This window comes from Triticum urartu, chromosome 2A (genome assembly GCF_056163025.1).
Source record: "Triticum urartu cultivar PI428250 chromosome 2A, HENAU_Tu73, whole genome shotgun sequence".
NCBI classification, from domain to species: domain Eukaryota; kingdom Viridiplantae; phylum Streptophyta; class Magnoliopsida; order Poales; family Poaceae; genus Triticum; species Triticum urartu.
The window spans coordinates 349,473,648-349,545,736 of NC_141874.1; the positions used below are offsets into that span (position 1 = coordinate 349,473,648).

At 46.1% G+C, this 72,089-nt stretch overlaps 1 protein-coding gene across 5 annotated transcripts; it reads left to right on the forward strand.

Moving 5' to 3' along the window:
• The first annotated feature begins 6,368 nt into the window (after positions 1 to 6,368).
• LOC125537072 (uncharacterized) lies at positions 6,369 to 21,690 on the forward strand. 5 transcript variants are annotated; one of them, XM_087543860.1, is made up of 6 exons: positions 6,370 to 6,771; positions 13,895 to 14,088; positions 15,183 to 15,498; positions 15,871 to 16,146; positions 20,334 to 20,432; positions 21,140 to 21,690. In XM_087543860.1, exons 1-6 carry the CDS (start codon positions 6,676 to 6,678, stop codon positions 21,191 to 21,193), a joined length of 1,035 nt encoding a protein of 344 aa, XP_087399986.1. In that variant the 5' UTR covers positions 6,370 to 6,675; the 3' UTR covers positions 21,194 to 21,690. The 5 variants fall into 5 exon arrangements, with proteins under 5 accessions (XP_048556320.1, XP_087399986.1, XP_087399987.1 ...); XM_048700363.2 differs by lacking the exons at positions 20,334 to 20,432; positions 21,140 to 21,690 and adding an exon at positions 16,263 to 19,462 and having other exon boundaries at positions 6,369 to 6,771; XM_048700365.2 differs by lacking the exon at positions 15,871 to 16,146 and having other exon boundaries at positions 6,379 to 6,771.
• Positions 21,691 to 72,089: the final 50,399 nt, after the last annotated feature.

Consider the following 72,089-nt stretch of genomic DNA (forward strand, 5'->3'; position numbering starts at 1 on the left):
ACATTGTCTACTATGCTTAGGGCTGTTTTGAAGAATAACAAGAAAATGTGGGAAGAATGCTTGCCTCATATTGAATTTGCTTATAATCGTTATTGCATTCTACTACTAAGATGTGCCCTTTTGAAATTGTGTATGGTTTCCTACCTCGTGCACCTATTGATTTGTTGCCTCTTCCATCTTCGGAGAAGGTTAATTTTGATGCTAAAGAACGTTCTGAATTGATTTTAAAAATGCATGAGTTAACTAAGGAAAACATTGAGCGCATGAATGCTAAATATAAACTTGCTGGAGATAAGGGTAGAAAACATGTTGTGTTTGCACCTGGAGATCTTGTTTGGTTACATTTGCGTAAAGATAGATTTCCTAATCTGCGCAAATCAAAGCTAATGCCACGTGCTGATGGTCCTTTTAAGGTGTTAGAGAAAATAAATGATAATGCATATAAACTTGAGCTACCTGTAGATTTTGGGGTTAGTCCCACTTTTAACATTGCAGATTTGAAGCCTTATTTGGGTGAGGAAGATGCGCTTCCGTCGAGGACGACTTCATTTCAAGAAGGGGAGGATGATGAGCACATCAATACCATTATTACACCCACAGCCCCTACTGTTACATATACTGGACCAATTACTAGAGCTCGCGCACGCCAATTAAATTACAAGGTACTTTCGTTTCTTGGTAATGATTCTAATGTTCATGAGATTATGATGCTGCCTAAATTGGATACATTTGTTTTGCTTACAAATGAAGGGCCTAGCTTGGAGAAGGATGAACATTGGAGCAAGAACACGCATGGAGTTGATGGCATGCGCAAGGGGATCAAGAACGGAGTTACAAGTGATGATTTCAGGACTTTGAAGCCGCCATAAGGAGTGCATAAAGTCTTGGACGAAATATACAAGATGCCACTTCATAATATTCGTCCATAGGCTATTCTAGGTGCTGCGTCACCTTATTAATGGGCCAGGCCCATGTAATTTCGAAATACTTAAGTATAGGCTATTTTTAGAGTCCGTACGTGTGGGGAAACAAGAGTTAGGGTTGGTTTCAGACCCCACCCTCAAGGGCCACGAAATTCCCCCCTCTTCCTCCATATATATAGCCCTTAGGGCGTCGTTTAGACTTTGGGTTTTGTTTAGATTAAAAGTTCGCCATAGCTGCAACTTCGCGTACTTCGTTTGTGTCCAACGGCCAGACCAAGACGTCACAGAACCCCACCTTGATCAATAAAGCTTTCATCTTATATTTGCAATATCCCGATTGCAATCTCAGTTTCTTGCTTGTTCTTCCTTTGCTCGCAGGAAACAGACCCTCGTGGTCAGGTTGATTGTGCTCTGGCGTGGTCAATAACCTTCGGAAGTTGGTTTAGCGATTGCTAAGGCACGACGTCTCGCACGTTCGTAGTCGGATCGTCAAGGTCGACTCCCACAGAAAACGATAGCCACCATCTCATCGAAACATCGGGACACCTTAGCCTCTATCATATGCTGATCTGCCAGGCACTACACCGTGGAATACTGTATTGGACGGTTTGAGATTCTTATCTGTTAGTCCCATACGACGGAAGGTCTCATAGTATAGGATGTTAATGCTGCTCCCTCCATCCATGAGCACCTTGGTGAACTTATAACCTCCCACCTGAGGCGCCACCACCAGAGCCAACTGACCCGGATTATCGACCTGGAGTGGGTGATCCTCTCTGCTCCATATGATTGGCTGTTCGGACCAACGTAGATAACGGGGTGTGGCCGGTTCAATAGAGTTGACTGCCCGCCTCTGAACCTTCCGGTCTCGCTTGTCCAAGCTAGTGGTAAAGACATGGTACTGCCCATTACTCAACTGCTTTGGGTTGCTTTGGTAACCTGACTGTTGCTGCTGTTGGTTGTAACCATCCTGGTTGTTCTGACTATTTTGACCATTATGTCCGCCCGGATTACCATTAAATCCTGAACCGGAACTTCCTCCACCGTAACCCGGCCCGGACCCTGAGCCACCGCCAGATCCGTGATCATATCGGAAATTATTAGAATTTTTGAACTCCTGCATAATAAAGCAATCCTTCCAAAGGTGGTTTGCTGGCTCCTCCTTCGTCCCATGTCTTGGACAGGGCTGGCTTAGCAGATAGTTCAGGCGGTTTGGGTTGGGGTTGGGTGCTCCACTATGATTTTTCGGCCTACCCTTGCGCCGCTGGCCATTGTCCTGTACGTTGGTATTAGCCACAAAATCCATGTTGCCATCTGCTTTACGCTTGCCTCCTCCGCCATTGCCTACCCAGTGATGCTGCTGACCTTTGGAGCTGTTGTTCTTCTTCCCCTTCCCTGTCTTGTCATCATCAGATTCGGGATCCTTGGTACTATCAGAATCAGCATATTTTACCAAAGCGGCCATGAGGGTCCCCATGTCGGTGCAATGACGTTTCATCCGTCCCAATTTCAACTTCAGGGGCCCAAACCGGCAGTTGCCTTCTAGGGTTAATACTGCGTGTCAGCGTTGATGCGGTCTGAGGAGTGCAACACTTGTGAAACCCGGCGCACCCAATGAGTCGTTGACTCTCCTTCCTCCTGGACGCATGCAGCTAAGTCCACTATCGACATAGGCTGTTTACAGGTATCCTTGAAATTGTTGATAAACCGGGCTCGTAATTGGGCCCATGAACTGATAGAATTAGCGGGCAAGCTTTTTAACCAAGTACGGGCCGTTCCTTCAAGCATCATGGTGAAGTATTTCGCACACGCCGTGTCATCCACATCAAGCATCTCCATGGCCATCTCATAGCTCTCTACCCATGTCTCTGGTGGTTAATCCGCCGTATAATTTGGTACCTTGCGTGGGCCTTTGAAATCATTGGGCAAGCACACGTTGCGTAAAGCAGGGACGAGGCAAGGCACCCCCAAAGAACTAGAAGTAACACCAGGTTCGATCGAAATGGTTGGACGAACTGGCATGAGCTGCCGAGCCTGATGCTGTGCAGCTAACTCGGCCTCCCTACGCGCTCGGGCCTGGTTCACCACTTCCTGAGCATCATCAGCACCACCCGTCGGGTTGTTGCCACGGGGTGCTCCACGTCGTTCATTACTCGACACTGCTGGTTCATCCATATGTCTGCTATAGCTCCGGCTTGGACAGGGGGTCGAGTGGATTCAGTCACGGCTGTACGAGTACGCCTCCTGTTGGGCCAAACCTGTCCTCAGAAGTTCCTTGACCCGCCGCGTCTCTACTGCTTGCGGCGAGTCACCTTCAACTGGAATGGCCTCCAGTCGTGCAGCAGCGGCAACAAGATTGTCCATTGGGTTGGAGTAGTGACCCGGAGGTATTAAAGCATCCCGAGGTATAACGGTGTTTTGACGAGGCGGGTCCATCTGATGGGGCTGAACCGGTGCACCGGTCCCAAGGGCTTATGCCCGGTTCCCCTCCAGCGGATTACTGGCTCTTGGTCCTGGAGTGTTGAAAAGGTCTCTGGCCTCGAAAACCGGAGGTAAGCGGGACCGGTGCTTCCTCCTCATGACTTCATGCGACGCGCTCTGATCCAACATAAGCCTGTAGGCCTGTGCGTCTAAAGCGGCCCGCTCTGCGGCCATCCTAGTGTCCTCAGCCGCCAGATCTATTTTGTCCTGGGTGATTTGTTCCTTTACCTTTGCAATCTCCGTGTTGTGAGCGTCCTGATCTGGCGGATTGACTTCTGCCATAAGCACAGCCAACGCATCAAATAGTTCTGATAGAACCTGAGCCGGTGGGCGCACAGGGCCTCCCGCCCCGGCAACCGTTGCCGCTGCTGAACCGGAGATTGTTGCCGCGGCTGTCGAAGAGTGAAGCGCTGCTTGTGTTCCGGTCATGAATATTCCAACCCGGTTAGGCAGATCAGAGGGGTCCGGAATACTGTCGCCATCGGAACAGCTCTTAATCCGGCCATCTTGTAGCTGATAAAGAGATTCGGTTTCTCCGGTCGAAGATTCGTCACCGGAACGAACGGCAGTCGCCCCGCGAAGCTCCGATCCATCCTCATAACTCCCTCCATGGATCATTCCCACGAAGGCACGCTTCATGGCCGGTTTAACCCGAGCGGATCGCGTACGCTGAGCCGTCTCGACGAGGTCGGTGCAGATGTCCGGCTCAGGGCCCGGTTCACCGATCTTGCCAATGAAAACGTGAATGCTACCAAAGGGGACCCGGTACCCGTACTCAATTGAGCCGGCCTCAGGGCCCCAGCCTGCGTCGTCGATGTAGAGTTTGCCGCGACGACTCTTAGTCATCCGGCCTACAGCGTAGCCCTCGAGTCATTCAAAGCGGCCCTCCAAGAACCGGAAACCATCGTGCGATAGCCCCACGGTGGGCGCCAACTGTCGTGGTTTTGTCACGGCAGATGTCCTAGAGAAAGGACTTAGTCACGGGTTAGCTTGAAGGGGTTAAAGCGGACACAAGGACGCAAGAGAGTTTATACTAGTTCGGCCCCTTCAATGAAGGTAAAAGCCTACGTCTAGTTGTGATGGAATTGATGGGTGTTTCGACGACTAGGGAGCAAATAAGCTTCGCCTATGTCTCGAGTTGTTGTCTCTCCTTGAACCGCCGCCAGGTCGTCCCCTTATATACATGGGGACGCCCGTCGGTTTACAGAGTCCCGATACCGGCTCATAGATGCGTCCGGTTCGGTCTCCACTATTCCTAACTTATAACACAAGTTACATACCGACGCCGGTTTATAGCTATAGGCCTTAAACCGATTATGGGCCTTTAGCCCTCATCTGCCCTCATGGGCTTTTATCACACTCAACTACTGATGAAGTTAACCCGGCTTGTCCTGGCCGGTTTACGCCCAGTAGTAATATCCCCAACAGCGATGATAATGCTCGAACCGAGCTTGAACTAGATCACGCGACATATGGTAACAATCATCTATAACTGCTGCAGCTGGTCCAGCAAAAAGGCCACCATCTTGCATTGCTTGGATCACATCACTATTATCAGAATTTATCACCAGTCTTGAGCACCCATAGCTTTGGGCCAAGTTAAGGCCGAACCGAAGCGCAAGGGCTTCAGCCATGAACACATCCATGCATTCACCAGCGACATTATTTCCTGCTGCCAAAAATTTCCCAGAGCTATCCCGCAGTATTGCACCAACTGTACCTTGTAAAGTGTCGGAGTCAAATGCCACATCAATATTGAGTTTCACTATCCCAGCAGGCGGTCACACCCATGGATTCTTTTGGATTTTCGCCTTCGGTAGAGAGGCAGCCAAGAAGTTTGCTGCAAGGCCCCGAACCGATGCAACAATTTCAGAAGGCTGGGTTGTCCGCTCTTTATGGACAAGCTTTCTGCGTTCCCACCACAGATACCATGATGCAATTGACACAATAATATCCGATCTTTCCTGCCCCAATACAACTGTTTCATTTGCAGGTAGGTTCAATAGATATTCAAGCACAACTTCTCCTGAATGGTCTATCTCACATGCCCGTGAAATAACCTCCTCAAGTCCCAATTCTGTCCAGACTTGTTTCGTATTTTGGCACTGGAATAACATGTGTTTAATACTTTCACGCCCATCGCACGCCGGGCATTTTGTTTCAATCTTCATGTGTCCATCAACCAGTGTAGTTCTACATGGTAGAGTTCCATGTAATGTTCGTCAGAGGAATATTTTTACTTTGGCAGGGCAAGGCAATTTCCACATAACATCCCAGGTACGGTTCAGTGATGCGGAACTAGGTTCATGTGTGGTTCCTCTCGCCTCATATTTAGACTTCCACATGACATAATAAGCTGATTTCACCGAAAACGTCCCTGTTTTTGTCATATGCCATGAGATGAAGTCCTCCATCTCGAAAGCTGGTAGAGGTATCGACAGGATGCGTGGTACATCGATGGGCCAGAACGTCTGCTCAATCAATTGCATGTTCCACTGTCCTGTTGCTGGGTCTATAAGATCAACCACCATGGATAACAAGTTAACTCCGCGAGGTGTCGGTCTTCCGTTGTTGGATTGTGGTATCCATGCTTCTGACCAAATCTTTATTTTGTGTTCATCTCCTACCCTCCAAATATATCCCAACTTCAAGGTCTCCACACCTTCCATGATACTTTGCCAGGTATATAAGGCTTTCTTCTTTAGTGTGGCATTAAGTAAGTCCCTTTTCGGATAGTATTTTGCCCTGAGAATCATTGCACAAAGAGAGTCAGGGTTATCAATCAGTCGTCAAGTTTGTTTGGCCAACAAAGCAAAGTTAAAGCAGCGTATATCTCGAAACCCATTCTTGTAAACAGGTGTTTTTATAGCCTTGGTGAAGGGATATATTCATTCTAGTGCATATATTCTAGAAAAGAAAAAAGAATGGCCAACATATTTGTACACCCGTAGCAACAAACCGGCAACAAGAAAACTGAAAAGTGATTCCGAACAAATCAGACAGGAGCCGGGTTCCGCCGGTAACACCCGTTGCCCCCGTTCTCCGGTGAGTCACTGTCCTAATAAATCTAGCAGCCAGGGAACCATCGGCAGGAGGGCGGCCCCAGTTGCACGAACGCACGCACCCACCCCACGCACGCGCGCGGGTGAAATCTAGGACGGAATCCGTTCCAGTCCCCGTCGATCACGCCCCGAGAGGCGGAAGAGCTTTCGTGGCGAGGAATCCGCCGGAGGCTCCCCGATTTGCATGTCCGGGGCTCGCTGGAATCGGAATGCACTGGTGCCCCGGAATCGGGCCGCGGGCGCGCTCCTTCCTGCGTGACTACGACGCGCTCCAGTCCCTCGCCCTCGCCCTCATATACCTCCAGGTGCGCACGCGGTTCTTTGCCCTCAGCTCGATCTGATCGTCTATCACTGGTTCGGGCGCGGTTCTTTGTTGTTGCTGTTGTTATCCGTGGTGAGGAGCTCAGGCGCGGAGAAGAGGAGGGAGCAGATTTGAGCGCGCTGTATTCTTTTTACTACCGTGCACGGGCTGTGGCCTTCTGGTGTCCCCATGGTTTACCCCTAACTAATCTAGTTCATGATGATGCTAGCGGTGTCAGACTACCTAGGATGAACAAGTTCATAATGCGGTTTAGATGGGCTTGAGATCGGATAGTTTCTTATGCGTGGCGTAACCTTACGAAGAGAAGCGAGAAGTTTTGGTTCAGTCTGGTGTTGAGTCAAGTTTGGGGGCATTGCAATGATTCACAGGTTTAGTGACAACCATGTGCCTTAGTTCGTGGGTTTGGACTTGCCCAGCATTTTTGGTATCCTTTTATGTTCCATTTGGCCAGGTCATTTTATTCAGATGCTACCCTGGATGGGCTTTATGTATTTCTTACAGCAAAAGATGACTTATCTTGCTCTGATTTCTTACTAGCTCTAGGTCATATTAGATCAGAATTCACTGCTTGCAAATGCCACAGCCGGATATGAAATGAAAACTGTTAAGTTGTTTTAAACTTTGAATGAGGAAATAAGCAAGGAACATTTCTTGAAAGATTATGAGGATTTAGTCAAGCAATAAGGAAGGCATATAAGTATGTCTAACCTTACCATTTCAGTTTCTATTTCCAACATAGCGTTCACGGATAAACGAAATGAAGTTGGAGGCCCACCACCACCAACAAAGCCTTTAGTCTGAAACAAGTTGGGGTAGGCTAGAGCTGAAACCCATAAGACCTCAAAACAAACTCATGGTTCTGGCACATAGATAGCCAACTTCCACGCATCCCTGTTCATGGTTAGTTCTTTGGTGATATTCCTATCCCTCAGATCTCTCTTTACGGGTTCCCCTCGACATTCCTGCGTTGTATATGCCCAAACCATCTCAGACGATGTTGGACAAGCTTCTCTTCAATCAGTGCTAGCCCAACTCTAACACGAATATCATCATTCCGGACCTGATCCTTCTTGTATGGACACACATCCATCTCAACATGCGCATTTCTACTACACCCAATTGTTGAACATGTTGCCTTTTAGTCGGCCAACACGCAACGCCGTACAACATTGCAGATCGAATCGCCGTCGTATAGGACCTACCTTTTAGCTTTTGTGGCAATCTCTTGTCATAGAGAATGCCGGAAGCTTGGGGCCACTTCATCCATCTGACTTTGATTCGATGACTCACATCTTCATCGATATCACCATCCTTCTGCAACATTGGCCCCAAATATCGGAAGGTGTCCTTCAAGGTACCACCTGTCCATCAAGGCTAACCTCCTCCTCGTGCCTAGTAGCACTGAAACATCACCTCATGTACTAAGCCTAAAATGTTTTGATTCCAAAGTTTGTCTCCATAGCTCTAACATTCTATTAACTCTAGTCCGACTATCATTGACTAGCACCACATCATCCGCAAAGAGCATACACCATGTGATGTCCTTGTATATCCCTTGTGTCCTCACCATCACCATGTCAAAAAGATAAGGGCTCAAAGCTGACCCTTGGTGTAGTCCTATTTTAATCAGAAAGTCATCAGTGTCGCCATCACTTGTTCGAACACCTGTAATAGTTGGAGGCCCACCAAGTGGATTAAATCAAATGTAATCGCTTCGGTGCTGTCTGTTAGAACATGGTTGTGTTTTGTTGTAGTTACCATATTGTATAGGCACTTCTTGGCTTATTTCCCTCATGTGTATATGCATTGTCTGTTGGCTCCGTTCAATACAGGAAGCTTATTTTGTAACATGGTATAAGAGCTAGGGTTAGGTTCTCAACCGCCATCGCCCCTCACAAGGGAATCCCCACCAGGTAGGCCCACAATGACAGTCGACCTAGCTAAAGGACAAATGTGATGGGCCAGCCGGTGTGGAGCACTTGGTTGGATGGGGAGGCCAATTGGGTTCAATAGAAAGCTAGCCAGTCGGATACAACAGAAAGCCAGTCAGTCGGATCATGAGAAGCCAGTTAGTCGGATCAGGAGAAGCCAGTTAGTTGGATCACGGTCATCCGACAAGTCAAAGGACGCGCAATAAAGGCAGACGTTACCATGGTCACCACTAAGCATTAACTCGGGTGTTACACAATGTAACAAGTAGCTAGTAATAGGCGGCATTCAATAGGCCGTTACTTGTAGAATTAATTCAGATGACCTTTCACGCTTCTAGCCATGTTGAGCCTATACAAGGCATGGTTGGGGCTTCTTGCCAAGGATTCACATCATTTGTAATTCCTATACACATAAGAAAAAGCACATCAGGAGTAGGGTGTTATCCCTTAGCAAGGGAGTTTGAACCTGGGTAATAAGCTTTACGCCCTCTCATACACACCCATGCACGTACAGCTGAAATGCCCACGATAGTTGGCGCACACCGTGGGGCCTAGCGTCAGTTTGGAGCTATGGTTCAAATGGCCTCCTCTACAACCACCAACGACGGACTGGTTCATGGGTGTGCCATCCATTTTGGCTCGTTGGACTTCCTCACTGATGGTTCAACATCGCGCCCCGACGCCTTGCTCACTGAGATCTCGTTGTTGGACACCGGGAGTCTGCACTAACATGTCAACATCGCTAACATTTTGTGGCTGCAAGATCCGGCTTCATACCGGCTGACCGATCAGGTGCCCAACGGCGACTGAGGCGTTCTACAATGCCTTGGCTCGTCATTGCCACAATCGGTGTTCGCAAGATCCGGTTTCACACCGGCTGGCTGACAGGTGCCCCAGCGGCGCTTGAGGTGTTCCACAATGCCTTGATTCGCCATCCTTGTCTCGTTTTTTGGCATGGTCAACTCTGACTCACCATACTCCATACTGGAGTCTTGCTCCGATGGGGAAGAAAGTTTTGACAGCCTCGCCTCTGTGGCAAGTGTCTTCATGGGCAGCATCGACCTCAATGATGGCGGCGTGCGCGAAGATGGTGCGCACGACGACGACATGCGCAAGGAAGGTGCTGGTAATGGCTTTGCCGACTTCGCTTCGATCATGTCAAGTTCCAGTCTCCCTAGCTGGAGACAGCAACCTTCAGACCCGCTCAAACGCCAAGTCGCTCCACGTGAGATCGATGAAGAGGCCATGAGGTTGAATCAATTCAGCCGTGAAGTGCTTGTACTAGTAGTACTAGTTGCAGCGCGGTTATCAAGATCTGATTGATGAATAGTATTATGCATGCAAGCAATCTGATCCCTAGTCGGCATGCCGAGTACTACTTGCTTCGAGTACTATTTCAGCGGCCGAGTACTACTTCAGCTGAGTATCATCACTGCAGCAAACCAGTACTGCGGCCGAGTCGCAGCAGCCCAATCCGAGTCGCGCTTCCAAGTTGCAGCCAACTAGTAATGCGGTTGAGTGATCCGATCTCCAACTGCTGCTCCACGTGAGATCAACCAGAAGAAGTAGCACCAAGTACTAGTGTGAGCACAAATCCCAAGATCTGATTGCTACTCACACAAAGCACCAGCCGGGTTCAGTACTACTTCACGCAAAGCGTCAATAGAACGGGTTGTCACGCGTCCAAGCTTCAGCTCCATCACAGACCTTGACACTAACCACCACTGAAGGCCGCCACCAACAAATGGAACAATCACTTGGAAAAGTTGCGTTCGCATGAATCATCAAGGATTCTAGAGTAAGAGGATGATGAAGCCGAGAAGGCGAGAATGAAGTCTAAGCACTGTTCAACCGCAAACTTAGACAAAAAAGCAGTCGGCAGCACAAAATAGGTAGATGAGCATGTGCTAGCCAATCTAGTCTGCATGTTCGGATGAGGACCTCCTCTCTGAGGATCCAGCACCACCGCTAAACTCGTCTTGGAATCACCACTCCTTGAAGCCGCTGAGCGGGTCTCCGATATGGAGGTTGAGAGGGGTAGCGATAGATTGAAGAAGAGGATAACAGCGTATATCAGTTTTCCGCGTGTGCATATGCTGGAAGGGAGAAGCCACCACCAGTGAAAGAAGGGGCCGGCGCCAACAGAAGAATAGAGGAACCATGCAACGGCCCAAAACTGACCTGCTTGATCCTCAGGTAGATCAACCAATAAGTGCTGAAAATGAAAATAACTCAGCGAAGATGATATGTGGAGCAGCAAGGCGGGCACCATGGGAGAGGAAGATGATGGAGATGAACATCTGGTGACCAAGAAGAGAAAAACATGGAAGGGGAATTATTGGGAACAAAAACAAGACCACCATCTGGCAGCATAATCCCCAAACACACCAGAAGGGGACATATCTAGCCAGATAGAACAAGGGAGGTTATTTGTAGAGAGGAACACAAGCCCAACCTGCATCTGCACGCCGCCGGGAACTAAGAAGTGACCCCAGATCTAGTTCGACACTGAACACTCCAATCCGATTCGGAAGTCCTCAAACAGGCCATAAAGGACGCATAAACATGTGGATCTACAAAGGGAAAAAGGAGGGCCGAGCACCTCCTCCCTCCATCTCTAGCCGGATGAGCCGATGGGGAGGAAGGGGCGAGGAGGCGTCGGGAGGATGGCGAGTGAGACCAGGAACAAAGACTAAGACTGGATGGAGGAGAGAGAAAGAGAGGAGAGAAATGACCATCATCTCGTAGTCAAGTGCTTCAAATTTACAAGTCGTTCGCTACCCTGGTTTGCATTCTGTATGATTCCTTCCTCTGTTCGTGTTTTTCGTGCTGATTTGGCTGGCGAGTACCTATCACGTGCACTTCATGGTTTCTTGAAAAGGGTTCTCTTTATTCACACTTATCCTCGTGATCATACTCTTTTGCTCCTCTATGTTGATGACATGATTATCACAGGGAATGGCCACCAATTCATTGATTTTGTGAAGAAACGTTTCCATGAGCAATTCTTGATGACTGATTTGGGTTATCTTTGCTACTTTCTTGGATTTAGGATCATTTCTTCCCGTGAGGGCACTTATCCCTCTCAAGAGAAGTACATCCAAGTTCTTCTCACTCGTGCATATGCCTGCCTCACTGATCAGCGCACAGTTGACACTCCTAATGAGTTTGGTCTTCATCTTCGTCCTAGTAAGGGTGAACCCCTTGCAGGTCCCACTCGCTGCTGTCATCTTGTTGGGAGCCTTGTCTATCAAGGCATAACTCGTCCTAACATTTCTTATGTTGTGCACATTCTGAGTCAGTTTGTGTGACATCCCAACTTAATAGTAATGCTAGACTACTCATGTCAATAAGGTGCACATTCTTTTTCGGAAGTCTACCGAAAGGAACCTCAAAGTTAAGCGTGCTTGGCTTGGAGCAATATGAGGATAGGTGACCGACTAGGAAGTTGATCTCGGGTGTGCACGAGTGAGCACAAAGTGCGCAGTAAAGACTAGTATTGGTCTGTGGGGCCAGTCTAGATTCTAGATGGTAGCTAGGCGCAACGACCACGAAATGGTGGGTGAACTGCTGGGTTTGGCTGGGGTGTTTTGTTTTTGCTCCCACTTAACTTCACTAGTCATCTTCTTCGTGCTCTTCGTTATCGTTGTGGTATTGTGACTTTTCGCCTATTCTTCCCTCGCTCCTGCTTCAGCTTCATGCCTACTGTGATGCGCCTGGGCTAGTGATTACAATGATCGCAGCTCTCTCTCTCTCTCTCTCTCTGCCTATTATGTTTTTATTGGGTCTCTCTAATTGCCTAGAATACCAAGAAGCAGACCACTGTATCTCGCTCCAGTGTTGAGGCTGAGCTGTGAGCTATGGTGTCCATGACTGCAGAGATCACTTGGCTATGGTGTCTTGTTCAGGACTTTGGTGTTTCCACTGCTGCAAGTACCCCTTTGCTCTCCGACAGTACTGGGGCGCTCATCATTGCCCGTGATCCTGTGAAGCATGAGCTCACCAAGCACATCGGTGTTGATGCCTCATGCGTTCTCAGGTGCAAGAGGACTGTGGCCCTTCAGTATGTTCCCTCGGAGCTTCAGCTTGCTGATTTTCTGCCAAAAGCTCAGACACGGTCACAACACAGCTTCTCCCTTTCCAATCTTGATGTCCAAGACCCCACTTGAGTTTGAGGGCGGGTGGGGGGTGGGGGTGTTAGATCAGGGTTGTGCTGTGTGTGTATTTAGTTATTTACCATATTGTACAGGTACTTCGCTTATTTCTCTCTTGTGTATATGTACTGGCTGTTGGCCCCGTTCAATACAAGAAGCTCATTTCGTAACAGGTGCTGTAAACATTTCAAGAATCAAGAACTATCAAAATTCAGGCAAATCCACAATCCAATTAAGCATGGATAAGTTATACTACAGAGTAGAGTTGGTAACAATCATATAAATCTGTGCCATCTCTTTCATGTTTGAGTATTCCAGATCATGTCCGTATAGCAGTGCTAATTACCCCCTGGTTCTTTGTATTAAAAATATGAAATTCTAAATCTCAGAAGTATTGTATTCTGGCCATTTACAATGCTGGAAACCATATATTATTATTGAGCGTGTGACTTAGCTAGTCTTGTAGGCAACTCTCTGAAACAGGCTCACGCCCCGCTTTATAGATAAAGCACCAACCAAGGTACCCGAGATCTGCTTGTAAGAGGACTGCTTTTGCTCGACAGCTCACCTATGCCACCATGAGGCACCTAGGACAACCGTGATGAGCACATGGCAACAGATCCAGATCTGGGTGTCTCCCCTGTCAATTACAGAGAGCGAGCCCGAGCCACCAGCCGCTACACCCCTCGTCGCCCACACGACCAAGAGACATAGCCATGGTGCCCGCCGGAGAGCCAACCATGCGATCCGCCTTCCAGGGCGGTCTTGTAGGCAACTAGGAATTGCTATTTTGAATTTTTTATCATGTTGGTAGAAAATTAGTGATTACTGGTCTCCTTCGCTTGTGGTTATATCATGGTTTAACAGTTAACATTCTTAGATTCAGTGAAGCTTACGTACTTGCTTTACTTTAGTTAGTTTATAATACCTGGCTTAATGCTTATAACGTTGAATGAGCTCTGAGCAAAATGTTCTTCAAACTAATGTATTCATTTGCATAACATAATCTTCTATGTTTTAGATTGGTTGTGCGCTGATTGGATCGCTTGGTGCGCTGTTCAATGGGGTTCTTGTGATAAACCTTGTGATAGGGCTATTTGCTGTTGTTGCGATTGAAAGTAGTAGCCAAAGACTTGGCCGGACTTATGCTGTCCTGCTCTTCTTTGCTATCGTCCTTGACGTTGCATGGTTTATACTCTTCTCACATGCTATATGGTATGTTTTCTGCAACCACTATCTTTCAGACATATTTTTTCTTTTCTTTTTTTGCATGTGCACCCTCAGTACACATGGCATCAGAATTAACATTTCCTGCATAATAGAAGTGCTAGTGACTTTGTAGGTGCTATTAAACATTAATAGCTTCATAAACTTGACGAAATAGTGGACCCATGCAAAATAGTTGTCAAACTAGTCTTTAGTTTTTTTTTAATCTTTTGGGTTTTGCATTTCGATTGGCACTACTTACTTTGGATTTTGACAATTTGCCACTTCTAACTTTGTAATTGATCTATTGCCATCCTTTAGTCTGCACTTTGATCTTTGCCTTTAAAAAAAATACTTCCAAATGATAGACATTATTATATGCACAAAATAGTGGACAAGTATACCTTTGCCCCCGTTATGTAGCCACCACCCTTGAGGACCACCAGGGGCTTCTGGGAGGTAGCCACCGCCCAGCTGTCTCCCGGTGTTCCTCAGGCGACAGGGGATGAGAAGGAACGAGTGAGCGAACGAGATCCTCCTCCTGTTCCTGGTCAATCTCGTTAACAGGGTTGGTCATTTTACGTGTGACCCACTTGACAGAGTGGAAAATATCAAAGTGCAAACTAAAGGATATCAGTAGATCAATTACAAAGTAAGAAGTGGCAAATTGTCAAAGTCCAAAGTAAGTAGTGGCTTAAAATCCCCACACCCCCCCTTTTGGAGTCAGCAGAGTTGAAGATTCAGGGCCACCCTTCTTTGAAATAGATTAGATTCTATGGAAGGTTCAGGTTCACCTTTGTTTCTTGAAGTTTGTTTAGAATTATTATTCCCATTTTACATCTGATTGACATGAAATTGCCTGAGACTCTCTTTGGCTGTGCATTCTCCTTTCAGTATGGCATTTACATATTCTTTGATATTTTACAGATTTATTTAGATTCATTCATTGCTACATTGTGAATATGTTTTCTCATCAAATAAGTATCTCTGTGGACAAACGTAGAAATATTTGTTTGTTTGCTTTTTGTTTAGTATCAGATAGAATACTCTGCTGTATTTTACGGTTTTATACCGTGTGCTTCTGACTATATCTATTTGTACAGGAATAGTACCCCTGATGAGAAGTATGGTCAACTTTTTGTCTTCTCACTCAGACTTGCATTGTGGATGCAAACTATTGGGTTTTCAGTGAGGTTTTTGTCTTCATTTATATGGATCCAGATGTACAGGTTAGGGGTCTCATCAAGCACGCCAACATATTATGAAGCAAATGATGCAAGAAATAGTTTCTTGAGCCCCAGATCTAATTCAGTTAGACGGGGTTCAATGGCTGATGATATATTGGGTGGTTCAATTTACGATCCTTCTTACTACTCTTCTCTCTTCGAAGATGTTCGAAATAATGCATGCAATCATCAGGTATGAAAAAGACATACAGGTTAAGGGTTTCATCAAGCACGCCAACACAGTATCAATCCTAACTAATGCTACCATTTCTCCTTGTTTGTACTTACCTGCATGAACAAGTATTAATAAGACAATTATTTCCTTCCATAAGGTTGACCAATTAGCCTCCTTTTTAGTTCGTCATATTGGTCTCATATAAACTACTCTATTCCTCGCTAAGGGGTTGTTTGGATATGGGGATTATAGAAAACCGTATTCCCTAAAACGTAATTTCTGACCACCTAAAAACTTGTTTAGGTTATCCAACTAAGATAAGTATAAGTGAGTTTTATAAAAACCTGAAAAACCAGTTTTTAGAAAAATGACTAATAGTGGTTTTTGTAGAAAACTCACAGCGCCATGCAGTCCGGTACCTCCTCGTGCACCAGCGGTTTTTGCTATGGCGTCTGCATGTCCATGTCGCGGCAATGGAAGCACTACGTCGGGGCAACGCCTCCCTGCGAGCTCGCTCACACGCCACTCAAACTCGCCGTTGTTGCGCAAGGAGTTGAGCACGACAAGCCCGCCCACGAGCTTCTTGTTAAGGAAGATCTGGGGCATATGGGTGGCGTTGCCGACCTTAGACGTGAGACTGGCATTGCGCTTCGGGAACATGCCGAGGTTTATTATTTGCTGCCTTATATGTCCAATACATCCCTTTTTCCCTTGCATGAGTTTCCCTTAGTCCCATACAAATGGACTAATTTTTGGTAACTTGTGTATGATCCCCATACTAGGCAATGCTTGGTACCAAAATCAGGAGAGGTCAACCTGCCATATGCATGAATAGGCAGGCCAGGAAATCCTTGCACGGCGGTGTGCTCTTACCAATCAGCGAGCTCCTTTCATGCACGTCTGGAGACATCTAGACTCACCCATCAGCTACAATGACTAAGGCCTCCATCTTGCATCTTCCGTTCCTCCGTACCGCTTTGCGGGTTATGAGGAAGCGGGCGATGTAGATCAAGCATCCGACAGCTGCTAAGACTCCCAAGAGTCGCTGCTCAGCTTTCCGGCAAAAGGCTACAATGTTCACCTGCCCTGTTTTACTTTTTCTCATTTCCTTCCTCTCAGTAAGGCTATAAAATCCCACAACCTTCCTCTCTGCCAAGGATTGAGAGCCTTCTAGCTCATTCTACTTGTATTGGGTGGAGGATCGTCATGGTTCTAGGGCCGATGGTAGTCACAAGGCCTATCCATGATATTGTCAAGGCATGGACCGCGGTTTTTGCCCTTGTCCCGCCACTATTTTGCCTTCGGACCGCCCCCCCCCCCCCCCCATGATGGGCTTCAAAGCCCGCGTTGATCTGGTCGTCGCCGTCGTTGTAGTCCTTGTGCTTGTTCTTGCAGTTGCGTTTAGGTTTGCCGATCTCGTCCTTCGTACCGGACATGCTGGGATCCCCGTCGTGTGCCTTCTGCTTGGCGTACCACTCATCCTCACCGGAACAGAACTTGGTTACTATCTCCATCAAGGTCAGCATGGTCTTGGGCATGTACTTCCCGAAGTATCTGGTGAGGTGCTTGTCAGATAGGCAGTGCTTAAACACAACAATGACCTCGGCGCCATCAGAGTCGATGATCTCATTCTTTTTCCTGAGGAAACGTGTCTAGAAGTCACACACCGATTCTATCTTTCCTTGGGCCAGATGTCCTTGGTCGCTGGCATCATCAGGCCCGACGTACGTGCCCTTGAAGTTAGGTATGAACTTGGCTTGCAAATCATCCCAGCCGCCGGTCGACGTAAGCATGAGGGTGTTTAACCAGGCTTGGGCGGATCCCTTCAGCACCAGGGGTAAGTGTTTGACGGCGTGCCAATCATCACCGTTAGCCACCTGGGCCGTTATAATGTAGTCGGTTACCAAATCTCAGGTTCCTGGCTTTTGTCATACTTGTCCACCGCATTTAGCTTGAAATTTGGTGAAAAAGTGTGGCAGACAATTTTGTCAGTGAAGCAGGCCGGATACATCGCGGAGGGACCTGCAGCCGAGGGGTGGATGATGTTTATAGTGTTGCGTGCATCATCCAGGCCGGCCGCGCGGTTGTAGTCGTTGAAAGCTGGCTTGTTTCTATGCCAAGCTTGCCGGCGCAGCCGAATTGCACATTGCTTCTCGGTTTCACGCATGGTTGGGTCACGTGGCACATCAGGCCTTGGAGCGGGCCCTTGAATCGTCTTAGGTTGATAGATCGTACGAGGAGCTACGTCGTGGGTCATGCGGTGTTCCTGATAACGACTGCCAGACTTATGGGTACATCGGCTGGCCATGGTCTACGGCGTTCTTCATAGTTTCTTCCATCCTCCTGCTCTTCATGGCCAGGGAGGCCTTGGTTGTAGTCGGTTCGGTCTTGCCAATTGGATGGGTAGTTCGATATAGCTGTTCGACATCCATGAGCTCGGCCGCTTTGTGCTCCAGGGGTCGCTTTTCTTTGGAAACTTTGCCTAGGGCCGACAGGACCTTCAGCCAAGCTGCATCTTGCTTCGGATCATCCATCTGTTGGTCAAGCGCCTCGATCTCCCTATCATTGAATTCTACCTCGCCGCTTTCCTCGCTTGCCATGAAGCTTAGATTTGGCGCATCAACCATGTAGCACTCGTGGACCGAGGTCGCCTGCCACGGGCATAAGGGCGCCGCGGCTGGTGGTTGGCTGTAGCCGACTCGCCCAACTCCTCGTCCTAGTCCTGCTCCTCGATTGCGCCTTCAAGGATGCCGGTTAGGTCTTCAATGTTGGCGATCAAGTGGGTAGTTTGGTGGGTCAAATTTTTGACCTGCTGCTCCTGGGCCCAGCATGACGACAAGCCCTGGAGAACCAGCTCGCCGCAGGAGTCTGTGACGTACTTAAGGTTGCCAAATCGAACGATCTGGCCTGAACCGTAGTTCTCGACCTGGCCGATGTGGCAAGCCGAGTTGGCGAGGAACATGATCACGCCGAAGTCGAAGAGTTGACCCAGCGCTTAGATTACGCCGGCATCCATCGGAGAACCCATCCGACCTCTGCGGGACCTGTATGGGTCACCAATGTCGGAGCTAATTTCGGTAGATCCCTTGGTAGGGTATCCCGGCGTGGCGATTAGGTCGGAGGGGAACAACAGATAGATTTACCCTGGGTTCAGGCCCTCCATACGAGTTAAAACTTTACTCTTGCATGTGTATATTGCGATCGGGGGTGTACAAAGTACATGTATAACGGAGAGATTGTACGACCATCTATCGACTAGCTCGACTCCTACTTATATAAGATACGAGGGCTCCTAGGGTTACACAACCTAGTCGGCTATGTCGTTGGAGGGGAGTCCTCCACGGATCCGGCTTCTTTGTCTTGAACGGCAAGGATCCCATGGGCTGGCATGATGGCCCAGGGCGGAACCGACCTAGGGGGCCTCGGGCCGGCCTACTTGGACCGGTAACCGACAAGGTGAGGCAGCCCTGGATCATAACACCGTCAATCACCTTCCATTCACTTCTATCCGTGCAATAAATCGCCGAACTTATTCTCTTTGCAATTTATGAATAGCTATTCGTCACATCCCTCTGTCCTCTCCTTTGTTTTTTACTACAGCAGGTTGAAGGCTTTGAACCGTGTGCCGTTTTTGCTAGCTGCTAGCTTTGAAAATTTGAAACGGTTGACCAGGACTGGTGATTATATTTTAATTAACAAAGTACCATTAACTAACAAAGTGCCAGTTTTTTTATGAACAGTGAGAACTACTCCCTCTGTAACTAAATACTACTATAAAACATCTTATATTTAGTTATAGAGGGAGTATTTATTAACAGTGACATGCTTTAATTAAACAGTACGAGGAATTTTAACAAAGTGCCATACATAGAAATATAAGGTTATGCACAAAGTGACATACTCCCTCCATTCCACAATGTAGTGCTTCCTCTAGTGAATTCGTATTCGAAAGAAGTTTTCAATTATATATATTTTTCTCCTGCCGCAGTTGGTCTCGTTGGTTAAATTTATGGTCAAAGTTGGACCTCGGGAAGCGCGGGCGCACTATATTTTGGAATGGAGGGAGTACAAGGTTACAGACCATGCACAGTAATACAGTCATACACCAAAATACAAAGTGACGGACATACCGCATTTACAAAACAAAGTTCCATATTTATATACAAAGTGCCATGTTCAAAATATACAAGGTATTCAAATAAAAAAGGTGCCAAATTACAAAGTACTACATTCCGAAATGTACAAAGTGCCACATCAGTAAACTTACTAAGTACCAGCAGTTTACCATCAATGCATTTGAAGTGCCAAGTTACGAAGTGCCGCATTGTGAAGATATACAAAGGTTGACATCAGTTTACAAAGTGCCACATCAGTAAACATACTAAGTACCAGCAGTACATTTTAAGCACCAGCAATACTAAATTTAAGTGCCAAACTTAAGTACCAGCAGTACTAAATTTAATTGCCAAATTACAAAGTGCCATGCAGTAAACATACTAAGTACCAGCAGTTTACCATCAAGTATTTTAAGTACCAGCAATACTAAATTTAAGTGCCGATTTACAAATCACAGTCAAGTTCAATCAGGAGATCAGCAAAGTTCGTACTCATGTTTAGTTAAGTTCGAACGTGAGATAGCAAAGTTCATAGTTAATAAGAATGTCTTCACTTATAAATGCATACACACAAAGTGCTGGCTGATGTATAACAAAGTACCATATTTGAATTAATACAACACAAAAGATGCATTCAGAAAGTCTTGTACTTTCAGTTACAAAGTACAGAAATTAGTACATGCCAACCTCGGTAGAAGCCGGAACATTATAATTCACAGCGAACTTCTCTGTCTGCAGGGTGATAAACAAAGTGGTAGTAATGATAGCGGGTCAACATCTGCAGGCCAATCTCCACGGCTTAAATCTTTTGGTAGTAGATCTTTTCTTTCCAATGATGTAAGTCGTGTTCAATCATTTGAAATTAGAATATATAGCATGTTTGTTCTTAGATTCTCCTTTCTTCCATCACATCACTACCTTCAGTGAGAATCTTATTTCACTGTCTCATTTAAGTTGGGGTTTGATCTATGAACGCATGAAGAAATATCTTGGAACACAATTATTCAATATGGTGGTATGAGAGTTCATTTTGATGATATGGTGGAACCATAAATGCAACTTATGTTGCTAAGGGTCCTTGATGCCTCATTTTAGTTGATCTAGCTGGTTTTTGACGCATCATGTACTGCTGGAGTATGACACATTTCTGCTTTATCTGGAATAACAGGAGCTGATTTAAACTGCCCTGTTGCTAGTAATGGTATGAGTATTATTTATACTTGTGTGTTTTCCGTAGTCCTTACTTGTGCAAGGCTCCATTTAGAGTCGTGGTGGTATTTCAAGAGCACATGGTATTTCCATTTCTGGATGTAAGTAGCTGAAAGCATAAATAATAAAAATTTAAATGCAAAGTCTTGCTGGAATGGCATTGGCAGTCCGTCAGCTTTGGGCAAGAGTTGCAACCTGTAACTCATTGACATCATGTTTAACTGATAGCATCTCTACAAATTATTTCTTTAAAATGCATTTGTGCCGAGCAATTGTAATCACATTGATTCTGACTTGCACTTTGGGACATCTTTGTGACATTTTTTCTCTTGAAGGTGGAGGCTGGACTAAGAAAGCCGCTGAACTCTTGCTCAGTGGAGACAAGTTGAAGACGGAACTTATTTTTGCCAACCTGACTACCCGAGCACTCTTTGTTTGGTCCTCCTTGAGCCAGTAACTCTTGATTTAACATAGAGATTTGTACAGTGCAAATGTTCATGCCTCGGAACAGCGGCTCCCCAGTAAATCAAGAGCAGCAAGATAGTACAACGATGATGGCCTGTGTTGCTACGCAATTCTTGAGCTTGTGCAGGAGTTTCGGTGCCAATCTGGCAGCTCTTTTTTGCCTGGAGTACACTTTGAGTTGGATTGTTTCACAGGGGCAGACGCTGACTAGTTGGCAACATGTGGAATACTGGTAGTATTTTGCTGCCCAGTATGGTCCATTTTCCAGACGTGTATGGCCTGTTTCTCCTCTTGGTTGTCACGGAAATGAGGCTGATAGTTGCCTACTCCGCTATAGTTAAATCGGCCATCCCGAACCGGATCGTTCGGTTGGTGTTGTCAACATCACTCACTTTTTTGACAATGCACATCTTTGGAGCAACTCCAACGCGCCGACCCATTTCGTTCATGTGTGTCCGTTTTCGTTCATGTGTGTCCGTTTTAGTCAAAATTGACACAAAAGTCGGCCAGCCGGGCGACCCATTCCTGGTCCAAATTTGGGCCTCGTCGGCGCAAACATGAGGCGGATGCGTGCGATGCCTGTCTACTCCTTCCCTGGCCTGCTAGTTGGTGGCACATAGGCCATTCTCTTCCTCTCATCGACAACAAGCCATTGGCCGCTACACCCTGTTGCTGTCGCCGCCCACTTTCGGTGCCCTCGCCAGTAGTTTGCACCCACATACCTCCCCCGTAGCCCATCTTTCCATGTTGCCACCACCATTGCCTCGCCGTCGGGCCACTGCAGCTTCCTTCCTTCCTCTTGATGTTGTGGTGAGCACCACTTTGTGCCCCTGGCCAACTCCTTCGACAATGTCGGCATGCTTGTTTGACGTCGCCATGCTCGTTGGCCGTTGCCAGGCCAGGTCTAGGGGAGGCGTGCGTCTCTTTGCCGGCCTGCTTCTTCGATGACGACGGCAAGCTGTTCGATCGTTTGGCCGCAAGGTACAAATGTACTTTGTCGACGAGTTCTTTTTCTACAATTTTCTCTGCAACTCGGATGATTCTTCATCCGACAATGAGGAGATGGTGGCTGCTGTGTTGGTCGTCCATGACCACCTTAGTAGGCAACGGCCGTTGTTCCAGGGCTCGACCTCGAGGCACACTTCAATGTTGAATCGCAACCAAGAGAACGGCCATTTTCTTCTTTGGAAGCACTACTTTGAGACACCCAACCCGCTCTTCAAACATCACTAATTTCGGTGCTGTTTTCGTATGGCTAGGCATGTTTTCAACCGTATCCGGAAAGGGGTGGTCGGATATGAATCATACAGTAAGTATTTCAAGTGCAAGGAGGATGTCCTTGAAAAGATTTGCTTCTCCTCTTATTAGAAATGCACTGCAGCTATCCGGATGCTTGCATATAGAGTTTCCAGTGATCTCATTGATGACTACGTCCGTATGAGCAAGTCTACGTCCCTAGACTCCATGTACAAGTTCTGCAAGGTTGTGATTGCAGTGTTTGGCCCTGAGTAGCCAAATGCTGAAGATACATGAATGCCAGCATGGGCTTCCAGGGGATGCTTGGTAGCATAGACTGTGTGCACTAAAAGTGGAAGAATTGCCCTTCTGCTTGGCAGGGCAGTATAAGGGTCATGTCAAAGCTTGCACCATCATACTCGAGGCCTGGCTTCACAAGATCTCTGAATTTGGCACTCTTTCTTCGGCTTCGGTGTTTGCAAGGCTTGCCAAAGGCAACTGCCGCCGGTGAATGTTAACATCAACGACCACAACTATAATAAAGGATACTACCTAGCTGACGGTAACTATCCTTAGTGGACTACTCTTGTGAAGACAATCTCCAACCCTATAGAAGAGAAGATGAGATTTGCACAAGAGCAAGAAAGTTATAGGAAGGATGTGGAGCGTGCCTTTGGTATTCTGCAATCTCGATGGGGCATCGTTCGGTATCCTGCTAGAACTTGGAGTATCAGGAAGTTGTGGGAGGTGATGACTGCTTGTATGATCATGCACAATATGACCGTAGAGGATGAGTGCCCGAATGTATCTACGACCAAGGGTTTCAGTTCCAGGGTGACAATGTTGTACTTGAGCATGGAGGAGCGGCAACGTTTGCACAGTTCACCCAATTTCATCATCAAATGCGTGATTGGAAAACTCATATTCAGTTGCAAGATGATTTGGTTGAGCATATTTAGGCTCACGTTGACAACCAATAGATGTATCTTTTTTAAAAATGTATTTGAGACAATTCAATCTTTATTTGGCTTGTAAACTATAATATATTTATTTGGCTTGTGAACTATGATATATTTGTTTGCTTGCGAAACTATGTAAAATGTTTGTATTTTGTTTGAATTATGTTTGAAAAACCACGACAAACAGGCCGCGAGGGCGAAAATGTGTCGGTGTGTTGGGCGCACTGCCAACCCAAACGCAAAAAAAGGGCGGACGACGAGCTGACTGTTGATCCAAACGGACAAAGCGCGGGTCCGTTTAAGTCGGTGCATTGGAGTTACTCTTAGACCCTAAATGAAAGGAATGTAAGTTTTGATCATGTTTTTATGTAAACTAAATTGATATTTCTGTTATTTACATGCATGAATTGGTTTAGGTCTTAGGGCCTGTTCTGAAACTTTGTAGCTTCTCAAAACTCCATAATTCCAGCTTCTCATCGTGGCTTCTAGCTCCACGCAGCGAGTTTCATCCGTTCGGTAGCAAAATCAGCTTCTCCATTGCTACCTTGGGCTGGCAGCGGCTGCTGGCCTGTCTACCACCATATTGGACCGACTGGGCTGTAGTAGGGGATCCTCCCACCTAGCCCATCTTCGCTACAGGTCGTCTTCAACCTTTAGTTCACGCACAGGAACAAACTGGACACAGAACTACTACCAATTACACATCAAATCAGGTGATTTAGACCTCGAATCACATCAACTTGAACATCAAATCTGTCGCCCTATTCGTCGTGAATCCATTCCATTAGAGTGCACAACCTATTGTTCACTAACCAAGGAGATCAAAAATGCATTCACCATGGCCGGACTAGAGCGTTCTGCTCTACGCTGGAGCATCAGGGACTTGGGGCACGCTGCTGGGGTGGAACTCAGAGGAGAGGAGGCGGCGGGGCTAGTGACGGCGGTGCGGGCCTCACAGCTACGTGCTAATGCGGGCGGCGGCGGTGCGTAACCCTAGCAGTCGCGCTGGAGAAAGAAGATGTGGCGTACCTGTTCGAGTGAGGAAGAGCACAACTTGAACCGTTTTCTTTTGTGGTGGCATTTTAGTGGTAAATAAGAGGAACTCCAGATTCATGAAAACATGGACTGGGTTTCCCTCGCTTCACCAAATTGCACTGCGGCCCAGGATCGCTTCGTGGATTTAGCTTCCTGGAGCAAAAGCGTTCGGGCTGGAGCCACTCTCATATTTTGAGAAGTTTGGACCTGGATAGTTTTAGAACAAGCCCTTAGCTAGTTTAGAAGCGGCAGCAAACAGTGGGTTTGCGTGCTGGTACCCACTGTAGCCTACTAGGCCCTGTTCTGACGTCCTCTAATAGATTTTCGAATGCCGGGTTATTTAGATTTGAATACCGGATTATGCTGAATTTCAACGTGACACGGAACGGAATGGACGTGGATTATGCTGGATTCGAATACAACAAGCATATATGAGGAATACATAAATGCTTTAAAGTAAAATTATACATAATAAGAAAGTATCAATCTATATGTATCTTTACTCTATACATACATACATACATACATACATACATACATACATACATATTCTGTAGGAGCTGGACGATCCTATTTGATCAAATACCTAATGAAAAATTACGATTTTCCATTTATTAAGGTACGAGAGCTTCTTATTCCACAACATACATACATACATACATACATACATATATATATATATATATATATATATATATATATATATATATATATATATATATATATATATAGGATGCGACTAACTTTCGATCGATCGACTCTTCTAATTGCTTCATATACGCGGGAAGAAGTAAAGAAAACCCTATTTCAAATAGGTGATATGAAGGCCCCCGGCACTGATGGTCTTCATGCTATATTTTTTTAAACTTTTTTGGCATATCATTGGAGAGGAGCTTACAAACGAAGTGCTTGAAATGATAAACAACAGAAAGATCCTAGATGGGTGGAATGCCACTAATGTGGTGTTAATACCGAAGGTGGACAGTCCGAAGGTTATTACACAGTTTAGGCCCATTAGTCTATGTAATGTGGTCTACAAGATAATTTCAAAGATGCTGGCTAATAGACTGAAAAAAAATCCTACATGAGGTGATTTCCCCTACACAGAGTGGTTTTGTACCAGGTAGGTTAATTACTGAAAATGTGTTGGTCGCTTATGAATAGTTTCATTCCATAAAGAAGTGAACACATGGCTCAAATGGTATTTGTGCGGTTAAGCTAGATATGTCGAAAGCATATGAGAGAGTAGAATGGGAATTCATGAGGCAGATGATGATGAGGATGGGGTTTCATGTAGAATGGATTGAGCTTATCATGGAGTGCGCCTCCTCTGTCAAATATCAGATCAGATTTAATGATACAAAGAGAGATGAATTTACACCAACTAGGGGCCTAAGATAGGGCGACCCCCTATCTCCTTATCTCTTTTTGATCTGTTTTGAAGGATTATCAAGCATGTTGACTCACGAAGAAGAAGTTGGTGGTATTGAAGGAATAAATGTGTCAAGGAATGCCCCCTCGACATCTCATCTTTTGTTTGCAGATGACTCTTTGATCCTCATGAGAGCTACGGTACAGGATGCAAGTACGCTGAAGAGGGTCCTAGATACATATTGTGAGAGTTCAGGGCATCGCGTAAGTACACCCAAATCCAGTATTTTCTTCAGTCCTAATACCAGAGTAAATGAAAGGAAGAATGTATGTGGATTGATGAATATACTAACAGAAGCTTTGTCGGACAAGTACTTGGGACCACCAACTATTGTCGGGGTTGATCGCAGTGACTGCTTTCAACATCTTGTCGATAGAGTATGTCAGAGACTGAAGGGGTGGAAGGAAAAATTTCTGTCAGTGCAAGGTAAAGAAATCCTTTTAAAGGCAGTAGCTCAGGCAATTCCATCATATGCTATGTCTGTTTTTAAGTTACCAAAAAGGATATGCAAATCAATCACTGATGAAATATCGAGCTTCTGGTGGGGTGATGGAGAGGAGAAAAGAAAAATGTATTTGTTTGCATGGTGGAAGATGTGTGTACCGAAGAAGAAGGGAGGTATGAGATTTAGAGACCTTCATAGCTTTAACCTTGCTATGTTAGCAAAGCAGTGTTGGCGACTGATCCAGAATCCTAACTCTCTGTGTGCACGTGTTCTAAGTGCAAAATACTATCCTGATGGTAATGTTCTGAGAGTTGGCCCAAAGAAAGGCTCCTCGTTTACATGGCAAAGTTTGATTGTTGGGATACAAACTTCCAAGAGGGGATGTATTTGGCGAGTGGGCACTGGTTCACAGATTAACATTTGGGATGACCCATGGATCCCATCAAGTCTAACAAGGAAGATTATCACCCCTAGAGGTGGAATCATGTTGTCAAAAGTGCAAGAGATCATTGACCCTCATACGGGTCAGTGGGATGAGGCACTAATTCAGAGCGTGTTCTCACCAGTTGATGTACGCAGAATGTTACAAATTCCATTACATGTTGAAGCACTAGAAGATTTTGTGGCATGACACTATACAATGTCTGGAACCTTCTCAGTACGCTCGGCATATCACTTAGAATTTGACCATGGTCGCCACTATGCAAATTCGAATAGTCCAGGGAGTGCTCAACTTAGCGGGGTTTGGAAGGAGCCATGGCATCTTTGTTTTACCGGGAAAGATCAAGCATTTTGGTTGGAAAGTCCTTAAGGGAGTACTACCATGCTACGGTCTATACCCTTGATCCCACAATGCGGGATATGCAAAATTTCTTTCGAAGACATTCAACATTGTCTGTTCACATGTGATACAGCAATGCAAGTGTGGTCTTCACTAGGGTTAACTGAGGTGATAGACAACGCAGTTGTGCAGGACCGGTCCGGGTCTATTTTGATCTGCCTGCATACGATAACACATGATATTCCCACTACCGAGCTTATCCTGGTGGCCATGTGGTTTATATGGTGGCAAAGGAGGCAAGTTGCAAAGGGGGAGGCTGTCGCAACTCCAGAGCAATCAGCCATCTCAATTCAGGTACTTGCTACCAATTTTGTTCGTGCAAATACACCAAACCATCCCATCCACAAGAATGATCAAGTGTGGAAGAAGCCAAGTAGGGGAGTTATAAAAGTGAATGTTGATGCATCATTTCATCAAGAGAATCTCAGTGGAGCTTGTGGAATTGCCGCCCGTGACGTTCAAGGAAAATTTCTGGGAGCGACAACACTAGCACTACCTCAGGTCTCAAGCGCGGAATCAGCTGACTAATGGCCATCCATTGTGAACTATACCTGGGCAAATTTCTGGAAGGCGACAACACTAGCACTACCTCATGTCTCAAGCATGGAATCAACTGAGCTAATGGCCATCCGTTCTGGACTATACCCGACAGCAAATCTGGGATGCACAAATCTCAACATTGAGTCAGATTGTATGAACGCTTTGAAATCTATACCCGACCCGAATGCGTACATGGGAGTGGATGTTCCTGTGGTGGCAGAGTGCTCCCACTTGGCAATGGAGTTTGCGAGTATTAGCTATGAGTTCTGTAGCAGAGAGGCAAATATGCTAGCGGATGGATTAGCAAAGCATTGTTTTAGTAATAGTACTTCTGAAGTTTGGGAGACTTTCATCCCTGACTTTATTCTTCACAAATATGTAAATGATCTTGCTATTATCTGAGGAATAAAATTATTATGATAAAAACTTTCGATCGATCGACTGTTAGAAACATATCCTAACGCATGCATGCATGCAGATATGCTTCGATGTTGTTTGCCTTTTCTCTATATCGTGTCAAGCAGGTTAATTTAATGACCAAATTTCGATTGTTTGTCTGTCAGAAACATATCCGAACGCATCCATGCATGCAGATACGCTTCGGTGTTGTTTTCCTTTTTTTCATATCGTGTCCAGTAGGTTAGTTTAATGACTAATTTTTGACAGTTCGTCCCTTAGAAACACATATCCGAACGCATGCATGCATGCAGATACACTTCGATGTTGTTTGCCTTTTCTTTGTATCGTGTCCAGCATGTTAGTTCAATGACTAACTTTCGATCGTTCGGCTGTTAGAAACATATCCGAACCCATCCATGCATGCAGGTATGCTTCGATCGTTGTTTGCCATTTTTCTAAATCATGTCTAGCAGGTTAATTTAATGACTAATTTTCGATAGTTCGGTTGTTATAAACACATATCCAAACGCATGCATGCATGCATGCTGATACGCTTCGATGTTATTTGCCTTTTCTCTATATCGTAGGTTAGTTTACTTAGAAGCTCCTTGATACGTCTCCAACGTATCTATAATTTTTGATTATTCCATGCTGTTATATTATCATTCTTGGATGTTTTAGAATCATTTTATAGCAACTTTATATCAATTTTGGGACTAACCTATTGACATAGTGCCCAGTGCCAGATGCTATTTTTTGCTTGTTTTTTACTTCGCAGAAAATCAGTACCAAATGGAGTCCAAATGCAGCGAAACTTTTTAGAGATTTTTTCTGGACCAGAAGACACAAGATGGGCCGAAGAAGTACTAGAGAGGGGGCCCCGAGGGGGGCACAACCCACCTGGGCGTGCCTGGGGGCCCAGGCGCGACCTGGTGGGTTGTGCCCACCTCGGTGGCCTCCCGCACTGCCTCTTTGCTTTATAAATACCCCAATATTCCAGAAACCCTAGGGGAGTCGACGAAAATCAATTCCAGCCGCTGCAAGTTCCAGAACCACCAGATCCAATCTAGACACCATCAATGAGGGGTTCATCATCCTCAATGGTGCCTCTCTGATGATGCGTGAGTAGTTCATTGTAGACCTACGGGTCTGTAGTTAGTAGTTAGATGGCTTCCTCTCTCTCTCTCTCTCTTTTGATTCTCAATACAATGGTCTCTTGGAGATCTATTTGATGTAACTCTTTTTGCAGTTGGGATCCGATGAACTATGAGTTTATGATCAGATCTATGTTTTTATCCATGAAAGTTATTTGAGTCGTTTGATCTCTTATATGCATGATTACTTATAGCCTCGTATTTCTTCTTCGAATTTATGGTTGAGTTAGGCCAACTAGATTGATTTTTCTTGCCATGGGAAGAGGTGCTTTGTGATGGGTTCGATCTTATGGTGCTTGATCCCAGTGATAGAAGGGGAACCGACACATATGTATCATTGCTATTAAGGATAACAAGATGGGGTCTATTTCTACATAAATAGATATTGTCTACATCATGTCATCGTACTTGTTGCATTACTCCATTTTTTCATGAACTTAATACACTAGATGCATGCGGGATAGCGGTCGATGTGTGGAGTGATAGTAGTAGATGCAGGCAGGAGTCGGTCTACTAATCTTGAACGTGATGCCTATATAATGATCATTGCCTGGATACCGTCATGATTATTTGAAGTTCTATCATGTAACACCCTCGATGCGACTATATCTCCCACGTGTCGAGGCACGACTTAGAGGCATAATCGCATTGAAGGCATATGTCGCAAGTTAGGCAATCTTCACAACATCCCATGTAATATAGATAATAAAAGGGGAGAAAACATAGTTGGCTTACACTCGCCACGTCAATCAAGTACATAAATAACATTATATCATCCAAACACTCATGGCCCGACTACGGCGCCAAAATAAAAGATAACCCAACATGCGACACGGTCCCGATCACCCCCAACTGGGCACCACTACTGATCATCAGGAAAGGAAACATAGTAACGTTGAGAGTCCTCGTCGAACTCCCACTTGAGCTCAAACGCGTCTCCTGGAGCGGAATCATCAGGCCCTGCATCTGGTGTAATAGTAATCTATGAGCCACAGGGACTAAGCAATCTCGCACCCTCGCGATCAAGACTATTTGAGCTTATAGGTAAGGCAAGGTACAAATATATGTGGAGCTGCAGCAAGCGACTAGCATATATGGTGGCTAACTTATTCGCAAAAGAGAGCGAGAAGAGGAGGCAAAGCGCGAGCGAGAAACTAGAGAAGAACCTGCGCAAACATTACTCCAACACCGTGTCCACTTGCCGGACTCCGCCAAGAAGAGGCCATCTGTTGGGGAACGTAGCAGAAATTCAAAATTTTCCTACGTGTCACCAAGATCAATCTATGGAGAGACTAGCAACGAGGGGAAGGAGAGTGCATCTACATACCCTTGTAGATCGCTAAGCGGAAGCGTTCAAGTGAACGGGGTTGATGGAGTCGTACTCGTCGTGATTCAAATCATCGATGATCCTAGCGCCGAACGGACGGCACCTCCGCGTTCAAAACACGTACGGAACGGAGACGTCTCCCATGCCTTGATCCAGCAAGGAGGAGGGAGAGGTTGATGGAGATCCAGCAGCACGACGGTGTGGTGGAAGTAGCGGGATTTCGACAGGGCTTCGCTAAGCGCTGCGGGAGGAGGAAGATGTGTCACAGGAGGGAGAGGGAGGCGCCAGGCCTTAGATTGGTTTGCTCCTCCTTTTTCCCCACTATATATAGGGCCAAGGGAGAGGGGGAGGCGCAGCCCTTGCCCCTTCCTCCAAGGAAGGGTGCGGCCAAGGGTGGGGAGGAGTCCATCCTCCCCAAGGCACCTCGGAGGTGCCTTCCCCCTTTAGGACTCTCCCTTTTTTTTTTCTCTCTTGGCGCATGGGCCTCTTGGGGCTGGTGCCCTTGGCCCATATAGGCCAAGGCACACCCCCTACAGCCCATGTGGCCCCCCGGGGCAGGTGGCCCCACCCGGTGGGCCCCCGGGACCCTTCCGGTGGTCCCGGTACAATACCGATGACCCCGAAACTTGTCCCGATGGCCGAAATAGCACTTCCTATATATAATTCTTTACCTCCGGACCATTCCGGAACTCCTCATGATGTCCGGGATCTCATCCGGGACTCCGAAAAACTTTCGGGTTACCGCATACTAATATCTCTATAACCCTAGCGTCACCGAACCTTAAGTGTGTAGACCCTACGGGTTCGGGAGACATGCAGACATGACCTCGACGTTCTCCGGTCAATAACCAACAGCGGGATCTGGATACCCATGATGGCTCCCACATGTTCCACGATGATCTCACCGGATGAACCACGATGTCAAGGACTTAATCAATCCCGTATACAATTCCCTTTATCTAGCGGTATTATACTTGCCCGAGATTCGATCGTCGGTATCCTGATACCTTGTTCAATCTCGTTACCGGCAAGTCTCTTTTACTCGTTCCGTAACACATCATCCCGTGATCAACTCCTTGATCACATTGTGCACATTATGATGATGTCCTACCGAGTGGGCCCAGAGATACCTCTCCGTTTACACGGAGTGACAAATCCCAGTCTCGATTCGTGCCAACCCAACAGACACTTTCGGAGATACCTGTAATGCACCTTTATAGTCACCCAGTTACGTTGTGACGTTTGATACACCCAAAGCACTCCTACGGTATCCGGGAGTTGCACAATCTCATGGTCTAAGGAAATGATACTTGACATTAGAAAAGCTTTAGCATACGAACTACACGATCTTTGTGCTAGGCTTAGGATTGGGTCTTGTCCATCACATCATTCTCCTAATGATGTGATCCCGTTATCAATGACATCCAATGTCCATGGTCAGGAAACCGTAACCATCTATTGATCAACGAGCTAGTCAACTAGAGGCTTACTAGGGACATGGTGTTGTCTACGTATCCACACATGTATCTGAGTTTCCTATCAATACAATTATAGCATGGATAATAAACGATTATCATGAACAAGGAAATATAATAATAACTAATTTATTATTGCCTCTAGGGCATATTTCCAACAGTCTCCCACTTGCACTAGAGTCAATAATCTAGTTCACATCGCCATGTGATTAACACTCACAGGTCACATCGCCATGTGACTAACACCCAAGAGTTTACTAGAGTCAGTAGTCTAGTTCACATCACTATGTGATTAACACTCAATGAGTTTTAGGTTTGATCATGTTGCTTGTGAGAGAGGTTTTAGTCAACGGGTCCGAACCTTTCAGATCCGTGTGTGCTCTACAAATCTCTATGTCATCTCCTAGATGTAGCTTCTATTTGGAGCTATTCCAAATAACTGTTCTACTTGGAGTATTCTAAATTGTTGCTCCATTATATGCATCCGGTATCTCTACTCAGAGCTATCCGGATAGGTGTTAATCTTGCATCGACGTAACCCTTTACGATGAACTCTTTTTACCACCTCCATAACCGAGAAACTTCCTTAGTCCGCTAGTTACTAAGGATAACTTTGACCGCTGTCCTATGATCCATTCTTGGATCACTCTTGTACCCCTTGACTGACTCATGGCAAGGCACACTTCAGGTGCGGTACACAGCATAGCATACTGTAGAGCCTACGTCTTAAGCATAGGGGACGATCTTCGTCTATTCTCTCTATTCTGCCGTGGTCGAGCTTTAAGTCTTAACTTCATACCTTATAACTCAGGCAAGAACTCCTTCTTTGACTGATCCATCTTGAACACCTTCAAGATCATGTCAAGGTATGTGCTCATTTGAAAGTACTATTAAGCGTTTTGATCTATCCTTATAGATCTTGATGCTCAATGCTCAAGTAGCTTAATCCAGGCTTTCCATTGAAAACACTTTCCCAATAACCCTATATGCTTTCCAGAAACTCTACATCATTTCTGATCAACAACATATACTCATCAGAAATTCTATAGTGCTCCCACTCACTTCTTTGGAAATACAAGTTTCTCATAAACCTTATATAAACCCAAAATCTTTGATCATCTCATCAAAGCGTACATTCCAACTCCGAGATGCTTACTCCAGTCCTTACAAGGATTGCTGGAGCTTTGCATACTTATTAGCATATTTCAGGATTGACAAAACCTTCCGGTTGTATCACATACAACCTTTCCTCAATAAAATCGTCGAGGAAACAATGTTTTGACATCCTATCTGCAAGATTTCATAAATAACGCAGTAATCGCTAATATAATTCCAACAGACTCTTAGCATCGCTACGAGTGAGAAAGTCTCACCGTAGTCAACTCCTTGAACTTGTCGGAAAACATCTTAACGACAAGTCGAGCTTTCTTAACAGTGATACTTACCATCATTGTCCGTCTTCCTTTTAAAATCCATCTGTACTCAATAGCCTTACGACCATCGAGCCGTTCTGCCAAAGTCTACACTTTGTTTTCATACATGGATCCTCTCTCGGATTTTATGGCCTCGAGCCATTTATTGGAATCCGGGCCCACCATCACTTCTCCATAGCTCGTAGGTTCATTGTTGTCTAGCAACATGACTTCCAAGACAGGATTACGTACCACTCTGAAGTAGTATGCATCCTTGTCATCCCACGAGGTTTGGTAGTGACTTGATCTGAAGTTTCATGATCACTATCATAAGCTTCCACTCCAATTGGTGTAGGTGCCACAGGAACAACTTCCTGTGCCCTGCTACATACCAGTTGTAGTGACGGTTCAATAACCTCATCAAGTCTCCACAATCCTCCCACTCAATTCTTTCGAGAGAAACTTTTCCTCGAGAAAGGACCCGATTTTAGAAACAATCCCTTATTGCTTTCGGATCTGAGACAGGAGGTATACCCAACTGTTTTGGGTGTCCTATGAGGATGCATTTATCCGCTTTGGGTTCGAGCTTATCAGCCTGAAACTTTTTCACATAAGCGTCGCAGCCCCAAACTTTTAAGAAATGACAGCTTAGGTTTCTCTAAACCATAGTTCATACGGTGTCATCTCATCGGAATTACGTGGTGCCCTATTTAAAGTGAATGTGGTTGTCTCTAATGCTTAACCCATAAACTATTGTGGTAATTTGATAAGAGACATCATGGTATGCATCATATCCAATAGGGTGCAGTTATGATGTTCGGACACACCATCACACTATGGTGTTCCAGGCTGTATTAGTTGTGAAACGATTTCCACAATGTCTTAATTTTGTGCCAAACTCGTAATTCAGATATTCATCTCTATGATCATATCATAGATCTTTTATCCTCTTGTCATGATGATCTTTCAACTTCACACTGAAATTACTTGAACCTTTCAATAATTCAGACTCGTGATTCATCAAGTAAATGTACTCAACATCTACTCAAATCATCTGTGAAGAAAGAACATAACGATATCCACTACATGCCTCAGCACTCATTGAACTGCACACATCAAAATGTATTACTTCCAACAATTTGCTTTCTAGTTCCATTTTACTGAAACCGAGGCTTTCAGTCATCTTGCCCATGTGGTATGATTTGCATGCCTCAAGTGATTCAAAATCAAGTGAGTCCAAACGGTTCATTTGCATGGAGTTTCTTCATGCATACACACCAATAGACATGGTTCGCATGTCTCAAACTTTTCAAAAACGAGTGAGCCCAAAGATCCATCAACATGGAGCTTCTTCATGCGTTTTATACCGATATGACTTACGTGGCAGTGCCACAAGTAGGTGGTACTATCATTACTATCTTTTGGCATGAACATGTGTATCACTACGATCGAGATTCAATAAACCATTCATTTTAGGTGTAAGACCATTGAAGGTATTATTCAAATAAACAGAGTAACCGTTATTCTCCTTAAATGAATAACCATATTGCGATAGACATAATCCAATCATGTCTATGCTCAACGCAAACACCAATCTCGATGGTAGAGGGAGCGTGCGATGCTTGATCATATCAACATTGGAAACACTTCCAGCACATATCGTCAGCTCACCTTTAGCTAGTCTCCGTTTATTCCGTAGCTTTTATTTCGAGTTACTAACACTTAGCAACTGAACCGGTATCTAATACCCTGGTGCTACTAGGAGTACTAGTAAAGTTCACATCAACACAATGTATATCCTATATACTTCTATCGACCTTGCCAGCCTTCTAATCTACCAAGTATCTAGGGTAATTCTGCTCCAGTGGCTGTTCCCCTTATTACAGAAGCACATAGTCTCGGGTTTGGGTTCAACTTTGGGTTTCTTCACTAGAGCAGCAGCTGAATTGCCGTTTCATGAAGTATCCCTTCTTGCCCTTGCCCTTCTTGAAACTAGTGGTTTTACTAACCATCAACAATTGATGCTCCTTCTTGATTTCTACTTTCGTGGTGTCAAACATCGCGAATATCTCAAGGATCATCATACATGTCCCCGATATATTATAGTTCATCACGAAGCTCTAGCAGCTTGGTGGTAATGACTTCGGAGAAACATCACTATCTTATCTGGAAGATTAACTCCCACTCGATTCAAGCGATTGTTGTACTCAGACAATCTGAGCACAAGCTCAACAATTGAGCTTTTCTCCCTTAGTCTGCAGGCTAAGAAAATCGTCGAAGGTCTTATACCTCTTGACGTGGGCACGAGCCTGAAATCCCAATTTCAGCCCTCGAAAACATCTCATATGTTTCGCGACATTTTCAAAAACATCTTTGGTGCCTCAATTCTAAACCATTTAACTGAACTATCACGTAGTTATCAAAACATGTATGTCAGATGTTCGCAACATCCACAGACGACGTTCGAGGTTCAACACACCGAGCGGTGCATTAAGGACATAAGCCTTCTAAGAAGCAATGAGGACAATCCTTAGTTTACGGACCTAGTCCGCATAATTGCTACTATCAACTTTCAACTAATTTTTCTCTAGGAACATATCTAAACAGCAGAACTATAGCGTGAGCTACGACATAATTTGCAAAAATCCTTTTTTGACTATGTTCAGGATAATTAAGTTCATCTTATGAACTCCCACTTAGATAGACATCCCTCTAGTCATCTAAGTGATTACATGATCCGAGTGAGCTAGGCCGTGTCCGATCAACACGTGAGACGGACTAGTCAACGTCGGTGAACATCATCATGTTGATCGTATCTTCCATACGACTCGTGTTTGACCTTTCGGTCTCTGTGTTCCAAGGCCATGTCTTCACATGCTAGGCTCGTCAAGTTAACCCTAAGTGTTTTTGCATGTGTAAATCTTGCTTACACCCGTTGTATGTGAACGAAAGGATCTATCACACCCGATTAACACGTGATGCTTCGAAGCGACGAACTGTAGGAACGGTGCACAGTTAGGGGAGAACACTTCTTGAAATTGTTGTAAGGGATCATCTTATTTACTACCGTCGTTCTAAGCAAATAAGATGTATAAACATGATAAACATCATATGCAATCAAATAATAGTGACATGATATGGCCAATATCATATAGCTCCTTTGATCTCCATCTTGGGGCTCCATGATCATCTATTACAAGAACATGATCAATCTCATACATTACATATATCATTCATCACATCCTTTTGACCATATCACATCACATAGCATACCCTGCAAAAACAAGTTAGACGTCCTCTAATTGTTGTTTGCATGTTTTACGTGGCTGCTATGGGTTTCTAGCAAGAACGTTTCTTACCTACGCAAAACCATAGCGTGATATGCCAATTGCTATTTACCCTTCATAAGGACCCTATTCATCGAATCCGATCCGACTAAAGTGGGAGAGACAGGCACCCGCTAGCCACCTTATGCAACTAGTGCATATTTGTCGGTGGAACCGGTCTCACGTAAGAGTACGTGTAAAGTTGGTCCGGGCCGCTTCATCCCATGATGCCGCCGAATCAAGATAAGACCAGTAACGGCAAGCATATTGAACAAAATCAATGCCCACAACTACTTTGTGTTCTACTCGTGCATAGAATCTACGCATAGACCTAGCTCATGATGCCACTGTTGGGGAACGTAGCAGAAATTCAAAATTTTCCTACGTGTCACCAAGATCAATCTATGGAGAGACTAGCAACGAGGGGAAGGAGAGTGCATCTACATACCCTTGTAGATCGCTAAGCGGAAGCGTTCAAGTGAACGGGGTTGATGGAGTCGTACTCGTCGTGATTCAAATCACCGATGATCCTAGCGCCGAACGGACGGCACCTCCGCGTTCAACACACGTACGGAACGGAGACGTCTCCCATGCCTTGATCCATCAAGGAGGAGGGAGAGTTTGATGGAGATCCAGCAGCACGACGGCGTGGTGGAAGTAGCAGGATTCCGACAGGGCTTCGCTAAGCGCTGCGGCAGGAGGAAGATGTGTCACGGGAGGGAGAGGGAGGCACCAGGCCTTAGATTGGTTTGCTCCTCCTTTTTCCCCACTATATATAGGGCCAAGGGAGAGGGGGAGGCGCAGCCCTTGCCCCTTCCTCCAAGGAAGGGTGCGGCCAAGGGTGGGGAGGAGTCCATCCTCCCCAAGGCACCTCGGAGGTGCCTTCCCCCTTTAGGACTCTCCCTTTTTTTTTTCTCTCTTGGCGCATGGGCCTCTTGGGGCTGGTGCCCTTGGCCCATATAGGCCAAGGCACACCCCCTACAGCCCATGTGCCCCCCCGGGGCAGGTGGCCCCACCCGGTGGGCCCCCGGGACCCTTCCGGTGGTCCCGGTACAATACCGATGACCCCGAAACTTGTCCCGATGGCCGAAATAGCACTTCCTATATATAATTCTTTACCTCCGGACCATTCCGGAACTCCTCGTGATGTCCGGGATCTCATCCGGGACTCCGAAAAACTTTCGGGTTACCGCATACTAATATCTCTATAACCCTAGCATCACCGAACCTTAAGTGTGTAGACCCTACGGGTTCGGGAGACATGCAGACATGACCGAGACGTTCTCCGGTCAATAACCAACAGCGGGATCTGGATACCCATGATGGCTCCCACATGTTCCACGATGATCTCATCGGATGAACCACGATGTCAAGGACTTAATCAATCCCGTATACAATTCCCTTTATCTAGCGGTATTATACTTGCCCGAGATTCGATCGTCGGTATCCCGATACCTTGTTCAATCTCGTTACCGGCAAGTCTCTTTTACTCGTTCCGTAACACATCATCCCGTGATCAACTCCTTGATCACATTGTGCACATTATGATGATGTCCTACCGAGTGGGCCCAGAGATACCTCTCCGTTTACACGGAGTGACAAATCCCAGTCTCGATTCGTGCCAACCCAACAGACACTTTCGGAGATACCTGTAATGCACCTTTATAGTCACCCAGTTACGTTGTGACGTTTGATACACCCAAAGCACTCCTACGGTATCCGGTAGTTGCACAATCTCATGGTCTAAGGAAATGATACTTGACATTAGAAAAGCTTTAGCATACGAACTACACGATCTTTGTGCTAGGCTTAGGATTGGGTCTTGTCCATCACATCATTCTCCTAATGATGTGATCCCGTTATCAATGACATCCAATGTCCATGGTCAGGAAACCGTAACCATCTATTGATCAACGAGCTAGTCAACTAGAGGCTTACTAGGGACATGGTGTTGTCTACGTATCCACACATGTATCTGAGTTTCCTATCAATACAATTATAGCATGGATAATAAACGATTATCATGAACAAGGAAATATAATAATAACCAATTTATTATTGCCTCTAGGGCATATTTCCAACACCATCATGGTAACACACTCAGTGGATTCATTTTAATTAAGTTAAGGTTCAAGTTATCTACAACCAGACATTAACAAATTCCCATCTGCCCATAACCACGGGCACGGCTTTCGAAAGTTCAAATCCCTGCAGGGGAGTCCCAACTTAGCCCATGACAAGCTCTCACGGTCAACGAAGGAATAGACCTCCTCCCAAGACGTTCCGATCAGACTCGGGATCTCGGTTCTTCAAGACACTTCGACAGGTTAAAACAAGACCAGCAACACCGCCCGAATGTGCCGACAAATTCCGATAGGAGCTGCACATATCTCTTTCTCAGGGCACACTCAGATTGTCTTAGGTACGGGTAGGCCAGCCCAGAGTTGCCCCTGGTGGCCACCGGCAGCTGACAGGTGGACCAACACTCAAAGGAGCACTGGCCCGGGGGTTTACAATAAGATGACCCTCGGGCTCCGGAAACCCAAGGGAAAAAGAGGCTACGTGGCAAATGGTAAAACCAAGGTTGGGCATTGCTGGAAAAGCTTTAATCAAGGCGAACTATCAAGGGGTTCCCATTATAACCCAACCGCGTAAGGAACGCAAAATCCGGGAACATAACACCGATATGACGGAAACTAGGGCGGCAAGAGTGGAACAAAACACTAGGCGATAGGCCGAGCCTTCCACCCTTTACCAAGTATATAGATGCATTAAGATAACATGGCAAAATAATGATATCCCAACAAGTAAATAAAAGTTCCAACAAGGAACGGCCTCCAATCTTCACCTGCAACTAGCAACGCTATAAGAGGAGCTGAGCAAAGTGGTAACATAGCCAATCAACAGTTTGCTAGGACATGGTGGGTTAGAGGATTGACATGGAAATTTGGGAGGTTTGAAAGCAAGTGGTAGGCATCGTAGCATTGGCATAGCAAAAGAGCGAGCAATCTAGCATAGCAAAGATAGTAGTGATTTCGAGGGTATGATCATCTTGCCTGCACAGTTGTCAGAGTTGACTGGATCCTCGAAAGCAAACTCAACGGGCTCCTCGTTAGCGAACTCATCTCCCGGCTCTACCCAAACAAGACAAACAAGCAACAAGGACACAAATCAACCACGTGCAACTCAAACAACATGATGCAAAGATGATATGCTATGCGGGATGCGATGCGGGATGCATATGCAAGATGTGACAGGAAATGCAAGAACCTGGCCTCAACTTGGAAATCCAAGTGTGCCACTGGAAATATGAGATGAAATCGCTTGAAAACGATATAAAGAACGCCGGAATCGGAGTTACGGTTTGGAAATGGCAAGCGATTCAAATATGGCACCGGTCTGCGATTAACAGCAAGTAACCATCTAAATGCAACGAAATGAACATGCTACAACACCCAAACATGACAACAAAATACATGGCAGTGATGCAATTCAAGATGCCTAACAAAAGTCTAGCACTGAGCTACGGCCAATTCATCAATTATCAGGTTCAAACAAGCATGGCAAAAATGCATATGGCAAACAGATTTCAGACTTGGTGAAATCAACACTTGTCTGGAATTTCAGATCAGATAACACTCTTCGGAGCAACAAAACTACATGATACAGGACCTGAACATGGAAAAGTAAAGGATGGCATGGAGCTACTCAAAGAGCTTAACAAAAGTCCCTTAGTGACCTTGAGCCACAAGGGATCAGAAAATACAATTGCAAGCATGTGAACATGGCAAAAACATAATCAGATCACGGACTTAGTGAAAACTGAAGCATGCTCAAAACAGATATCAAGTAGGCATGTTTACGAGCTCGATGCACTCAATACGGAGAAAGTCATGAAAAGCTAAGCATACATCCATCAAGAATACACAAAATTCAAGCTAGACATGGCAAGATCAATAGCATAGCATGCACGGATCAACTACAACATCATCTGCAAAATTGCAAACAAGTTGACAATCTGCCCAGATTCACAAAGTAGCAAAAGTAGAACTCGATTGACTCAAGCTAGGGTGCTCCATAATTGCAAACAAAGACATGGATGGATAGAGCACTACAATATTAACAAAACATCCTCACTGATCATCCTCAAAAGAGGCACGGATCACTAGGAAACAACATGAACATATGGCCATATGAGATACACAGCTCAAGGACTTAGTGGAATTGCTAAGTCCCTGAAATCAGAATTACCAAGTGCACCACTTTGCAAGCTCGTGCTAGTCACCACACACATCACAAAAATACATGGGTTGCACCTCTGGAAAGATGACAAAACCCTTAACAAAACATATGTAGAGCATCAGGGCATATCATGCACACAATAATCATGGCAGAAATGACAAAAAGCTAACTGGAGCAGCAGATCTGACAATTATCTCAAGTAGTCCTCTTGTAACAGCATTTCGGGCATCAAGATGAACTCAAATGAAAATGATGCAATGGAATGAAATGATGTACTCTCTGAGATGAACATTTTGATATGCTATATGCCCAAATCGGAGCTACGGATGCAAAGTTATAGCATTATGAAGATGGGCACATGAAGCTAGGGTTTCAGGAGAAAGAGGTCAACCGGGTCCAGATCTGGAGTTCGCCGGCACGGATCCCGAGGACGGCCGGCCGGAGTTTCACCGGAGGAGGGCGCGGGGCGGCGCCGGGGAGGTCGGAGGAGGCGGATCCGGTCGGATCCGGTCACCGGAGATCCTGCCGGCGATGAGGACAGCGCGGCGAGGAGGCGGACGCCGGCGCGGGACGGACGGCGGCCTGTGGCGGACGGTGGCCGAGGCGGAGAGGCGGCGGCGGCTCGTCAGCGTCCGGTGGCGCGGGCGCCGGCAAAAGGGGAGGCGGCGGCGCGAGGTAGGAGAAGGCGGCGGGGCGACGGTGCGAGCGGCGCGCGCGGATGGGCCCGCGGGGGCCCTGCCTGGGCTCGGCGGGCCGGCGGCGGAGAGAGGCGGCCGGGCGTATAGGGAGGCGCCACGTGGCGGCGGCGGGGAGCAGCGGACACGTCCGGCCGGACGGAAATTTGTCCGCCGGCGCGTGGAGACGAAGGGGACTAGGGTTTGGAGAGGGGATCCGCGAATTTTCGGGGAGGAGGCTATATTTATAGGTAGAGGGAGCTAGGAGAGTCCAAATGAGGTGCGGTTTTTGGCCACGCGATCGTGATCGAACGCTCTAGATGATGGAGAAGGCATAGGTGGGTTTTGGGCCAAATTGGAGGGGTGTTGGGCTGCAACACACACGAGGCCTTTTCGGTCCCTTGGTTAACCGTTGGAGTATCAAACGAAGTCCAAATGATACGAAACTTGACAGGCGGTCTACCGGTAGTAAACCAAGGCCGCTTGGCAATTCTCGGTCCAATCCGGAAATGTTTAATCCCCACACACGAAAGAAAGGTAGAAATGACCACCGGAGGAGAACGAAGCGCCGAAATGCAAAACGGACAACGGGAAAAATGCTCGAATGCATGAGAGGAACACGTATGCAAATGCAATGCACATGATGACATGATATGGGATGCATGACAACGACAACAACACACGGAGACAAAAACCCGAACCCGAGAAAATATAATAACTTAACGCCGGAAACGGCAAGAGTTGGAGTACAAATTGCGAAAGTTACATCCGGGGTGTTACAACACTCCACCACTACGAAAGGATCTCGTCCCGAGATCTAGGACTGAAAGAACGCTGGGTATTCAGAACGGAGGTGATCCTCGCGTTCCCAGGTAGCTTCACGGTCGGAATGGTGTGACCACTTGACTTTGAGAAATTTGATTGACTTGTTGCGAGTCTTGCGTTCAGTCTCTTCAAGAATAGCAACTGGGTGCTCACGATAGGAGAGATCTTCTTGGAGCTCAATGTCCTCGAAGTTGATAGTGCGGTCAGGAGTCTTGAAGCACTTTCGAAGCTGAGAGACATGGAACACGTCATGAACATTTGCAAAGTTTGAAGGAAGCTCGAGTTGATAGGCGAGGTCGCCTCTCTTGCTGACAATCTTGAAAGGTCCCACGTATCTAGGGGCAAGCTTCCCTTTGATACCGAAGCGACGAGTACCTTTCAAAGGAGAGACGCGGAGGTAAACATGATCTCCGATCTCGAAAGCCAAATCACGGTGCTTACTATCATAGTAGCTCTTCTTGCGGGATTGGGCTGCTTTGAGGTTATCACGAATGACTTTGCACATTTCCTCTGCCTCTGTGATTAAGTCATTACCCAAAAGCTGACGTTCACCGGTTTCAGACCAGTTGAGAGGGGTACGACACTTCCTGCCATACAGAATTTCAAATGGGGCCTTGCCCGAACTTGCTTGAAAACTGTTGTTGTAGGAGAATTCAGCATAATGAAGACAATCCTCCCACTTCATGCCGAAGGAGATCACACAAGCCCTGAGCATATCTTCAAGAATCTGGTTGACACACTCGACTTGACCGCTAGTTTAAGGATGGAAAGCTGTGCTGAAGCGGAAGTTGGTGCCCATGGCCTTCTGAAAAGAATCCCAAAACTTGGATGTAAAGATGCTGCCACGGTCTGAAGAGATCACTTGTGGAATACCGTGCAGAGAGACAATACGAGAGGTATAGAGTTCCGCCAATTGAGCTGCAGTGATCGACTCTTTGATAGGCAGAAAATGAGCCACTTTGGTGAGTTTGTCAGTGACAACGAATATAGCATCATTGCCACGCTTGGACTTTGGAAACCCAGTCACGAAGTCCATTTCAATGTGGTCAAACTTCCATTCTGGAATGGCAAGAGGTTGGAGGAGACCAGCTGGCCTTTGGTGTTCTGCCTTCACTCTTCTGCAGGCATCACATTCATTCACGAATTGAGCAATCTCGCGCTTCATTCGAGTCCACCAATAAGCCTGCTTAAGGTCCTGATACATCTTCGTGCTCCCAGGGTGGATGGAGAGGAGAGAATTGTGAGCCTCGTTCATGATCACTTTACGAAGGTCACCTTTGGGTACAACAATACGATCCTCGAAGAAGAGAGTATCCTTATCATCAAGGCGGTAGCACTTGTACTTGGGTTGACTCTTGGCAATCCCAATCTTCACCTTTTTCACCATAGCGTCAAGAAGCTGGGCTTGGCGAATCTGGTCTTCCAAGGTAGGAGAGACTTGAACATTGGCGAGGAAACCTTGAGGAACAACTTGCAGATTAAGTTTGCGGAAAGCTTCACAAAGCTCGGGTTGATAAGGCTTAAGAATCAGACTGTTGCAATAAGCTTTCCTGCTCAATGCGTCAGCAATCACATTGGCCTTGCCTGGAGTATACTCGATACTCGGATTATACTCTTGAATCATTTCGACCCATCGAGTTTGCCCGAGGTTGAGATTAGGCTGAGTGAAGATGTACTTGAGACTCTTGTGATCAGTGAAAATGTCCACTTTTCTTCCCAATAAGAGATGTCTCCAAGTCAAAAGAGCATGCACAACTGCCGCCAACTCGAGATCATGAGTGGGGTAGTTCTTGTCATTGGGCTTCAACTGGCGAGAGGTATAAGCAACAACTTTCTTCTCTTGCATCAATACTGCGCCAAGACCTTGGAGAGAGGCATCACAAAAGACCTCGTACGACTTGGATTCATCAGGCGGAGTCAGAACTAGAGCAGTGATCAATTTTCCTTTCAAGGTGTTGAAAGCAATGTCACACTCCGGAGACCAAACGTACTTGACGTGCTTCTGGAGGAGATTAGAGAGAGGCTTCGCGATCTTAGAAAAGTTTTCAACGAATCTTCGGCAGTAGCTTGCGAGACCGAAGAAGCTACAGAGTTGCTTCACGTTCTGAGGAGGTTCCCAATTCACAATTGCAGACACCTTCTCAGGATTCACGGCAATGCCCTTGGCAGAGATGATATGACCAAGATAAAGAACCTCATCGAGCCAAAATTCACACTTGGAGAACTTGGCGTAGAACTGATGTTCCCTGAGCTTATCGAGTACCAAACGCAAGTGCTTGGCATGATCTTCCTTGTTCTTCGAGAAAACCAGAATGTCGTCGAGATAGATCAAAACGAAGTCATTGGTGTAGGCGTTGAAGATGAAGTTCATCATGCGAGAGAACGTCGGAGGAGCGTTGACGAGACCAAAAGACATGACAGTGTATTCATATGAACCAAAGCTTGTCCTGAAAGCCGTCTTTGGAATATCTTGCTCACAGATTTGAATCTGATGATAACCCATACGGAGATCAAGCTTGGAGAATACTTGGGCACCTTTGAGTTGTTCGAACAGCTCGTTGATGTTGGGAAGTGGGTATTTGTTCTTGATGGTCTTCTTGTTCAATGGACGGTAATCAACACAAAGTCGGTCCGTTCCATCCTTCTTCACAAAAAGAACACCACAACCCCACGGAGAAGAACTAGGCCGGATGAGACCCATTTTCTCTTGAATATCGAGTTGCTTCTTCAGCTCCTTCAACTCTTCAGGTCCGAGCTTGTAAGGACGTTTGCACACAGGTTCCGTGCCAGGCTCAAGATCAATAACGAATTCAACTGGCCGGTGCGGAGGCATTCCTAGAAGCTCTTCTGGAAAGACGTCTTGATATTCGCAAACGACTGGAATTTGAGAGATGGCATCGAGTTCACCCTTCTCATTGAGAGAAAACAGACGGATGGTATTATCCCGAGCGGCAAAGACAATTACATCCTCAGACGAATGAGTTAATTGAATCTGCCTTGCAGCACAATCAAGCTGAGCCTTGTGCTTAGAAAGCCAATCCATCCCGAGAATAAGATCAATATCTGAGTTACCAAGAACCATTGGGGAAGAAAGGAACTTGTAGTCGCCCAAGGTGATAGTAACATCTGGCACCTCCAGACTTGCACTCAAACGTTTGCCAGGAGAAACGATATCCATTTGTTTACCCAAATGAGACGAAACGAACTCATTCTTGGTAAAAAATGGCTTTGACATGAAACAATGCGATGCACCAGTGTCAAAAAGAACTCTTGCGGGAATATCGTTAACATGAAGGTTACCCATGATGACATCTGACGAATCCTCTGCCTGAGCTGCGTTCATCAAGTTGACCTTGGCGTGCTTGGGGTTATGCTTGACCACAGGTGTACTTGCCGATCTGACAGGAGGAGGAGGAGGAAGACGCGTCTGATTGAAACACTTGTTGGCATAGTGACCCTTCTGTTGGCACTTGTTGCACGTGACCTCTGAAAGCGGACGGTGATACGGAGCACTCGATCTTGGAGCTTGAGACGAAGTCTTGTTCTGAAAGCCAGGGTTGGGTGGGTGGGAAGATCCACTGCCACCTTTGCTCTTCTGCTGATACGGCTGACGGGACGGAGGAGGAGGAGGCCAATACTTCTGCTGCTTGGCCACTTGAGTAGAGTAAGAAGGAGTAACATCTCTGACTCGCTTCTTGGAAGCATCACACCTCAGTTGAGCGGCCTCTTGCTTCAGTGCCATGTTGTAGAACTCATCGTATCTCAAGGGCTCGAAGAGAACAAGAGCTAGCTGAATTTCTTCTCTGAGACCACCCCTGAACTGGTATATCATGCTCTTCTCATCAGGGACGTCCTGCTTAGCAAAGCGGGCGAGCTTCTGGAACAACTTGTTGTAGTCATAGACAGACAAAGAGCCTTGCTTCAGGTTGCTGAATTCCTCACGCTTGCTTTCAACCACACACTGGGGGATATGATGAGCTCGGAAATCTCGACGGAATTCATCCCAAGTAATAACACGTCCACCTCTGGAATCCTTGTACTGCTGGAACCATCCTGCAGCTTGATCTTTGAGTTGGAAGGAAGAGAACTTGACAAAGTCCTCAGGCCTGACGTTACTGCACTCGAAATGCTTGCACAGATCCACAAGCCAATCGTCAGCATCGGTTGCCTCAACACAATTGCTGAAAGTCTTTGGCCCGTTAGCAAGGAACTGGTTGAGTGTAGTAAAGTGATTCTGATTGTTTCCTTGGTTCCCTTGGTTTCCTTGATTGCGCTCTTGGAGAATTTGCATGATCAACTGTGTGTTTGCATTGGTTGCGGCCATCACAGCTTGCCATGCCTCCAGAGGAGGGGGAGGTGGTGGCGGATTAGGATTCGGAGTCGTGCGCGTTGGAGGAGCCATCCTGAAGAGGTTGACATCCATTAGCACATTGATAGACAAATATTGAAGCTGAATCCAACGAAATGAAAATTGCAACATATAGTCTTCACATCCGAACAAAATGAACGAATGCATTCCTCTTGAAATGGTCACATATCCATAAATTGAGAAGCCACTTAGAATTAAGGTAGAGAAATAAATCAACAAGGTACGGATCAAGAACGAATAATTGGTAAGAAATCCCAATCTCAAACCAATATCCGTGGAAGAAGAACTAGAGCTACTAGAATTCCCACCTATGAAACTCCCGAACCTTTCTGGTTATGCAATCAGGTGTTGGGGATACAGGGGAAGCATAATATCTCACCCAAATCTAGCAAATCCGACATCCAGCTGTATCCATCCTTCAACACATAACCAAGAAAACTTCGGAAACCATCTACCTCAACCTTCGAAAAGCATCCGTTATACAAGTTATGGTGATACTCCCGAACTCCCGCCCCAGTACTGGGTGGCGTCGAGGTTATCTCACCAACGAACTGCATAAAAGAGATTTTCGATGTCGGCGTACTAGACTCAGGTATTCCAGAACTGCAACGATAAAATTATGACGACAACACCTCAGAGCTCAACTCCCCGGGACACTTCCACAAAACCCCTGACAGGAGGCACCAAGACAATGTTCTCATCATAAAACCATCAGAACGATTCCAAGATACCCACGTGATCCTAAATTTTTTAGTGAAATTTGAGAAGAGAAGAGTCAAAACTCAACGTCAGGATGCCTTACCAGAGCGATGAGGAGACTGGGAAGTAAAAAGAATTCCTAAACTCTCGGATATATAATTCCTAAATGACTCAAAACATTTTTCTAGACACAACTCGACCGCTAAAAACGATCAAGCAATGGGGCTCCTAAGGTCGGGGAAGGCTCTGATTACCAACTTGTAACACCCTCGATGCGACTATATCTCCCACGTGTCGAGGCACGACTTAGATGCATAATCGCATTGAAGGCATATGTCGCAAGTTAGGCAATCTTCACAACATCCCATGTAATATATATAATAAAAGGGGAGAAAACATAGTTGGCTTACACTCGCCACGTCAATCAAGTACATAAATAACATTACATCATCCAAATACTCATGGCCCGACTACGGCGCCAAAATAAAAGATAACCCAACATGCGACACGGTCCCGATCACCCCCAACTGGGCACCACTACTGATCATCAGGAAAGGAAACATAGTAACGTTGAGAGTCCTCGTCGAACTCCCACTTGAGCTCAAACGCGTCTCCTGGAGCGGAATCATCAGGCCCTGCATCTGGTGTAATAGTAATCTGTGAGCCACAGGGACTAAGCAATCTCGCACCCTCGCGATCTAGACTATTTAAGCTTATAGGTAAGGCAAGGTACAAATATATGTGGAGCTGCAGCAAGCGACTAGCATGTATGGTGGCTAACTTATTCGCAAAAGAGAGCGAGAAGAGGAGGCAAAGCGCGAGCGAGAAACTAGAGAACAACCTGCGCAAACATTACTCCAACACCGTGTCCACTTCCCGGACTCCGCCAAGAAGAGGCCATCACGGTAACACACTCAGTTGATTCATTGTAATTAAGTTAAGGTTCAAGTTATCTACAACCGGACACTAACAAATTCCCATCTGCCCATAACCGCGGGCACGGCTTTCGAAAGTTCAAATCCCTGTAGGGGAGTCCCAACTTAGCCCATGAAAAGCTCTCATGGTCAACGAAGGAATAGACCTCCTCCCAAGACGTTCCGATCAGACTCGGGATCTCGGTTCTTCAAGACACTTCGACAGGTTAAAACAAGACCAGCAACACCGCCCAAATGTGCCGACAAATCCTGATAGGAGCTGCACATATCTCTTTCTTAGGGCACACTCAGATTGTCTTAGGTACGGGTAGGCCAGCCCAGAGTTGCCCCTGGTGGCCACCGGCAGCTGAAGGTGGACCAACACTCAGAGGAGCACTGGCCCGGGGGTTTACAATAAGATGACCCTCGGGCTCCGGAAACCCAAGGGAAAAAGAGGCTACGTGGCAAATGGTAAAACCAAGGTTGGGCATTGCTGGAAAAGCTTTAATCAAGGCGAACTATCAAGGGGTTCCCATTATAACCCAACCGCGTAAGGAACGCAAAATCCGGGAACATAACACCGATATGACGGAAACTAGGGCGGCAAGAGTGGAACAAAACACTAGGCGATAGGCCGAAACTTCCACCCTTTACCAAGTATATAGATGCATTAAGATAACATGGCAAAATAATGATATCCCAACAAGTAAATAAAAGTTCCAACAAGGAACGGCCTCCAATCTTCACCTGCAACTAGCAACGCTATAAGAGGAGCTGAGCAAAGCGGTAACATAGCCAATCAACAGTTTGCTAGGACATGGTGGGTTAGAGGATTGACATGGAAATTTGGGAGGTTTGAAAGCAAGTGGTAGGCATTGTAGCATTGGCATAGCAAAAGAGCGAGCAATCTAGCATAGCAAAGATAGTAGTGATTTCGAGGGTATGATCATCTTGCCTGCACAGTTGTCAGAGTTGACTGGATCCTCGAAAGCAAACTCAACGGGCTCCTCGTTAGCGAACTCATCTCCCGGCTCTACCCAAACAAGACAAACAAGCAACAAGGACACAAATCAACCACGTGCAACTCAAACAACATGATGCAAAGATGATATGCTATGCGGGATGCGATGCGGGATGCATATGCAAGATGTGACAGTAAATGCAAGAACCTGGCCTCAACTTGGAAATCCAAGTGTGCCACTGGAAAGATGAGATGAAATCGCTTGAAAACGATATAAAGAACGCCGGAATCGGAGTTACGGTTTGGAAATGGCAAGCGATTCAAATATGACACCGGTCTGCGATTAACAGCAAGTAACCATCTAAATGCAAGGAAATGAACATGCTACAACACCCAAACATGACAACAAAATACATGGCAGTGATGCAATTCAAGATGCCTAACAAAAGTCTAGCACTGAGCTACGGCCAATTCATCAATTATCAGGTTCAAACAAGCATGGCAAAAATGCATATGGCAAACAGATTTCAGACTTGGTGAAATCAACACTTGTCTGGAATTTCAGATCAGATAACACTCTTCGGAGCAACAAAACTACATGATACAGGACCTGAACATGGAAAAGTAAAGGATGGCATGGAGCTACTCAAAGAGCTTAACAAAAGTCCCTTAGTGACCTTGAGCCACAAGGGATCAGAAAATACAATTGCAAGCATGTGAACATGGCAAAAACATAATCAGATCACAGACTTAGTGAAAACTGAAGCATGCTCAAAACAGATATCAAGTAGGCATGTTTACGAGCTCGATGCACTCAATACGGAGCAAGTCATGAAAAGCTAAGCATACATCCATCAAGAATACACAAAATTCAAGCTAGACATGGCAAGATCAATAGCATAGCATGCACGGATCAACAACAACATCATCTGCAAAATTGCAAACAAGTTGACAATCTGCCCAGATTCACAAAGTAGCAAAAGTAGAACTCGATTGACTCAAGGTAGGGTGCTCCATAATTGCAAACAAAGATATGGATGGATAGAGCACTACAATATTAACAAAACATCCTCACTGATCATCCTCAAAAGAGGCACGGATCACTAGGAAACAACATGAACATATGGCCATATGAGATACACAGCTCAAGGACTTAGTGGAATTGCTAAGTCCCTGAAATCAGAATTACCAAGTGCACCACTTTGCAAGCTCGTGCTAGTCACCACACACATCACAAAAATACATGGGTTGCACCTCTGGAAAGATGACAAAACCCTTAACAAAACATATGTAGAGCATCAGGGCATATCATGCACACAATAATCATGGCAGAAATGACAAAAAGCTAACTGGAGCAGCAGATCTGACAATTATCTCAAGTAGCCCTCTTGTAACAGCATTTCGGGCATCAAGATGAACTCAAATGAAAATGATGCAATGGAATGAAATGATGTACTCTCTGAGATGAACATTTTGATATGCTATATGGCCAAATCGGAGCTACGGATGCAAAGTTATAGCATTATGAAGATGGGCACATGAAGCTAGGGTTTCAGGAGAAAGAGGTCAACCGGGTCCAGATCTGGATTTCGCCGGCACGGATCCCGAGGACGGCCGGCCGGAGTTTCACCGGAGGAGAGCGCGGGGCGGCGCCGGGGAGGTCGGAGGAGGCAGATCCGGTCGGATCCGGTCACCGGAGCTCCTGCCGGCGACGAGGACAGCGCGGCGAGGAGGCGGACGCCGGCGCGGGACGGACGGCGGCCTGTGGCGGACGGTGGCCGAGGCGGAGAGGCGGCAGCGGCGGCTCGTCGGCGTCCGGTGGCGCGGGCGCCGGCAAAAGGGGAGGCGGCGGCGCGAGGTAGGAGAAGGCGGCGGGGCGACGGTGCGGGCGGCGCGCGCGGATGGGCCCGCGGGGGCCCTGCCTGGGCTCGGCGGGCCGTTGGCGGAGAGAGGCGGCCAGGCGTATAGGGAGGCGCCATATGGCGGCGGCGGGGAGCAGCGGACACGTCCGGCCGGACGGAAATTTGTCCGCCGGCGCGTGGAGACGAAGGGGACTAGGGTTTGGAGAGGGGATCCGCGAATTTTCGGGGAGGAGGCTATATTTATAGGTAGAGGGAGCTAGGAGAGTCCAAATGAGGTGCGGTTTTTGGCCACGTGATCGTAATCGAACGCTCTAGATGATGGAGAAGGCATAGGTGGGTTTTGGGCCAAATTGGAGGGGTGTTGGGCTGCAACACACACGAGGCCTTTTCGGTCCCTCGGTTAACCGTTGGAGTATCAAACGAAGTCCAAATGATACGAAACTTGACAGGCGGTCTACCGGTAATAAACCAAGGCTGCTTGGCAAGTCTCGCTCCAATTCGGAAATGTTTAATCCCCACACACGAAAGAAAGGTAGAAATGACCACCGGAGGAGAAGGAAGCACCAGAATGCAAAACGGACAACGGGAAAAATGCTCGAATGCATGAGAGGAATACGTATGCAAATGCAATGCACATGATGACATGATATGGGATGCATGACAACGACAACAACACACGGAGACAAAAACCCGAACCCGAGAAAATATAATAACTTAACGCCGGAAACGGCAAGAGTTGGAGTACAAATTGGGAAAGTTACATCCGGGGTATTACATATCAATTGCCCAACAGTAGTTTGTTTACCCACCATATGCTATTTTTCTCGAGAGAAGCCACTAGTGAAATCTACGGCCCCCGGGTCTCTTCTTTATCATATTTGCCTTCGAGATCTACTTTTATTTGCTTTTATTTTCAGATCTATTAATCAAAAAACACAAAAATACCTTGCTGCAGTTTATTTTTACTTATTTTATCTCACGTTCCCGCGAGATCTATTTATCCAATCTACTACAATTTTATCTATCTTTTTACCCATGAGGGATTGACAACCCCTCTCTTACGTCGGGTTGCAAGTATTTATTCTTTGTGCGCAGGTACTGTTCATGTAGTGTTGCGTGGTTCTCGTACTAGTTCGATAACCTTGGTCTCATCACCGAGGGAAATACCTACCGTAGTTGTGCTGCATCATCCTTTCCTCTTTGGGGAAATACCGACGTAGTTCAAGTCACATCAAAAGGAATTTCTGGTGCCGTTGTTGGGGAGACATCATCAACATCTACCAGGTTCCTAATCACAAATATCATCTCCTTGCAATTTACATCATTTGCCATTTGCCTCTCGTTTTCCTCTCCCCCACTTCACAAAAATTTGCCGTTTTATTCGCCCCCTTTTTCGTTCGTCGTTTTCTCGTTAGATCTGTTTTTGAGTGCAATCTTGTTGCATAGTCACAATGACTCAAGAGAACACCAAATTATGTGATTTTCCCAATACAAACAACAATGATTTTATTAGCACTCCGATTGCTCCACCCGCCACTAGTGCGGAGTCTTGTGATATTAATGCCGCTTTGTTGAATCTCGTTAGGAAAGATCAATTTTCCAATACTCCTAATGAGGATGTCGCGTCCCATCTTAACACATTCGTGGAATTATGCGATATGCAAAAGAAAAAAGATGTGGACAATGATATTGTGAAGTTGAAATTATTTCCGGTTTCTTTGTGAGATCATGCAAAAAATTGGTCTTCTTCTTTGCCTCGCAATAGTATTGATTCTTGGGATAAGTGCAAGGATGCTTTTATTAATAAGTATTTTCTGGCCGCGAAAATTATTTCCCTTAGGACCCAAATCATGAATTTTAAGCAACTTAAGCATGGACATGTTGCGCAATCCTGGGAAAGAATGAAATTGATGTTAAAAAATTGTCCTTCTCATGGTTTAAATCTTTGGATGATCATACAAATTTTTTATGCAGGTTTGAATTTGTTTCTAGAAATCTACTAGATTCCGCCGCGGGGGGTACTTTTATGGAAATTACTTTGGGTGAAACTACTAAATTTCTTGATAATATTATGGTTAATTATTCACAATGGCATACCGAAAGAGCTCCTACTATTAAAAAGGTTAATTCGGTATAAGAAATAAATTCTTTGAGTGAAAAAGTTGATGCTCTTATGAAGTTGGCTGCTAATAAAAATTCTCCTATTGATCTTAATGATGTGCCTTTATCTACTTTTATTGAGAAAAATAGTGATGCCATAGATGTGAATTTTGTTTCTCAAAACAATTTTAATAACAATGCTTACAGAGGTAATTTTAATCCTATACCTTTTCCGGGTAATTCCTCTAATAACTATGGTAATTCCTATAGTAATCCTTCTTATAATAATAATAGGAACACCTTTGATCTTGAGAATAATATTAAAGAATTTATCAATGCTCAAAAGAATTTTAATACTACGATAGAAGAAAAGTTGAGTAAGATTGATTGTATGTCTCGAAGCATTGATAGAATTTCTCATGATGTAGAAAATATTAAGATGAAAATTTTTGTGCCTAAGGTTGAAGAATCAATTAAATCTTTATATGTTTCTATGGATAAAAGTAAGAAAAGAACTACTATGCTTAGAGCTAAAAGAGAATTTTTAGAAAAAGCATTTTCTAGTGATTGCTTTCATAAAAATGATGAAAATCTTAAAATGATTGGTGTTTATTCTATTGATTCTTTCTTTAGTAAAATTAAGATTGATGAAAAAGGGACTGAAGAAGAGTCAACTTTAGTTAGAATGCGTCCCAATAATTTGGAGGGTGAAAATCTTGTTGAGAAAATTGATAAAAGTGGGTTTGGAGAGGTCAAAACTTTAACTAGTGATGTGCCCACTCTTTTGGATTACAAAGACTTTATTTATGATAATTGATCTTTGATTGATTGTATTTATTTGTTGCAATCCATGATAAATCCACCCCATGCTTATGAACAAAATAAAGCTTTTACTAAATATATTGTTGATGCTATGATGAAAGCTTTGGAAGAAAAGTTGGAATTAGAGATTTCAATTCCTAAAAAATTACATGATGAATGGGAACCTACTATCAAAGTCAAGATTAAGAATTATGAGTGTTTTGCTTTATGTGACTTGGGTGCTAGTATTTCTACAATTCCAAAATCTTTATATGATGTGCTTGGTCTTACCGGTATTGAAAAAAGTTCTTTAAATTTGCACTTGCCGGATTCTACTATTAAAAAGCCTATGTGAAGAATTAATGATGTTCTTATTCTTGAAAATTGGAATTATGCGCCCATAGAATTTATTGTTCTTGATATTGATTGCAATCCGTCTTGTCCAATTATTCTTGGTAGACCGTTCTTACCGACTATTGGTGCCGTGATTGATATGAACGAAGGCAATATTAAATTTCAATTTCCACTATGGAAGGGAATGTAACACTTCCCTAGAACAAGAATTAGGCCTCCATATGAATCAATCACGGGGGCATCTTATGGATCTAGAAATAAAGATGACAAAACTTGAATCTTTGCGTTATGCCTAGCTATCAATTGCCCAACAGTAATTTGTTTACCCACCGTATGCTATTTTTCTCGAGAGAAGCCACTAGTGAAATATATGGCCCCCGGGTCTCTTCTTTATCATATTTGCCTTCGAGATCTATTTTTATTTGCTTTTATTTTCAGATCTATTAATCCAAAAACACAAAAATACCTTGCTGCAATTTATTGTTATTTATTTTATCTCGCATTCCCGCGAGATCTATTTATCCAATCTACTACAATTTTATCTATCTTTTTACCCGTGAGGCATTGACAACCCGTCTCTTACGTCGGGTTGCAAGTATTTGTTCTTTGTGTGCAGGTACCATTCACGTAGTTTTGAGTGGTTCTCCTACTAGTTCGATAACCTTGGCATCATCACTAAGGGAAATACCTACCGTAGTTGTGCTGCATCATCCCTTCTTCTTTGGGGAAATACCGACGTAGTTCGAGCCGCATCACTCCTAATTAGATGCATGGAGGAAAAAAACAAAATTGATGATGTCAGCAGATTATTTTCAAAACTAAAAATTCAAGGTTTTTAGCTTAAACTATATGTCGGATTGGAAAACTGTCTTCACTTAGAAGTTTCGTCGCGGTGAGATCTTTGAAATTAGATCCCATGTTAGTATGTTCCAACGACTTTTTTTTCTAGGTAAGGAAGTTACCATATCTGGGCTACGTAAGTTATCACGTGTGTGACACATAAGTTACCAAGTTGTTTTCATTGAAATTACCAGGCATGAAAAATGGTCTTCCAACCTTTCTCCCCACGTACCTGGTATGTTTTCAACAATTCTTTTTCCCATGGATCAAAAGTTACCGCTGTGTTTGTACATAAGTCATCAGCCCTGCCGTGTGTAAATTATCACGCTATTTGCACATAAGTTATCGCGCGTGGGGGGAGGGGTACGTTTTCAACTATTCTTCTTCCCCTCGGTTAGAAGTCACCGCGGTGTTTGCACATAGGTTATCAGCTGTGCTATGTGTACATTATCATGCTATTTGCACATAAGTTATCGGGGGGGGGGGGGTATATTTTTCAATAACCCCCCGAGTCATAAGTTACCGCGGTGTTTGTACACATGTTATCAGCTCTGTTATGCGTAAATTATCACGTTTTTTGCACAAAAGTTATCGAGGGGGTGGGCGCATGTTTTCAACTATTCTTTTTCCCCTAGGTCAAAAGTTACTGTTGTGTTTGTACATAGGTTACTACCTCCGCTGCCTGTAAATTATCAAGCTATTTACACATAGTTATCAGGGGGGGTACATTTTCAACTATTCTTTCCCCCTCGGCCAAAATTTATCGCGGAGTTAGTACATAGGTTATTAGCTCGGCCGTGATCATGCTATTTGTACAAAAGTTATTTGGGGGCGGGGGTATACATTTCAACAACTCTCTAAGTTATAAGTTACCGCTGTGTTTGTACATAGATCATCAGCTCCGCTATGCGTAAATTATCACGTTATTTGCACAGGAGTTATGGGGTGGGGGAGGATATGTTTTCAACAATTCATTTTCCCCTCGGTCAAAAGTTACCAATGTGTTTGTGCATAGGTTATCAGCTCCACTGTGTGTAAATTATCACGCTATTTGGAAAATAAGTTATCAAGGGGTGGGGTGGGGTGGGGTGGGGTGTCTTTTCAACTTTTCTTTTCCCCTCAGTCAGAAGTTACCACAGTGTTTGTACATAGGTAGGTTATTAGCTACTATGTGCGTAAATTAACATGTTATTTGCACATAAGTTATTAGGGGGGGGGGGGTATGTTTTCAAAAATTATTTTCCCCCGGTGAAAAGTTACTGCTCTGATTATACATAGGTTATCAGTGCAATTGGGTGTAAATTATCACACTATTTGCACATAAATTGTCGAGGGCGGTACCATGGTCGCGCTCGTGGCGGAGGCTGCACCGTTCACAAAATCGGCCAGTGGATCTCCCGCACGATCAATTATATCATGGTGTAGTCGCCCGTTGGCGGACGGTGCCCGCGGTAGGACGAGTTCCTACACGAGCTCGACTGATCTATGAAGCTAACTGGTGGCTTCAACCTAGCTGACCTCTACCCATCGTCAGTGCTAGCATGCTGGCTCAGTGGCACCATCCGGGTGACTGAGCGGTGCAACCGCAAAGCGTGTGCCCACATTTATGTGGGGTGCTAGGGGTGGCGTGTGGGGAGGCTGCGGCAGGGACGGGTGGTCCGGCCACCATCGGTGGCCCAGGGGGCACAGTCCACTCCCTTCCTATCTCATTTTCCTACCTTGGTGCTTCTTGGTTCCACATCATGTGATGATTGGGGCATGCGGTTGCTGGCAACTCCGTCAGTGACATGGGTATGCTTGTCTGTGCAATGCCCGTACATTGGATGGTCTTTGGAGTGTCTAGATGCAGGGCAGCGGCCCTAGCGGTGGGAGCTGCGGTGCTCATGGGCGGAGCTTGTGGCTCAGGTGCTGGCTTCCATGGCCATGCAGGTGGATGGTAGCTGGTGTGCCGCGGCTTATGGTGGTGGTGCCAAAAATGTTCTTGTGACAAGACGTACCCAAGTTGTCTGAGGAGGTCGGACTCCCATTGGCCGAGGTGAAGTACCTAAATGGTGAAGGGATCACCAACATCCAAACTCTAAAGACCTGAATGTAGAGGCGGGTTCAACTGCTGTCAGAGTGCGCCCACCGCCTGTTTGAGTATGCAGGACCAGGAGATACTACCTGCTACTTCTTGAGCTTGCGTTGGTTTTTCCCTTGAAGAGGAAAGGGTGATGGAGCAAAGTAGAGATAAGTATTACCCTCAGTTAAGAACCAAGGTATCAATCCAGTAGGAGGAATACACAAGTCTCCAATGATAGCACCTGCATAAACAAAAAAATACTTGCACCCAACACGATAAAGGGGTTGTCAATCCCTTCGCGGTTACTTGCACATATGAGATCTGATATAGATTGGTAAAAAGATAAATAAAAGTGCAAAATAAAGTAAAGGTAAATAAATTGTAGCAAGGTATTTTTGTGTTTTTGGTTTTATAGATCTGAAAATAATATGATATGAATAGACCCGGGGGCCATAGTTTTCACTAGAGGCTTATCTCTTGAAAGAACATATACGGTGGGTAAACAAATTACTATTGAGGAATTGATAGAAAAGTGTAAAGTTATGATGATATCTAAGGCAATGATCATGAATATTGGCACCACGTCCGTGACAAGTAGACCGACTCCTGCCCGCATCTACTACAATTACTACATACGTCGACCGCTATCCAACATGCATCTAGTGTATTAAGTTAACAAGAACGGAGCAACGCCTTAAGTAAGAAGACATGATGTAGAGGGATAGATCCAATCAATTTGAAATAAACCCCATCTTTTTATCCTTAATGGCAACAATACAAATACGTGCCTCGCTACCCCTTCTGTCCTTGGGTGAGGACACCGCAAGATTGAACTCATCACAAAGCACCTCTCCCATTGCAAGAAAAATCAATCTAGTTGGCCAAACCAAGTCAATAGATCAGAGAGAAATACAAAGCTATCTTAATCATGAATAAAAGAGTTCAGAGAAGACTCAAATAATATTCATAGATAATTTGATCATAAATCCACAACTCATCGGATCTCAACAAATACATCGCAAAAGAAGATTACGTCGAATAGATCTCCAAGAACATCAAGGAGAACATTGTATTGAAGATCAAAGAGAGAGAAGAAGCCATCTAGCTACTAGCTATGGACCCGTAGGTCTGTGGTAAACTACTCACAGATCATCGGTAGGGCAGCAAGGTTGGTGTAGAGGCCCTCCGTGATCGAATCCCCCTTCGACAGAGTACTGAAACAAGTCTCCAGATGGGATCTCATGAGGGTAGAAAGTTGCGGCGACTGAGAAGTATCTTTTGTGTGCCCTCTGGTATACGGGGAATATTTGGGAATTTATAGAGCTGAGATTAGGGTTGGAGAAGCTCCAGGGGGCCCACAAGCCTTGGAAGCGCCCCTAGGGGCAGCCTCCTGGCTTGTGGCCACCTCGTGGCTCCTCTGGCCTCCTCCTGAAGATTCTTGGGTGTTGGGTGTCTTATAAAAATCGTCAAAAAATTTCGTTCCGTTTGGTATTAATTTTCTGTAAAAGACAAAAACAAGGAAAACACAACAACTGGCACTGGGCACTAGGTTAATAGGTTAGTCCCCAAAATGATATAAAATAGCATAATAATGCATATAAAACATCCAAGATGGATAATATAATAGCATGGAACAATAAAAAATTATAGATACGTTGGAGACTTGATGTAGATCCTCAACAGGCTTGATGTAGATAATCCCCGACAACGGCGCCATAAATTCTTCCTGCTACTTCTTGAGCTTGCCTTGTTTTTTCCCTTGAAGAGGAAATGGTGATGCAACAAAGTAGAGGTAAGTATTTCCCTCAGCTAAGAATGAAGGTATCAATCCGGTAGGAGGAACACACAAGTCTCCAATGATAGCACCTCACAAACACACAAATACTTGCACCCAACGCGACAAAGGAGTTGTCAATCCCTTCACGGTTACTTGCAAGGATGAGATCTGATAGAGATAGGTATAAAAGATAAATAAAAGTAGCTATGGACCCGTAGGTATGTGGTAAACTACTCACACGGAGGGCAGCAAGGTTGATGTAGAGGCCCTCCGTGATCGAATCCCCCTCCGACAAAGTACTGGAATAGGTATCTAGATGGGATCTCATGAGGACAGAAACTTGCGGCATCCAAAAAGTATTTTTGCTGTGCCCTCTGGTATACGGCAAATATTTGGGAATTTATAGAGCTGAGATTAGGGTTGGAGGAGCTCTAGGGGGCCCACGAGTCCTGGAGGCACCCCCTAGGACGAGGCCTCTTGGCTTGTGGCCACCTCGTGGTTCCTCGACCTCCTTCTGAAGCTTCGTGGGTGTCTTCTTGTCCAACAAAAATCGTCAAAAAGTTTCATTCCGTTTAGACTCCGTTTGGTATTGATTTTCTGTAGAAGACAAAAATAAGGAAAAACAGCAACTAGCACTGGGCACTATGTTAATAGGCTAGTCCCAAAAATGATATAAAATAGCATAATAATGCATATAAAACATCCAAGATGGATAATATAATAGCATGGAACAATAAAAAAATCATAGATATGTTGGAGACATATCACTACCCGCATGATGCTGGGCGATTTGTCTAAAGAAGAACTGAAGTCGTGTATGCACACTGTGACCAACGTGGATGTCTTAACACGAAGATACAAATATTATCTAACATGTAACTAGACACAAAATGATGTCTAGTCAGGTGGTTGCTAGATAGACTACCACTTAGTATAGCTAGCAAGTTGCAAGTTCGAATCCCCAAGTCTACAACTTATTTTCTTTCCCAAGATTTAAAGGATGACAACCAAAAAATCGTATCTAGGCGCTTTATTTGGGATGTGGCGGTGATCATGGGAGGCCGCCCAAAAAAGTCGGATCTGGGACATGCGGGGGTTGCGGGAATCAAAGAAAAATCAGGGTTTACAAAGGACGTGTGATGATCGTTGGATTTGGATCCGACGACATCTAAAGTTTCAGATCTACACAATATTACGATGGTTCCTATATATGGAGATGACTAACTTTCGAACAGTCGAAAGATAGCTATAGTTCTGAACACCCCTTTCTCTTCCTTAATTGCTAATCACACGACTAATTCTCCCTTTTCCTTAATTGCTATGCTCTTTCCCAGCCGACGGTGTTGATTTGTGATTTCATGCATGCATGCAAACTACTCCCTTTGTAAGAAATATAAGAGTGTTTGGATCACTACTTTAGTGATCTATAAATGCTCTTATATTTCTTTACCGAAGGAGTACTAGACAAAACAGATGATGTCAGCAAAAGATTCTTTCTATCTTGAAACTTTAGCATGTTTTGTAGCTCAAACCGTTGGTCTGATTGACAACTGTTTTCACGTAAAAATTCATCATGACAAGATCTTTGAAATTAGATCCCATGTTGTCATGTTTTGACAAATTCTTTTTTTTCAAGTAAAAAGTTACCACGCCTAAGCTATGCAAGTTATCATGTCTGTAATCCATCATAAGGTATCAAGCTCTTTTCATAGAAATTATGGGGCACGAAAAATGGGTTTTCGACCTTTTTCCCCACGTGCACATGCATGCATGCACTAGAATACAAAATCATGTTGTTATTCTAGATTCTCCCTTCTTTGAAACTTAAAATGTTTTGTAGCTCAAACCGGCGGTCCAATTGAAATATCGTGTTCACATAAAAGAGTTCATGGTGATGAGACCTTCGAAACTAGATCCGATGTTGGTATGTTCCAATGATTTTTTGGATAAAAAGTTATCAAGCCTGGGCTATGGAAGTTATCGCGTCTGTAGCACATAAGTTACCAAGATTTTTCATCAGAATTACCGGTCATCAAAAATGTTATCCCAACCTTGCTCTAGTGCATGCATTTAGTTACTAGACCTGGGCTAAGTAAGTTATCAACTCTGATGTGTATATATTATCATGCTATTTACACATGAGTTACTGTGGTACGTTTTCAACAACTTTTTCCTGAGATAAAGTTAATGTGGTTTTTGTATGTGAGTTATCACGCGTGCGCTCCGTATATTACCCCACTATTTACACATAAATTATCGAGGGGTATGTTTTCAAACAACTTCCTCCCTGTCGGATTTCGGGTTCCGTAGACCCTTGAGAGGTTCGAACTCTGGGGTGTGTGCGAAGAACTCGAACTCCCCAAGCTGCCTACTCGCCAATCTCACGGCCTAGCTCGATGAACTGGAAGGAAATGGGACACAATAGTTTACCCAGGTTCGGGCCACCTTGCGGTGTAAAACCCTACTCCTGCTTTGTGGTGGATTGGCCTCGAGGGGCTAAGGATGAACTAGTATAGTGGGAGAACAACCTCAGGAGGAGGCGTGTTCTTGAGCTGGTGAGGAGAGGATGATCTCCAGGATTTGGATCCCTCTCTATGGTGGTGGCTAGGCTCTATTTATAGTGGCCTTGGTCCTCTTACGAAATGAAGGCGGGAAGGGATCCCACAACGGCGAAATTCAAAGGGGGACAACTAGTACATGCTATCCTGTCAAAAGTAATCTTCGCGTGCAAAAGCCTCTAGTCATGACGCCGCGGTAGGATCGGTGATGACCTCTGTTCTGCTATCCTGGCGGTCTTGGTCTTGTTGCATGGAAATGGAAACCTTTGGCTGATTCCTCGAGACCCCGCACCTGTGCTTGCCTCCTTAGCACCAAAGAGGAAACTGGTGCACTGCGCCCGCTGGCGCTCACCTAGCCTTGGTCGTCATGGCTCACGTCATGTGAACCTCGCGAGGTGAGGCTTGCATAGAAATCTCCGATCCTCAGGAGCCAGCCTGAGGAGGCCGCTCCTCGTGGAGGTCTTGGTGTCGTCCGCCTCGCGAGGCTTGGCCCCTCGTGAGGGTCTTGAGTTGTTGATGCCGAAGGTGGGCCGTACCAGGCCATCGATGGAGCCACGCCGTGGGCCGCAAGCAGGCAAGTCTGGGTACCCCCATTCCCAGAACACCGACATTAGCCCCCGGGCCCAAGGCGCGCTCGGACTTGGCTGTGAGGTGAAGCCAAAGGGCAAGTGCGGAGCGCCGCGGGCCCTAACCACCCACGGCCTTGGTCGATGCATGGCGATTGATGGGATGTGGGCGTCTCCGCTTCCTCGTGCTGCCTCGGAAACCGTTCGACCTTGACAAGAGCCTACTGCATGCAGAGAAAAATCATCATTGCATGGGATCATGGAGGCCGGCGGTTGGCCTCCCTCCGGCTATAAATGAGGGGAGGGATGAAGCCCCCTCGCTCATCTCCATCTTCTCGCTGCCCGCTCCTTCTTATTATTCACCTTCCCGTCTTGCCGTAGAATCCATGGCGCCGATGAGGAGGTTCTCCGCCGCCGAAAAGGGGAAGGGCCCCAAGGAGGGGCCGGGTTCACCACTGCCTAAGAGAGGCCCCAGCCGCCCCCGCAAGTATGCTGCAACCCCGACGGTGGCTCCTCGGGGGCGTGGATGTACCCCTTTGGAGGCCGGCGTCGTCTTGGGCAGCCGCGGCAGCGTTTCCACTCGCGGTGGAAGCCAGCAAGGATGGTGCAGCCCGTGTGATGAGGGGAGGCATGCCATGGTCGCCCGGCTTCCTCGGCCATGCTTCCACTCCGCGGAAGCGTTCCCAGAGTTTGTCGTATGGTCGGAGAGGCCTGTTGGCTCCTGGCTCCCGCTCCCGTGCTTCCTCGCGGGCGAGCTGCCGCCCACGGGTCTTGACGGCCTCTGGCTGCAAGCTGACGGCTGCTGCAGCAAGGCTTCATGGGTCGGGGTCGAGGTCACCGCCGCAGGCGGCGTGTCCTTGGCCCGCGGCTGGTAGGCATTTTCCCCCACGCGAGGCCTGAGCTGGAGGTGCACCCTCCACTTCAGGTATGACGGCCTCGCGACCCTCTACGTGAGGGTGTTCAAGGGAGACGGCCGCCGCGTGGAGTGCTGCCCCGAGGATGGAAGTAGCGACGATGAGCTTGGCCTTGGCGACGACCGCAATGATGAGAGTGAGCTTGCCCTTGGCAACGACCGCGCAACCTCCAGTGGTGACGGCTCCTCCTCTGGCGAGAGCACCAGCAGCGGCGGCTATGATCAACCAGCCCACTGCCGGGCTCGGATCAGGGAAGGCGACGGGCCATCTCGCCGCCGTGCTCCGGTGAAGTGGGAGGAAGGCTCAGACTGAGCTTCGGGCGCTGCTGAAGCCTGGCCTGGGGAGCTGTTGCGGGCATGCGGCTCGCTTTTGTTTAACCTTTCCTTTCTCCTGCATTTTGAAAAAAGTAGGGGGCCCCGCTGGGGTGTGTAACGAACCATGGTACTTATGCCACTATGCTATGTTTGTCATTTTGATGTTGTGCCGTGATATCTATGTTTCGAGTAGGTGCGGTTAGGGTAACTTAGCTCGGTGTGCTTGCAGTAGTTTCCCACCTCGTGAGGGCGTGCCTCTCCAGCGGTATCTGGCGAAGCTCCTTTCCTGACGACTTAGGAGCCGTCGGGCCTCAAGAGACATTGTAGAGCTGCAGAGTTATTAGAAAGCTTGATGGGGCGTCTCATTCCTCCTCACGTGAGCCCCCAGGCATGGGTTGGTTGGGGCTAGTACACCGCATCGCGTTGCCCAGAGGCATGGACTTAAAGGGGTGTGCATGCCCATGAGCTCATTCGAGAGTGTCTCGCGAGGATTAAGGAAGCTGAAGCTCTGGAGCAACGGGGCTTCGGCGAGGTGTGTTTGCGGTGCGAGCGAGCCCAAACACACACACCTGCCTAGCCCCCGCGCATGGGATGCGCGAGGAGGAGCGATGGGCAACTGCCGCTCTTCCTGAGTCAAGACCGGAGAAGCGAGTGAAGCAAGAGGAGAAAAATTCCAAATCCAGCGAACAAAAATGCGAAAAATTCAAATTCCATTAAGAAGTTGCAAACCAGCTATAGAAAGCAAGCAAAAGAACAGCCGCGTCCGACACCTAGTCTAGTCTTCTCACCAGCGCGAAGCTAAGTGCTGCCACTAGGACGTGGGAGGGAGCCCCTGCGAGGCCCGCAGGCGACACTCAGGAGACTCCGGGGTATGTACAGCCCCACTCATTATTACGTGAGAGTATCACGCGCGGATACCTTCACAGGAACGGGGCCTTGCTTCATGGGTAGAACTTCCGGAGGTGCTGGATGTTCCAGGCGTTCTGGATGGGGATCCCGTCCTGCGTCTCCAAGCGCGCGGCGCCAGGCCTGGAGACGCGGGCGATCCTGAACGGGCCCTCCCACATGGGTGAGAGCTTATGCAACCCCCCTTGAGAGCACCCGCCTCAGGACGAGATCACCCACCTCGGGTGTCCTGGAACAGACGCTGCAGCAGTGGTACCGTCGCAGCGCCTGCAGGTACCTCGCTGCTCGGAGCGAGGCTTGGCGGCGCCGTTCCTCCCCCAGCATGAGGTCCATCCCCCGCGAGGCGTCCTAGCGTGCCTCGTCAAACGACAAGACCCATGCGGAGCTATGCCTGACCTCGTGAGGGAGAACCACTTCAGCTCCGTAGATGAGGAAGAATGGAGTTTCACCCGTTGGCTTGGTTGCGGTGGTGCAGATGGACCACAACACGGACTGGAGATCATCCAGCCAGCCCCTGCCCCAGGCCTCGAGCTTCTTCTTAAAGGTTCTTGCCTTGAGGCCTCTCAGGACCTCCATGTTGGCGCGCTCGGCCTGGCCGTTGCTCCTGGGGTGTGCCACTGAGGCGTATCATATCTGCATCCCAAGGTTAGCACAATATGTTTTGAAAAGGTTGCTAGTGAACCGCGAGCCATTGTCGGTGATGATGTGGTTAGGGACCCTGAACTGGCTCATGAGGACCTTGATGAACTTGACTACCGAGCCAGGTGAGATGGTGTGTACGGCCTCCACCTCTGCCCACTTGGTGAACTTGTCGATGGCGACGTAGAGGTAGCGGTAGCTCCTGGGCGCTCGAGGAAACGGGCCCAAGATGTCCAGCCCCCAGACCGCGAACAGCCATGAGAGCGGGATGGTCTAGAGACCTTGAGCGGGTTGGTGGATCTGCTTGGCATGGAATTGGTAGGCTTCACATGATCTCACTAGCTCGGTGGCATAATTGAGCGCCGTGGGCCAGTAGAATCCACTACGGAACGCCTTGCCCACGAGGGTGCGTGATGAAGAGTGATGCCCGCAGTCCCCGCCATGTATGTCAGCCAGCAACTCGTGCCCCTGTTCCCTGGAGATGCATCGCAAAGAGATGTCGCTTGATCGCTTTCGATAGAGCTCACCGTCGTGAGTGCAGTAGGCAGTGGCCTAGCGAGCCACGCACTCCGCATCCTCCTCCTTCTCCGACAGGGTCCCGTGAAGCAGGTATGCCTTGAACTCCTCAGTCCAGCACCCCTCCTGAGGCTCAAGCGCGAGAAGAATACGAGCTCCGGAGGTTGGGCCGCAAGCTGGAGTGCTCGAGAGGGGTGCCGGGGTGAGCTCCTCCTCCCGAGGCGATGCTGGTCCCATGGTGGGTGGGGCTACCAATGGCTTGAAGAGCCGCTCCTCAAAGACGCCAGGCTCCTGAGGCAGGCGGCGTGATGCCCTCTTGGAGATGTCGCCTGCCTCCTTGTTCGTGTCGCACAACACGTGCTGCAACTCCAGGACCAAGAATTGTTTCACAATTTTGCGTACCTCCTCAAGTTATGCCTCCATGTGCTCATCCTTCGACTTGTATGCTTTGTTGGAGAAGTTGATGAGGAGCTGGGGGTCGCCCTTGATGGTGAGGTGCTTCACTCCCAAAGCTACCGCAGCCTTGAGACTGGCGATCAAGCCTTCGTACTCTGCAATGTTGTTGGAGACCTTATCTCCTTGCTGGAAGCAGAGCTGCACAGTGTAGTAGAGCTTGTCCCGAGTGGGCGAGATGAGCATGGCTCCAGCCCCCGCGCCCTGATGCGCTAATGCGCCATCGAAGTACATGACCCGGCAAGAGGGGATGGTCCTCGCCCACTTTAGGGCAGGGAACGTCGGTCCATTGTGCCATGAAGTCGGTGAGCGCAACACCCTTGATGACTCTGGTGGTGCTGAACTCCATCTGGAACGCCTGCAGCTCTATGTTCCACATTGCGACCCTTCCCATGGCGTTGGTGCTCTGGAGCACCCTCTCCAGTGGGTAGGCTGAGACAACCTTGATGGGGTGACCCTGGAAGTAGTGGCGCAACTTGCGGGAGGTGACGAGGAGCGCGAGCAAGAGCTTTTGTGGCATGGGGTAGCATGCCCACGCATCGTGTAGCACCGTGCCGATGAAGTATACCGAGTGCTCGACGAGGGCGGAAGTGTCGGCGGAGTCTTGTACCTCCTGAGACTGGGGGACCTCAGGAGCATGGTGATGTCTACTACACAACCTTCTTCTTGTAGACGTTGTTGGGCCTCCAAGTGCAGAGGTTTGTAGGACAGTAGCAAATTTCCCTCAAGTGGATGACCTAAGGTTTATCAATCCGTAGGAGGCGTAGGATGAAGATGGTCTCTCTCAAGCAACCCTGCAACCAAATAACAAAGAGTCTCTTGTGTCCCCAACACACCCAATACAATGGTAAATTGTATAGGTGCACTAGTTCGGCGAAGAGATGGTGATACAAGTGGTGTATGGATGGTAGATAAAGGTTTTTGTAATCTAAAAATATAAAAACAGCAAGGTAACTAATGATAAAAGTGAGCGTAAATGGTATTGCAATGTGTTGAAACAAGGCCTAGGGTTCATACTTTCACTAGTGCAAGTCCTCTCAACAATAATAACATAATTGGATCATATAACTATCCCTCAACATGCAACAAAGAGTCACTCCAAAGTCACTAATAGCGGAGAACGAACGAAGAGATTATGGTAGGGTACGAAACCACCTCAAAGTTATTCTTTCCAATTCCTATAAGTGTCACAAACAGCCCTAGAGTTCGTACTAGAATAACACCTTAAGACACAAATCAACCAAAACCCTAATGTCACCTAGATACTCCAATGTCACCTCAAGTATCCGTGGGTATGATTATACGATATGCATCACACAATCTCAGATTCATCTATTCAACCAACACATAGAACCTCAAAGAGTGCCCCAAAGTTTCTACCGAAGAATCACAACGAAAACGTGTGCCAACCCCTATGCATAGGTTCATGGGTGGAACCCGCAAGTTGATCACCAAAACATACATCAATTGTTCTCGAATCTTTAAAGACTCAATCCGATAAGATAACTTCAAAGGGGAAACTCAATCCATTACAAGAGAGTAGAGGGGGGAAGAAGCATCATAGGACCCAAATATAATAGCAAAGCTCGCGATACATCAAGATCGTATCACCTCAAGAACACGAGAGAGAGAGAGATCAAACACATAGCTACTGGTACATACCCTCAGCCCCGAGGGAGAACTACCCCCTCCTCGTCATGGAGAGCACCAGGATGATGAAGATGGCCACCAGAGAGGGATCCCCCCTCCGGTAGGGTGCCGGAACGGGTCTAGATTGGTTTTCGGTGGCTACGGAGGCTTCTGGCGGCGGAACTCCCGATCTATTGTGCTCCCCGATGTTTTTAGGGTATATGGAGATATATAGGGGGAAAAAGTACGTCAGGGGAGCCACGAGGGGCCCACGAGGGTGGAGGGCGCGCCCCCTACCTCGTGGCCTCCTCGAAGCTTCCCTTACGTGGACTCCAAGTCTTTTGGGCTTCTTCTGATCCAAAAATAAGTTCCGTGAAGTTTCAGGTCAATTGGACTCCGTTTGCTTTCCCTTTTCTGCGATATTCTAAAACAAGGAAAAAACAGAAACTGGCACTGGGCTCTGGATTAATAGGTTAGTCCCAATGTAACATCCCAAATTTTCAATTTGGATTGTTATACACTAGATCATCATTCCATATCATATTTATTGCATTTTGGTTGATCCTAGAAATTTCACGCAACTCAAGGACCCTCGGAGAGAGTTAGGGATTTCGTTATTTCCATATTTGAGTTGTCTCAAATTCTGAAAATAGCATCATTTGATTTTATTTATTTTATCTTCAATTATTTCTATTATAAAAATTATGAGAGAGGGAACAAAATGACTTTCCCAAAATAAAGAAATATTGGGGATTTAGTAAAAAAATCAAATAAGATTTTTTTTGGTTTTATTTGCTATTTTATTTGAATTTAGGAAAAATGCGCGTTTTTCAAAATTGCATTTAGGCCCCAAATAAATGTTCATCCTGCGCGGCTTGATTTTAGAAGCCGGGGAAAATTTATTTCGGGACTTTTGGTGTCCGTTTAGTATTCCTTTTTTTCTGAGCGTAATTATTTAAAAAAAAGAGTCCGAACCGACCTTGGGCCGTAACCGGCCAGGACTCCGCCTGGCCGGGCCTTCATATAGCGCCCTGAGGCCCGAGGGCAGCCCCAAGCCACCCCGCCACGAAACCCTAGGCCGCCGCCGCCGCCGCCCGCGCCGCCGCCACCCGCCGCCTCGCCGACGCTGGACCGCCGCCGTGCCGCCTCGCCGGACCGCCGCCGGAGGTAGTTTCCGCCGCCGGTTTTTTTAGAAAACCGATCGGTTTTCCGCCGGTTTTTTTAGTTTCAGTTTTTTTAAATAGATCGGTTTTTCCGGTTTATTTATCTAGTGAGCGTTCGTCCGTTCGTTCGTTTTAACGAACGTTCGTCGTTTTTCTTTTTCTCGGATTAAATCCGCGATTTTTCTGATCGCGATTCCTGATCCGATTTTTGTTTTAGTCTAACTTTTCGCTCGTTTATCGGAATCAGGCGATTCAAGCGCCTGGAGTTTCATCTCGAAAACCTCTTTCCGTTTAACCAACTCAAACAGGTTTTTGCCACTGTAAAAATTGCCCTAGATCTAGAATAGTAAACGAAGCCTGTTTCTTTTGCCGTTTGTTTTTCGTTGCTTCGTTCGTTTTGATTCTTTTTGCCAACCGGAGTTCTTAAGTTGGACTTTCTGGTTAGATCTCTTACTTGAGTTTTACCTGTGCATTAGTTGAGTACTTATTGTATGCTTGTTTGTTTGTTTGTGATAGAGTACCCGGAGTGTGCCGCTTGCTACTTCGAATCGCTAGGTTTCCCGGATCATCAGCAAGGCAAGTAACACTTTGATCATGTTTTCCCTCTACCCAGTTTTATTGCAATAGATCAATCCTCACACATTGCATGATTAGGATCTAATTAAATTGTGGGTTTGGGAAGTAGTTGAGGTAGTACCTATTACCTGTTATTATCAAACCTTTGGGAGTTATTTCTACGTTTGCTTATTATGCCATGCTATGCTAGTAGACGTGGATTGGGTGAGTGTATCCATGAAAGATGTGAGATTGTTAATTAATGGTTTATTTAAGGTGGCAACTTAAATACACATCTGGGTGGATTGAGGCACCTGGGTATTCCAGCGATTGCCTGTTTTCTTTATGGACCGCCACCCAGGCTCAAAGGGATCATGAGATTATTCATGCTAGAAACTTCCATGTGCAGCCACAAGCTATTATGGGTTCTAGCATAGTTGATTAAGTTGTGCGAACTCTTACAGTGGTAGACTAGCAGATGTAGGGGAAAGTAGGTGTAACGGTCTACCCGATTGTAAGGTGCTAGCGCTTCTGAAAGACTATGTCTCGGTCATCCGTTTTCTCAAACACCATGTAGTGCGAGAAACCAAATGGAGGCGATCGAGTCTTGTGGGGAAAAGTGCGCAACCCTTTGCAGAGTGTATAAACTAATCATGATTAGCCGTGTCCCCGGTTATGGACATCTTGAGTATCTAGTGCCTGGATTATCATGTGAATCTCAACATGTTACTCTAAAATTAATTTTGCTGGGTTTTGTTTAATGATGGTGCTTAATTGGGATTGAGAATGCTGTCAACCATTCTCAATGTTTAACAACTACCATGATAGTTAAATAAAATTTGTTCATTTGAAGTAGGGAAAAATTGGCTTTATGCAAAACTATAACCATATAGCTTTCCACCAGCCAAATATGCATATAGAATAGCCTATTTCATTCCATTACTCTCTATGTGTTATTTTGCCAGCATATTCCATGTGCTGACCCGTTTCGGGCTGCAACGTTAATGTTGCAGACTTTTCAGACGACAATTAAGGTGTTTTTAGGTCGTGGTTCTATACTCAGTGGTGCCGCTGGAGTTGATGGACTCACTTATCTTCCAAGCCTTCCGCTGTTATCGTTATTAGATGGCCTTAAGCCATATTTATTGTAATAAGTTCTCTTTTGAGACACTCGATGTAATAAGTGTGTGATTGCTACTCTGTTATAAATCCTTCAAGTACTATGTGGTGTCAGCATTACTGATCCAGGGATGACACCTAAGCACAGAGATTGGACCGTTTGAGGTTTGGTCGCTACAAGATGGTATTAGAGCACACGCTGAATGTAGGACACAACCACTAAGCTAAAGACCTAGATCACTACTCACTCTCTTCTCTTTCTGACTTCTCATCTTTTCTACTCTTTTAGGATGGCGGATGCAAGGAACAAGTTCACGCAACCGGATGAAGATACACCCTTTGGACGTCACTTGAGGGAAGTCACTAGATACCTGAACATAGGAGTACCAAGCTTCACCGGAACCTACAACGCCACTTTACCTGAAGAAGAGCGCTAGATAATTCAAGTTCAAGTTCCAGGAAGGACATTCATGCCAGTCACTGAGCCCATAGAGTTTTCTTTTGATGCACCAACTTGGAGTCTAGGAAAGAGCATGGCAGCTCACATCGCCATGGGACGCATTGGAGAAGTCTACCGCAATGATCTCAAGGATACTATCTACCAGATTTGTGGGCGCCGAGATGAGCACTGGGAGATGATCGGCACCAGAAAGGATAGATCAATTGCAGCTTTTATCCAGGAGTTAAACCAGCACATTCGACGTCAGGAGAACTAGATGTGCGCCGACATGATAGATCTGAAGAAGGCGAGGACAAGAATCAAGGAACTGGAGGAAGAACTCAAGGCTACACATGAAGATTATGAAGAGGAAATCGAAGTATTAGTGGAGAAGAATGACGATCTGATCAAGAAGATCAGGATATTTATGGGAGGCCCTACACCAGTAGAAGAAGACGAAGAACCCAAGGAGATTCGCCCGGAAGACTACATCATCATCGACGACACCGACTCGGATCCAGACGATAGCGATGATGACTATGTTGATGAAGCTGGAGCAGATATAATGGAGTCTGCAACCGAAGAATATTTCTAGTAGACCACCTCATCAGTAGTAGTAGTCCACCATGTAAATATAGTAGTCCGAGCACTTTTGCGATAGTTAGATCGATTGTATGCCCTTGTTTGATTGATTGAATGAAGTGAATTGTTTGCTTTTGCCTCATGTGCATATGGGTAGTGTTTTCCCTTTAAACCCCCTCTATTCTTAAATCTCATCTTTTCTAAAACCCTCAGATGCCTCCGAGACGTGACCCCGGATTTACCTTCCCACCGGAGCTCACCCAGTTGATCCAGCAACAGAACACATTGATGCAGTTGCTAGTCCAGAATCAGAATCAGGGGAACAACAACAACAACCCACCACCACCACCACCTGTTGATCACTTAGCCTGTTTTCTTAGGCTGAATCCGCCGGTGTTTTCCAGTA

Coding starts and splice junctions, on each gene's coding strand:
- LOC125537072 (XM_087543860.1), top strand. CDS start 6,676: ATGCACTGGTGCCCCGGAATCGGGCCGCGGGCGCGCTCCTTCCTGCGT. Junction 6,772..13,894: donor TCGCCCTCATATACCTCCAG/GTGCGCACGCGG, acceptor TCTATGTTTTAG/ATTGGTTGTGCGCTGATTGG. Junction 20,433..21,139: donor GATCTTTTCTTTCCAATGAT/GTAAGTCGTGTT, acceptor TTTCTCTTGAAG/GTGGAGGCTGGACTAAGAAA.